General features: G+C 37.8%; 4 protein-coding genes across 4 annotated transcripts in view; 3 read left to right on the forward strand and 1 right to left on the reverse strand.

The window, feature by feature from the left end:
* Nucleotides 1-1,514, reverse strand: part of LOC146904696 (uncharacterized) — a 12,313-nt gene extending 10,799 nt beyond the window's left edge. Inside the window, exon 1 of the mRNA XM_085723496.1 lies at nt 1-1,514. This exon is cut by the window's left edge and continues 10,799 nt beyond it. The gene's annotated coding sequence lies outside the window, so the exon portion shown is untranslated.
* Nucleotides 1,515-12,464: 10,950 nt separating this feature from the next.
* Nucleotides 12,465-13,499, forward strand: LOC146904697 (uncharacterized). Its single transcript, XM_085728344.1, has one exon. The coding sequence runs from the start codon at nt 12,465-12,467 to the stop codon at nt 13,497-13,499; it is 1,035 nt and encodes a 344-aa protein (XP_085584470.1).
* A 906-nt stretch (nt 13,500-14,405) lies between these two features.
* Nucleotides 14,406-16,092, forward strand: LOC146904698 (uncharacterized). The gene is made up of 2 exons (XM_085724240.1): nt 14,406-15,103; nt 15,192-16,092. The coding sequence occupies exons 1-2, from the start codon at nt 14,421-14,423 to the stop codon at nt 16,030-16,032; spliced, it is 1,524 nt and encodes a 507-aa protein (XP_085580366.1). The 5' UTR covers nt 14,406-14,420; the 3' UTR covers nt 16,033-16,092.
* Nucleotides 16,093-16,249: 157 nt separating this feature from the next.
* On the forward strand, nt 16,250-18,283 carry LOC146904699 (uncharacterized). Its single transcript, XM_085724241.1, has 5 exons — nt 16,250-16,690; nt 16,775-16,901; nt 16,995-17,285; nt 17,399-17,500; nt 17,599-18,283. Exons 1-5 carry the CDS (start codon nt 16,251-16,253, stop codon nt 18,124-18,126), a joined length of 1,488 nt encoding a protein of 495 aa, XP_085580367.1. The 5' UTR covers nt 16,250; the 3' UTR covers nt 18,127-18,283.
* Nucleotides 18,284-72,089: the final 53,806 nt, after the last annotated feature.

Here is a 72,089-nt window from a genome sequence, read left to right on the forward strand (position 1 = left end):
ATGGGATAAAATTAGGACACTAAATAAGATGCATAGAACAAAGTTAAAACAACAAAGAAATAATATGCACGAAATGATTTTTGTTTAAAACCTATATATACCATAATGCATGTGATGATAAAAAGTGAATTTGATGAACAAAACCTATAACAGTACCATGCATGACATGCTAAACCATTTGAATCACAGAACATGGAAGCATGATTATTATTACTTTTTTAAACCAACACATGAAAGCGTAATTAAAACTATATAATAATGCATGGCATGAAAATTATTTGAATTAAAATGCATGTGATGATTTTTTTTTACAAAATGAGTATGCTAATTAAGATGTTAAATGAAAATGAATGGAAACAAAGAAATAAAAACGAAAGCGTGAACGAAGAAACAAGAAAATACAGGGGGTGCAGCAAGCAGTAACCAACACATTGAACTGATAAGCAAATTGGGCTCAGGGCCAAGAACAGACCGGTTCGGTTTTGAAAATGGAGCGGGTTTATACTTGAACCGGTTTACTGTGAGTTGGTACAAAAACAAGGATTTGATGATTTTGTTCATTTTAGACAAAGAATCCTCTCTCCAAAACAAACAAAATACGTTCTCTCTCTCTACACTCATTTCTGGAAAAACATTTGAACAAGATGAAGACACATCTTCAATCTTTCTCCGGTGCGGTGGCCGGTGGTGCACCACCGTACCGGAGTTTTCGAAACCCTTCTTTTTTTTGAAATTTTTATACCGTAAGCTTCTATTTCTTCTCCTCTATCCGAATTTACGCTTAAAATTTCCAAAAAGCATTTCTCCAACATTCTAGATCTACGAAAATATTTTACAAGCAAAACTTTTCACAAACACGTTTCTGAGCATACACACAAGCATAGATACGGTGCAGAACGAAGGAAGAAAAAAGGATGTAAACGAATGTTACCTCTTGTAGATCGGAAAAGCTTCACGGCAGAAAACTTCTAGACACTTTGTTGACTGTTGTACTCCGATATTGATTATGTTCCTTTGATTTCTTTATCCTTTACTGTTTGTGAATCCTGCTCGGCTTCCTCTCCTTGGTTCTGTTTGATTTAGCTCCTGTGAGGTCCGATTGTTGTTGTTGTACGTTGAAGCTTGGTCCATTTGTTTTCATTGCACTGTCACTGACTCAGATTAAACCTGTGTGTAGGCTGATGTTGAACTCAATTTTGTCATCACTGTTGAATTGTTAAAATCGATTCGAAAATAGTGATTGTGGCGAAATGGATTTGTGGTGTTAGTTTGAAAATAAATCAACTCTGTGTGATGAATTGAGAAATGAATACTGGATTACAGTTTGTAGTTTGTGTGATAATTGAGGATGGTAGTTGAATTTTATCATGTAGTGCTGGATTTAGAACTCGGTTGCTGGGTTTTGGTGAATGTTCATCATTGTATTCTTGAGGAAGTTTGAGAAGAAAGTGAGATCTGATCTTATTTCTGTGGCTGCCGCAAAAAAAAGTGTTAGTCTCTAGGTTTCAGTGCCAGCCCCCTTTCACCAATAATTGGGGGTCTATATATAGGGACCAACTAGGTTAAATGGAATGAATGGACAAAAGACAAGACTGCCCTTAATGAAACTTGGAGAGAAAGAAAATGCTTTGGATGTTTTTTGGTCCAATAACAATGTAACAAGTGGACTTAAGACAAAACAAATTGTTGATAAAAATAAAATAAAAATGACATTAAAAGCAAAAAGAATAAATAGTGTAAATGAAAATAAAATAGAATAGAATTGTAAAATAAAATAAAAGTGATAAAAGAGTAATAAAATTTAAAGCTGTCGAAACTTCGACTGAGACGACTAAGACTCGCGGTGTTTTTAAAACACGAACAAAACTTTTTAAACAGTTTAGTCATACGAACAAAAGGAATTTACCTAAAAAGGTTTATTTATCGAAGAAATGAATAAAAGACTTTAAAAGCACGCGTAAAAAATTAAAATGTCAAAAAATACAAATAAAGCGATTTCAACTAGATAAAGTGTGAAAAAAAATTTACTTGCAAGAGAAAAGACTTTAAATTATTAAACAACGACTGAAGAAATTTTAACCGGTTAAGGCGAAAAGAAGAGAAATTGAGCCGTTTTAAAATACGGACAAAAATAGGTAAAAACAGAGCAAAGTGGTCAAAATTTGGGGTATGACAATATATATATAACTGAGGCAAGTGGATACTTTTGCATAACTTGTTTTCTCAGTCGATAATCTAATGACAAGAATCACATACTTTAAATTAGGCAAGTGGATAATTGCGAGTTTGAATCCACGCTTTAATATATTTGTTTATTTCTCTTCCTTGGATCATAATGAATTTGGCATGAGTTAGTGAAAGTATTGTTACCTCTTGAAATGCAAAAACAATTTCAATCATAGCAAAGCAACGTAGCAATGCTTGTACTTTTCAACATGAACATATCTCCTCTGGTTTTGGGTGCCAGGCAAGCGACCAGAGGTTCAAAGAGAACTTAGGTTTGCAGTTTAGGGTTCTGCACAAGTGAGTTTTATTTATAGACTCACTTGTGTGTACCATATAGCCTATGATGTACTACATTTAACTTAAAACGCATTGTACCTTACTATGTATTGAATTTTGTAATTTAATTTATAAATAAGTCTTATTTATTTATTTATTTATTTATTTTCTTTCATCTATTTGTCCTACTTGTGTGACCCAATAGTTTTCCGTCTCGTTGGTAATAGTATTAATTCATATACTAATATTATAAACAACGGTAAGTATCTAGATATATGTCGTTTCCATCCAAGTAACAAGAATGTCATGTGATCTGAAGAAATCTTTTCTGTGATAATCATCATGTGTATAATTACACGTTTGCCTTTAACTATATCTTTATTGAGCACAAGGCATATATTGTGCCACCCTTGTAAAGTTCAATATCATATTTCTTAATCTTGGAATATACTTAGTATAAGTTTAACATAAAATTACTGACATCTAGGGCTTACACCAATAGTTATATTAGCCGGTCTAATGAACTTGAAGCAACAAGTAGATAAATTGGATCCTAACTTCATCGTAAGGTTCATAAAGAAGGTTAAGAAATGTTCAATACAATCTCCGTACGTTGAATATGCATCAATGTCCATCAATTATATGCATCCATAACTAAAAGAGAAATTTATTGGACAAGCATGCCACGATTTGAACGAAATGGATTCTCGAGGATCATACTCATTCAAGAGAAATCAAAGAGGCGTGCTAGCTGAGATCGGATGATATCTCAGCCGATCCAATGAAAGATGTTCTAATAGTTAAAATCCTAAGAGGTACATGACACTATTAATGTCTTGCCTTAAAGTATGCAAAAGGGAAGGACTTAACTTCATCAGAAGATAATACCGAATATGCCTTTGACATCACAATAGGGAAATTGTGGATATGTCCATCAATCTTGATCATTTCACATTCATGAAAATGGCCATGTTATCATTCTCGAAACTTAGAGGATATAAAACACTTAGGAAAAGAAAGATGGCGATTAAGGAGGTTTCGCAGCGGAGGAACCTGTCAATTTTGTGGATTTAGCTATTTCGGAAGAGACAGGTTGCCACACTGAATCGTTGCGTATGAGAGAAAATAACATGGTTTATCTTGCTCAAGACAACCAATCGGTGAAGGCGACAATTTCATTGGTTTCTGAATAACACTATCTTGAAGTTCAGAAGCTTGGACCTGTTAAGTTGAGATATTTGGTCCACTTTTTCTTTATCCAATGGTTTTTTGGTTACAAATGGAGACATTATTAATTCATAAACATGCTAAACAATCCCAAACCACCTTTAATGAGGGTTGTAAACCTTTGGTTTTGTTATGACGTACGACAACTAGGTTTTAGACCATAGATCCATGGAGGTTAGAACACTAAGCCAACTCTTTGGATTCCAATCAGTTGGATGCTGCAGGGGATAAAGGCAGAAAGACACTTCCAAATTCTCAGCCGAAGAAATGGGGTACATAATCAGTGATTCCCACGTGAACTGACCAAGTTCAGGCCTTTTAAACTTTTCAAACTTTCTGTAGAAACTCAGGAAAGTAGAGTGGAATCCAAACTGGAAGGAAACCATATAGGGTACTTGAATTTTGAGGGTTGCTCGAAAAACAATGAAGTCGTCACTAGAGTGTTTATTAAAATAGGGAAAACATCAGAAAAATCCTATAAAATGAAAAAAAAAGGTCTTAGAAACCAGATTTTAGGTTAGGGAGTCGATTATGCTTTGGAAAAGTATTAGCACCCCACAACATCTGTTAAAAAACGGTTACCTCTAATTAATTGTGAAAGATTTGTTAATTTCTAAAATATTTATTTCTCCTTATTATTAAATTAAAATTAAAATTAAGATTTTTAAATGAAAATGCAATGTGCTCAATGTTGTAAATTTCGATTATATTTCAAAAGTTTCAAATATTTTGTGTTCCACATTTTTAATTGAGAAATATAGAAAATCTTTTTAATAGAAAACTATTTTCATATTATTAATTTATAATATATTTGACTTGGTTTTGTACACATGTATTTAATTTCCAAATTTTTGCAACAGCTTGATGTCTCTTAAAGGAGGAAATAATAGTGCCTAATCAAAGCTTAATTTTCTCACTACCAAAAAAAAAGCTTAATTTTCTAACCGTTTTGTTTTTACCATATTTACTTGGTCAATGGCTGACTAAGTGTTAATGGAATAACAGGTTGAAACATAAAATGGGCCATTCCATTTTTTAGTAGTGTTCGTTTTATATGTAATGAATTAATTTTGCATAAACATATAAATCCTTGTTCAGCGTACTGTAGAAGGAGTGCTTTTGTTTACTTGTTTTGATCGGTATCCAAAACATTGAGTTTCTACAAAACATTGAGTTTCTAGGTTACATCTCCTGCTATCTTTGAAATAGATTCAAGCTGTTCTGTCACCTCTGATGTGATTCATATCAGGGAAGAACATGTTGTATTCTGGGAGGATATGCACTTATGAGGCGGATAAATCTTAAGGACAGTGACTTTGTCACGCCTCATGTTATAGAATGGATTATTGTTAGGAAGGTTATCTCCTTCCATGGTTTCGTGTTTGTTTACTTAGATTTCGCCGACGTCAAATCACCGCAATTTCAAGAAAGATAAGTTTAATTGTTATCCCTCTTGTCTATTCTCTTTAATATTTAATTGATGATTTTATTTTAACAATGATTATTATTTATAGAGAAAATTTATTCCTAATTTTACAACACTCAAAATAGAGGGTAAAAAATAGGATTTTATTATTATTGTGCTAAGAGTTTGATCTTGCTCCTACGTATCACCTGGTGCGATGGAGAATTCAAAGCTACATAGTTCTGGGCTAGAAAATATTTGTTTGTGAAGGCTTTCAAGATTTCGAGTGATACGAGCTGAAGACTCAAACTTTGGGGATTTGAGGTCTCTATCTTTTCAAGGTTGAATAAAGAAGGTTGAAGAAGAAGATCAGCTCAAGTATCTAGTTGCTCAGATACTTAGAAAGACCTTTAAGATTCCTTATATTTGTTTTTCATTACTTTCTAAGTTTAGTCAAGTCTTCTTATAATTTCAGTTATTTCTATGAATTATTATGTTTATGTTTTTCTGCATTTTTACTTTAATGCACATGTTTTTCAATTATGTCATCTAATAAAATCATTTTTGTTGATGTCAAAATCGGGAGTATTATTATTATAACTTAATTTATTTTCTTTGAAGTTAATATCTTGTGTTAGTTCAAAAGGCATAGTGATTTTTCTATCACATGTTGATATATTGTTAATACTATAATGTTACCTTTATGATGGTTACTATGTCACTTTGAATTTTCGCACTTTAAGTTTTTATGGATTAAATTCAAGGGAGCTTACAAACCTCACTATAAATTAAATTCCTATCTATTTAAGAAGTTGTTCATCAAAATGCTAAAATATAAATAAATTGTTGGTGTTTTTCATCATCAAAATGAGGGAGACTGTTCGACCAAAATTGGTTCAAATAAGAAAGCCCTTAGGTTTTGATGATAACAAAAGCAATCTACGAAGCAAGATTAAGAACAATTAGGATTCTTTAAGTGTGTGTTTAAGTGTGCAGGAAATTATAAGTACATGTGAAGTACTACCTCTGTAACAAGTCAAAGCACAGAACAAAGTGAAAGCTCTGGCCATGAAGTCAAAGCTTTGCACTACCAGTCAAAGCTCTGAGTTTGTGCTACACTCTACGTACGCTAAGTGTTTGAAAGCTTTGGAACTTGATGAGCTATATGTCATAGATTATTAGAGTATAGTGAAAAAACCATAGTTAGATGATGGTAAACTAGAGTTAGTTAGTTTGTTAGGTAGTCAAGAGTTAGTTAGACTAACTCACTCTATAAAGGATTAAATATGTTTTTGGTCCCTATAAATATGTCAAATTTTCGTTTTAGTCCCTCTAAAATTTTCCTTCAACTTTTAGTCCCTATAAAATTTTCAATCACTACTTTTGGTCCCTATTTTTAATTTAATTTTTGTATTTTTTAATGAAATTGTGCAGAAATGTGTAAAATATTCTTAAAAAAATTAGAATTTTTTAACAAAACACAAATTAAATATGAATTTTTAACCTAAAAAATATAAAAATTCATATTAAATTCATGTTTTGTTAAAAAATTCTAAATTTTTTTGAGAGTGATTCTTATAATATTTTGAATTTTTCGGGAAAATTTTATTAAAAAATATGAATTCTACATGAGTTTACTTTAAAAGAGGGACCAAAAATGAAGATTGAAAATTTTATAGGGACTAAAAGTTGAAGGAAAATTTTAGAGGGACTAAAACGAAAAGTTGATACATTTATAGGGACCAAAAACATATTTAACCCGTCTATAAATATCTCTCACTATTGTACTCTCTTGTTATCTTTTTCAATCTAATTCAATATGAATTACAAGGATTATTCCTTTGTTTCAACCTCTCATGCCTATGATTGAAATAACAAATAGGTCAGTAATTTTTTCATCAATAACACCACATATCCTTTTTTTGAACTAAAATACCCCAATATATTGAAATGTTTTTCTTCAGCGTGTCTCAACTTAAATCTATACAAAAATTGAATTATTTTTTTGTACATATTTCTTTTCATAGTATGATAACCCAAGCAACACGAGCTAGTTTCACCATTTTGTTCTCTGTAAAGTTATGTACAAAATCTCTTTTAAGATTATTTCTCAACATATATCAGAACCAATCTTCCTTATGTGATTTGAATTTCATTGAATATACCTTATAACCATCTTGAAATTTGCCTCTGAAATCTGGACTGTTATCAAGTCATTCATCTTTTCAACCACTATCGCGCTGTTAACTAGAATTTTGGGCTTTGGCCATGACCGAAAGGTTCCTATCTGCTGCATCCTTTTTGTTGATGATATTGTTATAATATGGTCGAATCTTCTAGCTCTCAAATAGCTACCACTAAATCATTATTGGATTGCTTTTGTATGAACCAAGGGCAGAAGATCAACTTTTAAATCTAGGGTTTTCTTATCTAACAATGACTTCACTGCTAATGCATCTATGTTTAGTAATTATATTGGAATTGAATCCACTAATGACTTGGGAATCATTCTTGGTACGCCTATATGATTCATCACAAAGAATCTCCAAAAACACTCATTTGATTTAACGATTTCTAATATAAAAAAAGTTGTCTTAATGGAAAACTACTTCACTATCCTTTGATGTATGCATTATCCTTGCTCTTCGATGGGGATTCTGGATTATATCTTTCAACAAAACTTGCTTATACCTGCATATATTTGTGACGAGGGGTAGAATATCTATCATGTCTTCATTTGGGGTAGCACTCATGATCATAAATGTGGCTAGCTGATTTCGTGGGAGACTATCTTCACACATAGGAGTGAAAGTGGCATTTCCTTTCGTACTCATAAATTACCTTTAATTAAGCTTATATGTATTAAATATGCTTGTAATAATGATACTATACCCCCTTCCATCACCCATCATGACCGGTAGTATTTGGGTGACATAGAATTGGTGATATTGGCGACATAACAATGTCACCAATTCTATGTCACCTAAATACTACCCCATCATAACAACTACTTGAACTTAGGGAGGGATCACCAGAGGTTTGCCGCACTTCAAAACTAATTTCTCTTGAGTGATCAATGATGTTCACATGGCATGCTTTGGAAAAGATCAACAGATTGTCTATATCAATAATCTTAAAGATTACTCCTCCTTCTCATTTTAATTGTCACTTCAGTATTCTTTCTATGTCTCAAAATGTTTGTTGTTTTAAAATATCAATGCAATATTTATTATATTTTTCCACTAATATACCTTTATTTACTGAACTCCACGCCTCTTAACTCTACTAACTACAATCAATAATGATGTTTTAGTAAATTATATTAATTTTACATTTGAAGTCAACTCAACTAATCACTTTATAAGAACCACACACAACTCTAAAATGACTATTAAAATGAGACGGAGGAAATACATGTTTAACATGATCTACCTTTGGGAAGCTAAATTTTCAGTAGCTTCTCATGATAATTCTTTGGGATGGACTAGCCTAAGCTTTATGCTATTCTTCCTAGGAGTATTTTCTCCAAAATCGCCAACATTTTCCTTCCTTATAATGGTACTAATGATTTCCCTTGTTGAGGGTTTGTCCAATGATGGAGCTTTCTTTGTTAAATGCATATGGAAATTATGTCATGTTCGTCTTACAAAATATTGAAACTCATAGGAAAAACATAGACAAGTAGGGGTACATATCCTCTCATGTGAAAAATTCACTGGAGGCTGTCCTATGAAAATCCACACCTTTTAATGTCTTTATTTTTAATAAAACTACTTGTTGCAAAAATAATTGTGTGGTGTTGATTTCACTGCACACACTTTACACCGGAGAAAATCTCCTCCCGACAAGTAGGCCTCTTGCATTTTTTTGTTGTTGACCACGTTGAAACAATTAGGCATCTTTACGAATGTGAATTGATTAGGGAGTTTTGGGAATATTTTTTCAGTCTAGGTCTTTGGCTTCATGAGAAAATTACTACTAGAAATATTGGAGCTATCAATCTTCCTTGGCCAACCTTGTCGTGGTGATTGTTTGCACCCTTTGGAAAGAATGAAAGCTGCTTACTTTTGATAAAAAAACTGATCTTGGGACAAATCTCCACAGCCTATTGGATAACTTTGCTAATGTTATAACTACAAATAGAACTAATATTTCCAACCCTTATTTTCTAAGCCCAAACAAATAATTTTATATTGCATGGAAACCCGTTAGGTCCATCTTTTGAAGCTTAATATTGATGCTTTTCACCAAGACTTTAATGGATCCTCTACCTATGGTGGGTGAATTAGAGACAAACATAATGTCTCAATATATGATTCAATTCAATTCTAACTTTGGAACCTTTACTTTTCCATCTTTGTTGAGTTTTGAGGTCTCGACCTTGGTTTAAAGATCTTATTCATATCATCTCTTTTCATTGACGTAAATTCTTCAGTTTTGTAATCCTAGTTGTTGTAATCCTAATGAGAAATGGTAACATGCACACACTCAACCTCCCATTGTAACATGCATGTATCTCATAATTGTTTAAAACTTCTTAGCAACTTGCTCACCAAGACTTCTTTGACTGTATGAAATTTGTGCCTGTGTTAAATATTGCTTTTATAGGTATATGGGATTTAAGGATGAATGTGGATCGATGACGGTTGTGGTTTAGAGTTCTTTCTAATAAATATGGTTCTGTGAATGGATGTGTGGAGGGTGATTTGGTGAGGGATTCGTCTTGGTGAAGTGATATTCAAAAGATCCTTGGTGGGGCAAATCAAATGGTTTTAGAGTGTATGCGTGCGTGCGTGTGAAGAGAAGAAAGTTAGTGAAAATTCTCGGTGTTTTCTGTAAGAGAAATGATATTTATTTTGTGACAATTTTTGAACAACTTTCTTTCTCATACTAACATGATGGTGGTGGTTGTCATCTCTTACTTTTTCTCTCTCCATTGTTTATAACCAATAAAAAAAGAGAAAAATAAGGTTGTCTCCAAAGTTATCATTGAATGGATGTACATATATCATTGCTCTTTCTGTAATCCACAATCATGTGCTATTATAAACTGATTATGTAGCACCCACTACAAGAAACACTACCCTTTGCCAGGGATTTTGTGAGGGGTTTGTAACCCCTGGGAAATTTCCCAGGGAAAATGCCAAGGAAAACCCGTGGCATATAACACAAGGGCAGGCCCTCAATTATTCCCTCGCATTATGCATGGCGCCAACTCAAAAATTCAAAAGGAGCATGCTGCAGGCTTGGCAGGTAAAAAGTTGTTGCATGTCAGCCCAAAACCGACGGAAAAAGCCAGGGAGAGGCCGTCGGATGTGCAAAAACGAGGGGAATCTCTGCTGTCTTTACTGTTGATGAGACAATGGCCTGGCAATGGAATCACGTGGCAGCATGCGAGGGGCAAAAGCCGTCGGTTATTGCATGAATCCCTGGCTTATTTTGGAACGTTCTGAGGCTATTCTGCACCTAGCTAAGCTAAGATTTGACCACATATGCGTGGGGCATGGCCGTGGGAAAAGCCCTGGCTTATTTTCTTTCCTATATAAGATTGTGTGCACCGGTTGGATAGTTTGCCCAACACTTAGAAAATTTCTTTACATAAAACACAACCCTTTCTCACAACAAATTCATCAAACTTCTTTTATTTGGTAAAAAATACTTCACTTGTTATATTTTTTATCATGATATTAATTTTTACTAATTATTAATGTTATTTATTTTGTATGTTTAATTTTTGCAGCTGTGTTACATATCTACCTCCTCCTGTGGTTAGCTAGTGCTCAACTCTTGCTGTTTGGATTGCATTGCAGATCTGCTATATTTTCAAGCTTCAACAAGTTAGTGATTTTTTTCCTCATCATAACTCTATAAATGATATGCATGTTGATGATATGTTCTAAAATATGCTAGTTGTCCAATAAAATGATGTTTTTTTTATTCTGAAATTCTGAAGAAAAATAATTTAATTATGATTTTTTTTCGTTTTTTCATATTATGCCTGAATTTTGGTTGGTTTATTTTATTCGAATATTTCAATGTTAATTGTCCAGAAATTGATGCTGAATATATGCATGTGTGTTATGTGATATATGCATGTTTTTTTTGTGATAAAATGAAATATATGCATATATGTTGTTTTTTTTTTGTGATAAAATGAAATATGCATGTTGTTTTTTGATAAAATGAAATATATGCATGTTGTTGAATATATTAGGTTGATTTTTATATATTATAGAATATGGTTTATTTAGTAAAATAGGTTTATTTAGTAAAATAGGAGCATAATATGTTTTTTGTAATTTAGGGCAGCTATTTTTCTGGTGTTTTTTTTAAAAAAAAACTGTTTGACGTAACATAATCTGTTTTTAAAAATTTGTTATTTATTCAATTTTAAAAACTGGTTTATAAATAAAAATATATTTATACAATAAAGAAAGCAGTTTTTTCAATGTAACAATGTAATAATAAAGCTGATTTTTCAAAAAATAAAGAAAGCAGTTTTTTTAACAAGTTAAAATCTGTGTATATGTTTATACAATATTTTAAAAAAATAATTTAATATATATAGTAGTGCCTATTGTTTAAAAATAGTAGAAAACAATGTAATATAAAGTTGTTTTTTTAACAAATTAAAATCGGTTTATATAAAAAAAAAATACAATGTTTAAATTTTAAATCTTTTTATATAATAAAAATTTAAATCTGTTTTCAAAATATTATAAAAATAAATCTGTTTTTTCAAAAAATAAAGAAAGCAGTTTTTTTTAACAAATTAAAATCTGTGTATATATTTATACAATATTTAAAAATAAATAATGTGATATATATAGTTATTTAATACCTATTGTTTAAAAATAGTAGAAAACAATGTAACATAAAGCTGTTTTTTTTTAACAAATTAAAATTAAATCGGTTTATATAAAAATAAATAAATACAAAGTTTAAATTTTAAATCTTTTTATATAATAAAAATTAAAATCTGTTTTAAGAATATTATAAAAATAAAGCTATTTTTTCAATACATAATAAATAAAGCTGATTGGAAATAATAAGCCCTTGTATTGGAAATAATTATTATATGTTTGCACGTATAATTAATAGTTATTACTAATAAGCCCTTGTATTGGAAATAATTATTATATGTTTGCACGTAGAATTGTTAGTTTTAAATTGGGTGTAAGTGAAATTAATTGGTATGGGCGTAAAAATTTATTTTATCGTTTGAGCGTAAAATTAGTTTTTTGCGCATAAAGCTATTTTCCTCGATTGAGTAATAATTTTTTGACGTGTGGAATATGATATGTCGATGAAGTTGGTGAACGTGTAGAAGATGGAGTATTATCAATATTATCGTAGTTGGATGTACGATAGGACGTTTCCGGGAAGAACAGGACTAAAACCGCAATTTGTGGCAGGAGTTGACGGCTTTATTTCATGGGCATGGGAGCAAGAAATTTGTAGATATGAGGGAGGAGTTAGATGTCCGTGTCTAAAATGTAGGTGCAGACATATAATTACCGATCCTGGAGATGTGAAGAAACACTTAAAAAGAGTTGGTTTTATGCCTAATTATTGGGTTTGGGCATATAATGGTGAAATTTTTCAGAATTTTGGGGTAGGGGACAATGCACAAGCTTCTACTAGCCATGGTGGAACAAATGTGGAAACAAATGTGGAGTACAACGAAGATGTCAACACAGAACAATTCAACATGATGGATGATATGGTTGCGGACGCTTTAGGGGTGGAGTTGTCTTACGGTGATGATGTTGAAGTTGATGAAGAGGAACAACCCCCGAATGAGAAGGCGCAGAGATTTTACCGATTGTTGAGTGAAAGTAATACACCTTTGTATGAAGGGTCTTCGTACACTAAGCTATCTATGTGTGTGTGGATTTTAGCTCATAAGTCAAATTATCTTAATCCTGATGATGGTATGGATGATATTACGGAGATGTTGAAGGCCGTGACTCCGTTTAAAGATAATCTGCCAAATGATTATTATGTTGCGAAGAGGTTGGTGATGAAGTTGGGATTATCAGTTAAAAAGATTGATTGTTGTAGAAATGGATGCATGCTGTTTTATGACAATGAGTTTGGGATAAATGATGGAGCATTGGAAGAATGTAAATTTTGTGATAGTCCGAGGTACGATATCAGCAAGCAGAAACGAGTGGCGGTTAAGTCAATGTTTTACTTGCCAATAATACCAAGATTACAAAGACTGTTTGCATCGATGAAAACTGCTAGTAAAATGACGTGGCATCATTCAAATGGAATTCCTGGAGTGATGCGACATCCTTCTGACGGTGAAGCGTGGAAACACTTTGATCGAGTACATCCTGATTTCGCAGCAGATCCATGAAATGTGAGACTTGGATTATGCTCTGACGGTTTCCAGCCATATGTCCAATCCTCGGCAAAACCATATTCTTGTTGGCCAATCATTGTAACCCCGTATAATCTCCCTCCCGAGATGTGCATGACAAAACCATACTTGTTTTTGAGTTGTATTGTACCAGGACCAGATAACCCTAAAGCAGGCATAGACGTGTTTCTACAGCCGTTAATTGATGATCTGAAGAGGTTGTGGGTTGGAGAATTGACATATGATATTTCTAGAAAACAAAATTTCAAGTTGAGAGCAGCTTTGATGTGGACCATTAATGATTTTCCTGCTTATGGCATGTTGTCTGGTTGGAGTACTCATGGTTGATTTGTATGTCCACATTGTATGGAAAAAACAAAGGCATTTACTCTGGATAATGGTGGGAAGAGTTCATGGTTTGACTGTCATCGTCCATTCTTGCCTCATAATCACCCATTCAGAAGACTTAAGAATGGCTTCAGGAAGGATAAGAGAGTATTTGATGGCCCGCCACCGAAGATTTCATCAGAAGAAGTGTGGACAAGAGTTTGTGATTATCCAAAAGTCACTGATTATGGCCGAACTGTCCCGATACCAGGATACGGAGCTGACCACCACTGGACTAAACGGAGTATATTTTGGGACCTCCCATATTGGAAAGATAACTTGCTCAGACACAATCTTGATGTAATGCACATTGAGAAGAATTTTTTTGACAATATATTTAACACAGTGATGGATGTCAAAGGCAAAACAAAAGACAATGAGAAGGCAAGAAAAGACTTAGAAGAATATTGCAAAAGAAAGGAGTTGGAGTTGAAACCTCAACCGAATGGGAAGTTGTTGAAACCAAAAGCCAACTACAGCCTATCTGCCCAAGAAGCGAAATTAGTGTGTCAATGGTTGAAGGATTTGAGAATGCCCGACGGATATTCTTCTAACATAGGGAGGTGTGCCGATGTCAACACGGGAAGGTTGCATGGGATGAAAAGTCATGACAATCACATTTTCATGGAGAACTTTATCCCAATTGCATTTAGTTCATTGCCCAAACATGTGCTAAATACACTTACTGAGATTAGTCAATTTTTTAAAAATTTGTGCGCTTCAAACTTGAGAGTTGATGAACTTGAGAAAATGGAGAAGAATATTCCAATCATTATCTGTCAGTTGGAGCAAAATTTTCCACCAGGTTTCTTTGACTCTATGGAACATCTTCCTGTGCATCTACCATATGAAGCTATACTTGGCGGACTTGTTCAATATAGGTGGATGTACCCTTTTGAAAGATTCATGGGTGACTCAAAACGAGCTATTAAAAATCTGGCCAAAGTGGAAGGATCAATTATTGCTATTTACACTGCCAAGGAAACCATGTACTTTATCAGTCATTATTTCGTTGATCGTCTACTTATTCCATCAAATACAAGAAATGAAGTTGAGGTTAATGGTGAAAGGGATCCGTCAACCTTATCGGTATTCAATCTTCCTGGTCGACACGCGGGCAAGGTGCTTCAATATTGGATGGTAGATCCGAGAGAATTGCGGTCTGCTCATGTTCATATTTTGATTAATTGCGCGGAAGTTAAACCATACCTTGAGTAAGTTAATCAAACCTAACCTTTTCTACTAGCCCCTTTTACAATAAGTTTTAACTCATCTAACAACTTTGTATTGAATTTGTAATAGGGAATTTAATGCTTATTACGAGGAGTTTGGTGATGGTTCAGCAGTTGGTTCGGTACATGAATATTTTCCAGCTTGGTTTAAACAAAGAGTGTACAATGCCGAACCAACTGAAGAAGTCATTCGTTTACGGTATTTATCTCAAGGTCCTTTACAAGGTGCCAGTGAATTTCACACCTACTTCGTGAATGGATATAAATTTCATACCTACTCTTGGTCAGAAGGTAAAAAGACATATAATAATGGTGTTTATGTAAAAGGAGTTACCGAAGGAGGTGAAGATGATTTCTATGGCGTGATCAAACACATTTATGAGCTTTCATATAATGAAAATAAAGTGGTGTTGTTTTATTGTGACTGGTTTGATCCCTCTCCTAGATGGACAAAAATTAATAAATTATGCAACACTGTTGACATTCGAGTTGACAAAAAATATAAAGAGTATGATCCGTTTATCATGGCACACAATGTTAGGCAGGTATACTATGTTCCTTATCCCCCTACTCTACCACGCAAACGAGGGTGGTCTGTTGCAATCAAAACAAATCCGAGGGGCCGCATCGAGACCGAAGAACCAAATGAAGCAGCAAATGAAGAAGTTGCTTACCAAGCAGATGATATGACACATGTTAATGAGATAATTGAAGTAGATCAAGTTACAGGTTGGCGTGACTCTCAAGTAGAAGGGGACCAGGTTGACCCTTCTATTTTGGAGATGCCTAATGAAGTTGAAGATGAGAATGAAGAGGTTGTTGATGATAATAATGAAGGGGACCAGCAAGACAAGCAAGTTTATGATGGTGATGTCGATGAATTTGACTATGCGTCTGATAACAACACTTGAAGGATATAGTTATCCACATTTGTAATGATTGAAATTGAATTTGAATTTATTGTAATCTTGAATACATTTGAGTTTGAATGAAGATACATTTGTAATATGATTTGTTTTAATATATATGTTTGTTGATGATGTAGATATATTGTCTTAATATTATCTTTTTTGTTATTGATTAAAAAAAAGATTAATCTTTTTTTTGTTATTGATAAACTAGATTCGCAATGCCTCCGAAAGATCAGGAGAAAGGCAAGAGCAGGGACCGCAGGAGGCGGTACAATACATACGTTGTGGACGCTGCCACGCTTGCCACATTGACTCCCTTCCCCAGACCACCCTCTTCTTCTAGCCAGGGATCGAGTGAGTCATCCCAGGCTAGTGCTGTTGCACCCAGTGGAGTGTCTGCTGGTTATGGATGTCCTCCTGGTTTTATCCTCCCTACGGGTTTCCAGATTTCTCCTCATGGGCAAACCGGCGTTATCATCCCTCTACAACAGCAACCCACACCCCAACATCAACAACCCCCACCACCACAACAACAACAACAACCCCCGCCCCAACAACAACAACCCCCGCCCCAACAACAACAAGGTGCTGATGAGGAGATGGCCCTTTATCCGCAAGATGATCATGAACGCTATATCATTGAGCCCAGTGGCAACTCGTAAGTCTTTATTGTATTTTTGTTCAATATGTATGTTGTTATAAATTTGTGTTATGTTTAACTATGAGTTTTTATTGTTTGTAGTTTCATGCCCTGCAAGCCAGCCGCCAGTGCCATTAGAGACATCATCCAGGGAAGGTATCATGGATTTTGGAAGACATATGGTGATGTCCCTGATGATGAAAAAGATGCATGGTTTGATCTTTTTGGGGTAATATTAATATTTATCATAATATGTATTTTAACTTACATGCACATATGTTATAATCTACTAATTTCCTATAATGTGTTAACAAATATGCAGGTGAAGTGTACCTGGAACCCCAGGTACTATGATCGGATCAGGAGAAACTTTCACATCAGAGCTTCTGCCCGCCTCTCTGACATGTTGCGACATACCCGACTTCGTTACGAGGCTGTTGGAAAGAGGCCATACTGGATCGGGGAGCCACTTATGAGGCAGCTGGTGGACTATTGGGGGAGTGCAGAGTTTAAGATGAAATCAGAAAAGGCAAAGAAGAATAGAGCATCAGAGAAAGGAGGATGCATCCACACGGGAGGATGCATAAGCGCAGCAGAGCATGCCCGTCGACTGGTAAAAATAATAACTCTGTTAATTAATTTTAGAATGTATGTTTTTAAATTTTTTGTGGTTAAATAGTGTAATGTTTTACTAACTACTTAATAATTGTGTTTCTTGTCAATTAGGCAAAGAAGCTGGGTAGGGAGCCATATATAAATGAGCTCCACAAGAAGACCCACACCTATCGATCAGGCCAATATGTTGACGATCGCTCCAGGCTATGCCAGGTAATTGTTACATAAGTCTATTTTAATTAATTTTATTTGTGGTTATAATTTTTTGTTAATTTTTATTTCTCTTTAACTATTGTTATTATTTATTTTAGGAGGAGTATGATTGGCAGCTATCAGAGTCGCTCTCCAAAGGATGCTCTGTTGACGAAGCTCTCACACTCCGTACCTGGACGAAAGTTGCTGGTGAGAAGAAAAAGGGGCGTTTGTACGGTGCAGGAAACTTAGCTGGCAACTACCGCAAGGGTGTTGCTGCCACTCTCAAGTTGACCCTTAATGCTGGGGAGGGATCTTCTCGTCAACCTGAGCTCACTCCCGAGATGCGGGAATTGATCGCTAGGTTGACTCAAGAGCAGCTTGCTGCCCAGATGCAAACCCAAGAGGAGCTTATTCAGAATGTGCTTAGGAGACAGCGAGAATTCTTAGACTCTCAGTTGGACGCATTTAGGCAAGAGCAAGGCTGGAATTTGGATGGGCAAGATGTTGGGCAGCAGGGTGGAAGCCAGCAAAGCCAGCATAATGTGAGAGCTCCAGCGTGTGATGATGATGCGGACGACCCCTATGAAGTGTATGGTGAAGGTGATGATGACGACGACGATGACGGGATCGAGGAGGATGATTGATGCATATGATGCTTGTTGTGTGTTTTATTTATTATTATATTATGGTTTGTATGACTTTCGGAGGTTTTCTATGCTTCCCTGAACAATATTTATTTTCCTGCATATGGTCTGTAATATTATTAAGTACAATTAAGTACAATTTTTATTTCATGCCTATTAATTAGACTTAGTAGTGTTTGTGTGACTACACTTTGTTTATATGCATTAAATTGTGTTTTAAAAAATAATTTTAAAATTTTTTAAAATATATTTTATTAATTAAAATGATTTTTGAGCCATTTAATTGTATTTGAAAAACAACTTTTAAAAAAAAATCGATTTTTTTAATCAATTTAAATACATTTTATTAATTAAAATTATTTTTAAAATATTTATTTAATTAATAAAAAATATATTTTATTAATTAAAATGATTTTTGAGCCATTTAATTGTATTTGAAAAACAACTTTTAAAAAAAATCGATTTTTTTAATTAATTTAAATACATTTTATTAATTAAAATTATTTTTAAAATATTTAATTAATTAATAAAAAATACGTTTTTATAAATAAAACATTTTTAAAAAAAAAATAAAATGGACGTTTGCCAGGGGTTAAACCCCTCGCATGTCCCTGGTATTTTTCGAATTGACTTGAGTCAGTCAGAGTCAGAGTCAGTCAGAGTCAGAGTCAGTCAGAGTCAGTCAGTCTGGTTGCAGAATAAAGTGAGGGAAAATACCAGGGCTTATGTCAGGGAAAATGCCAGGGCTTTTACCAGGGATTCAGGCCCTCGTTTTTTTCCCAGGGGTGGGATCCCTGGCAAAAAATTTGCGATGAGCGGTTTTGCGATGGCTTATGCCCCTGGGAAATTCCCTGACAAACGTCCAGTTTGCCAGGGATTCCGCCCTTTTGACAGGGATTTTGCCCCTGGGAAATTGTAATGTTTCTTGTAGTGACCGGGAGATTTTTTCATATGTAAAATTACGTTTAAGCATAAGCTTGTGGATGTAAAACAAGGAGAATTTGAAGTGGTTATCAACACGTTTGCATGAAGCCCTTTAAGGTTAGTTAAACCTAGATGAAACTTCATTTTAAACATGCAAAATGTAATAAATAACAGTAAAACACAATATTTTTTTAAAATTCTTTTAGCATTTATTTGACAACAAGGATCAACTTCATAGTTAAGAAAAATAATTTAAGGATCAACTTGATAGGAAGTAACATAATTCAGAGACCATATTAATTTTTAGTGAATAATTCAGATATCGATTTGATAATGTTGCAATTAGTAATGACTTTCATTCAAAAAAAAGTCCAAAAAAACAATTCAAAATTTTCAATCAATTGCTTCACTAACTACATGACATCTGATTTGGCAATCGACGTCAGCGCTTAATGCCACACATCATCACCGTTAACGCTGAGATTTGATGGAATGACAAAATTGATCGACGTTTGTAAGATTAAAAAACGTTTTCTATTTCGAGTAATTTGAGGATGAAATTGACTAGTGCATATAAATTGGAGGAAGTCAACGAAGGTGAGAAAAAAAGGAGGGGGGGGGGGGGGGGGGGGGGGCTGAATTGTGTTGCCTTTTTTAGGTTTCTTTTTCTTGGTGTTTATAAACTGATCAAAATTTGAGGTATACAAATTCTGACTCAGAGACTAAATGCAACGGATAAGTACATAACACAAAGATAAAGAGACATAGAGATAGAAAGCAGACACAAAGCAATTTTATATTGGTTCCTCCCACAACACAAGAGTAGTCCAGTTCCCTTGCACTCTCAAGGGATTTCACTATAGTCACACAGGATTACAAAATGCTCTAGGACCCTTCCAAGAGACTTCCTTGCTCAAGGACAACTCCAAGGGATTTTCCTTGCTCAATCACAACTGACTGAGACTTCCTAAAAGCTCAAGGTTTCACCAAGAGACTTATATGCTCAAGCACGCAGGCAAGAGACTTTCCAATGTTTACAAAGTAAACAAATCAATTTGTTCTTACACTTGATTTAACAATGGTAGTGTAAACTGAACAAATGAACAGACTCTTTAGGATTCCTAAGATATGAACTTGAATACAATATCCTAAGTATTTTGCGCTATTAGATTTGACAGAGTAATGACACAGTAAAATAGCAGAGTCTTGTTAATCTTCTTCAGGTCTTCAACTCCTTATATAGACAGTCATTTGAGAGATGTTGGAGAAGAGTGTCAGCGCAAATAGAGTCGTTGAGAAGATTCAATCAAGATTGTTGACCCTTTTCCTGATATGGATAATTCTGTCAAATAGTCCTTTGAATTTCCTTTGCTGAAAGTAGAATCATCCATTGCATTCCTTTTGTTCTTGAGGTCCTTTGTCTGTTTGCAGACGTAGACAGAAGAAGACAAAATAATTGCTCTATCAGATCCTTTGATAAGGACAGTTCACAGAAGAAGACAAAACCTACGTGGATTTTGGGTCCCTCAAGATTTTCTCAAATCTGAAGGGTCATCAAAGTCTGTCGTCTGCTTCTAAGTCTGATGACCTTCACAGAATCTGTTAAGGTAACTCTCCAGCTTATGTGAGGCATCATTCTTCTAAGGACTTTGACTTCTGGTTGACCTTTCTTTGGATCTTCTACCATAGTCTTCTAGGCTTCTCTTGGTCCTTCTGATACTCTTCATATGTTCATCCTTTTGTCTTCTTCTGTTGTTTCTTTCTTTCCAAATTTCCCAAACCGTTGCAAACCAAATAACCGGTGCAGTTCAGTTTTGAGGCAAACCCCTACTACTTTACTAAGCCTCTCAGAATCTCAATACAGATGTCATTCCAAAATCTCAATACAGGTGTCTTTCCAAGTCATAAGTCGAACATTGGTTCACCACGTAGTAGAAGTTTAACCCTTTTGTTAAAACACACGGTTGTTGGAGCATCACTACTTTTTTAAAATAATTAAATGTTCTTTTTTTTTTTGGCGCGAGGGTATCACTTAATAAAAAATGGGTGTGAGTAACTACTCCACATAACAATGCTGCAAAATTTCAATGCTTTGAAGCCTGAAAATTCCAAAATAAACCGTGGCCCAGACAGAATACTAAAAGCCAAATAAACAAGTATGAATTATATTTTACTTAAAAAAAAGTATGAATTCTATTTGCTATACCTTCAATAATTTTTTTTCTTCCAAATTTTAGAATTTGAGTTTACATAATAATAAATTTATAATGGTGAAATTTAGTAAATTCTAATTTAAGTTTTACGGAATATATTTTATATTTTATTATTCTCGTTGACTTACTTTGGTTATATAAAATTTGAAAAAAAATGTAGGGCAAAGGAGGAGATAGAGAAAAGTGAAAATGATTCTATCAAAAAAGAAAGTTAAAAGGAGAGTCTTTTTTTTATTAAGAGGAAAAGCAAGAAAAAGACAAGAAAAAAAAACTAAGAAATTCGCTGTCTTAACGCTCCAGAGATATCCCCCAGTAAAATGATATCTAATTGAGGAGCAGGGGCTGTCCAAACTTTCAAGGAGAGTCTAAAGTATTTTAAAAAATATATGAGAATGTAAGATTGTTTGATTCCAAACTAATCTAAAATAAAACCGTAAATCGATTTAAAAAATTAAAAACTGTAAAAAATTTAAATATCTTGCATGCATTTAGATGTTGTCCTCGAATCGAATTTCTGATCACTTTTTAAAACCAAACCAGACTGTAAAAGTAAATTTTAATCTTAAATGTTTCTTTTATTGGTATAATATATTGCATTAAACTATTACTTGTTCGCTTTTAATCTTATATGTGAATCAATTTAATATATATTATCACTACTTAATAGATTTTGAACCTAATCAATCATTTTCATTCTATAATGTTAATTTATTAATATATTTTATTATATATTTTGCATCAAACCCATAATTTTACCATGTAAAAAAATTTACATGTTGCATTTTGGATATCCAAAATTTGACCCAAATTAAGTCTTATATATTTGGATAAGATCATTCTTTTTCTTTTAATATAGTCACCTAAAACAAACCGAGCTGCGTGCGATTTTTTAATTTGGATCGGATTACTTTCTGCCTTAAAATCGATCCAAACTGCACTGTGAACACCCCATAAGAGTGAGTGAGAGACTAAGTAAGCAAACATGAACAATAATTAGGTATCATATACTATCCAACTCTAAGGTGTACAAGTAAGAGAAGTATTGCATCATGCAGAAGATAATTTTCACCGTTGGATCAATAAATGTCAACATTAAATTAAATGAAATATGATATGACTTTTTAATTCAATGATAAAAAGACACATATGCATAGAAAAATACTAGATTTTTTTGGTAAAATAGTAAAAGATCACTTTACTTGTGCATATTAAACATATCACATTTTTACAATGTACATTATTCACATAATTTTTTTTATGACAAGTTATTCACATAACTTGTTTTGACTATATTTTTTAACCAATATATAAATACAAGATGTTTGATTTGTATCAAAAAATATTTTCAAAATATTAAATTTTTATAATAATTTACAATTAATAATTAAATCTATTAACACTCAAAGTTGTGTATTGCCATGTGTGAAGTGGTCGCCTTGTTTTTGTCATTTTATCAAGCATAATGTTGCAAATTATTTTTTAAAGGGTGTTAGTATCTTATATTTAAAAGTTGTTAAGTCCCCTAAGCAACTTTTTAGAGTCCAAAAATTCGTTACATGAAAAGTGAACTTATATCTTATATATAAAAGTTGCTGTGTCTCTCAACAACTTCTAGGACCCAAAAAATTTGTTACAAATTTCCAAATTTTATGCCTTTTCATGGGTTTATCATGCATAATATTGTATTTGGTTGTTTTTGTTAATTTGTATTTTTAGTTTTATTGTAATTGTTGAAATATGCCTTGAATTAGTGTTGGGAAAATGTCCCACATCAGATAATATGAAGAAATATGTAAAGACTTTACCATATAAATAAAAGCCTTGTGTGTTAGTATTTCTTGCACCAATAGTTAGTAGGTTTTGCTATAGCTAGTGTTACCTCTACTATTCCGTGTCTGTAATATGTAATTATCGATTATAGTGAATTCTTTTCAGTGGCTCTGCCCATGGATTAGTCATCACATTGTTGGATACCACGTTAAATCTTATGTCGTTTTTCATTCTGTCTTTTACTATTATTGTCATTATTCTCGCGTTCTGCTATAACAAATTTGTATCTAGAGTTGGTTCAGATTTGTTCAGGTGGGGAACGATGACTGGAGGTAAAAGGTTGAAAGTCGATAAGTTCACTGGGAGGAATAAATTTAGTTTGTGGTAGATCAAGATCCGGGTGTTGCTTAAACAGCAGGGTCTATGGACACCTTTGTTAAAGCCTGCACCAAACCCTCTACCTACTGATTTCTCCACTATGGAGGAGAAAACACATTTTACGTTGCTCCTTGCTTTGGATGATCATATCATCACTGAGGTTGTTGAAGAGGATACTGTTGTCGTGCTGTGGTGTAAGCTAGAGAGTCTATACATGATGAAGAGATTAACCAACAAGTTGTTTATGAAGCAACATATGTTCAATATACGTATGTAGGAATGTATGTCCCTGAGAGAACTGTTATACCCTAATTTTGGACCTAAAAATACTTGTTCAATTCTTCTTATCTTGCATTACAGGCCATTTGAACTGTCTCTGATCAATTACATCTTTCTCTGCATTTTATTTCAATATTACTTGCAAAATTCACATAAAAGGGCATTTTAGTCATTTCCTATGTCAAAATTTCTTTCAGTCTTTTAAAAATTTGTTTGAGTCTTTTCATTTGGTTTGGGTAAGTCTCTCTTTCATTCTATGTCAAAATCCAGTTCAAAAATTGCCTTTGAAATCATTTTGAGTCAGTTTAGCCCCTAGGGGCATTTTAGTCTTTTCCTGTGTCAAAACTCTATTTAAATTCTAAAAAGTGTCTCTGAGTCTTTTAAGTTGGAAAATAAATCCTTGCTTTAATTCTCTGTTAAAAATCCATTTTAAAATTTGCATCTGGGTCATTTTTAGTCGTTTTAGCCCCAGGGGCATTTTGGTCATTTCACACGAAATTTTGGCAGAGAGAGGTTACTTTAAAGTACCTCATTTAAGCCATTGGTTCGTTTTAGTCCGTTTTGTCATTTTTAATCGTTTCACTTTACGTTTAGTCAAATTACCATTTTTAGTCCAATTTTATTTTTATTTGTCTTTTAAGTCCTCAAAGCTCCCAAAATTGTGTCCAAGTCCTTTTTTGATTCAAATTTTATTTTTAAGTCCTCTTTTTAGTATTTCGAATTTTTATTTTATTTTTTTTAATTGCAGATTAGTCTTTTTTAAATTTACAGATTGGTCCTTTAGTTTTTAAAATTGCAGAAAGGTCCATGTCCAAGTCATCAGTCCAGCACAAGTGTCAAAAGCTTATTGGATCACAAGTCACAAGCTGGCCTATAAATACCAGCCAACTCATCCCATGTGTCAGAGATCCATTCACTTCACGCCAACTCATCAAAAAATCACCAGAAACACACTTCAGTTTCTCTCACTTCACAAAAACAGATCAAACACCAGAAAATTCCAGAAACCACATGAACACTATGAATGTTCATCCCCTTTCAAACCCTAACCGAATTTCTTGAACTCAAATCAAGCTCAATTCTTCACAAATCCGTGTCAGTTTCACCACAAACAGATTGAATCCAACAACAAATTCACAAGATCGTTTCAAATTTCAAAGATTCTCAGAGATTCCATAGAGAATCATCATCACCGAATCGTCACCCTCACAATTCTAGCGTAGATTCATCACAAATTGTGACAAATCCAACGCGATCACGAAGGATTTGGGAAAGACGGAGAAGAAGAGGAATCGAAGCCAGAACTGGATCGAAGAAGAAGAAGGAACTCACCGAATCATTTTCAGTTTCCAGGAACAACAAATCGAATTCCAGAAGAGTTAGAAGCAGTCACGAGGTTTTCCAGAGAAAATCTTTGTACGAATCTCCGATAAAACTCAGGTAACGTCACAAACCTTCTCATATTTCTTTCAAAAAGCATCAACGAAGGCGCGTGAGTACCTCTAACCGACGAAACAATGTAGATCGGTGAATCTTAAGGAAGTTTGTTTTGAAAAAGTTTAAGATCTAAAAAAATCTTTGAAAACCGTAAAGAATTTTTCCGATCTACGTTGATTCAAGGATCCTTTTGGAAAACTAATGTTGGAACCAAAAAGAGGAGAGGAAGAGCTCCAAGAACATGTAATTAGGTTTTAATTCAGAGTGGTTTGAAGCTCCGACGCGGCGGCGCCGCCGCCGGCCACCGCGTCGGAGAAAGGTTGAAGACGATCAGAATTAGGTCGGAGAGGAGAGTCATTTGCAGACTCTCTCTCTCTAGAATGTTTAGAGAGAGAAACGAGTGAGGATTGTGGTGTCTTCTTCACACGTTTTGCTTATATATCTCCCTATGTTCTCATGTGCACACGTACACCATAGCTGCTTGTTCTCCTGCTTTGGGACTGTTAGATCTAGGGTTTCGCTGGACTGGATCAATCCAACGCTCCAGATGCGTTTGGATGATCCAGATCCATATTCTCTAGGGCCTGGGCTTGGACTTTTGCGCAGATCACTGCCCTGTCTTGTTTTCTTGCTATGTCGTGCGTTGTTTTTGCTCTCTACACCTCTTTTGACTCCAAAACCTTTTGTATAAACATCTAAAAATTTCTTGAGTATCTTTAGTGTGTTTCTTGATATTTTTGAGTATTTTACATGTTAAAATTGATAAAAGATATATATGTGATGTAACTTGTGTTTTGGATGTCTTCCTTGTTAAATTCTTGCAAGTTTTTGCTACGTTTTGGCATGATTTTGTGTCCAATTGATGCATGTGCTTGTTGTGTAACCTTGTGATGTGCTTGTCACTAATTTGCATCTTTGTGTTACTGTTTGTGAATGGGGCTTGTCAATTCCTTGTTTTGCAAGTAATGATAGTATTTTTGTGAAGATAAAGTGCAAAATATGCCTAAGATGTGCTATAAGGCTTGGCTTGATATTTCCTCACAATTCTTGTGTTGAAAACTGAACTAAAAAACTTAGTAAAGTGGTCATGATATGAGGATTATGGGTCATATGTTTGCCTTGCTATTTTGGTGAATTTTTAGGCATATTTTACTACTTTTTGTGCTAAGTTTTGCTACTTTGTTAGTGCCATTTTACTTACCTATATCTCTATCTCTCTATGCCTTATATCACTAACAATTTCCTCTATTGTATTTCATACATCATAAGCATTTCATCTCCCATCTCACATCTTCATCCTTTTATTTTTCCATACTTTAAGTTTCACCAAAAATTAGAATGTAACACTTAGGAATTTTGTAATATTTTTTTTCCCTTATGTCTTTTAATTTCTTGCAAGACCATAGAATGTATCTAGGCCAATGATGTAAAGGACAATGGACTCTAATAATGTACACCGACACAAGCACCGACACATGCACACACACCACTTTAGGTATGTAGCTAGAATATGCATGTTTAGATGTATGTTTAGGATTGTATGTTTAGATGAATGTTTAGGCTTTATACTTAGAAAAATCTTCTTTCCAAAAAAAATGTGAACAAACTTCACTCAAATGCTTTTCTTAATAAACCTTGGGATCAAAATCCCATTGAATTTTCCTTTTTCTTTTCTTAAATAAAAACCTTAGAGAATTTTAATCATACTTAGACCACATTTTGCAATTGACTAATTCCACCTCACTTTTTTCATAATCTCATGCCCTTGAGGCCTCTCTCTCTCATTCTTCAAAATTCCATTTTTTTTCAAACTTAAAATCAACCAACAAAAACGAAAACATTTTTGGAAGAGAACTACGGTGGATTTGATCCCTTAAACGGGTACGTAGGCAAGGAACAAAATTCCTTCAATTCAAATAAAATAAAAATTCAAACACACTCTTCTCCCTCCAATTATTCACTTAGAATACCTTTAGGCTTAATACCACTTTCAAAATAGCATTTAAAAATAAAGCGCGCGCGTAGAAATTAAAGACGGTTCCTATAGGATACTATAGTCGTTATGGGTGCCTAACACCTTCCCGTAGCGAAAACAACTCCCGGACCTCGATTCTCAAGGGTTTTGCTTACTTTTTCCCTTCCCAAGAAAAAATAAGATATCACCGGTTAAAAAGGTTCAAACGTAATCAATGTTTGACACCCGAAAACCAAGATGAAACAGCTGGCGACTTCACTGGGGAGATTCGAGAGTTACGCCTAGTCTTTATTTCCACGCTTGCGCTCTTTTTACTTGTTTCTTTTACTTGCTTTCCTATGTGAATAAATGTTTAAATTTTTGCAAACGTGTGGGGTGAGAATATCAAAAGTCCTGCACCCGGGCTGAGTGAACTTAGGATTTAGGGGGGATATAATCGACAATTCATTCCGGGGGTTGCCTCGTGTTTTGGATTATGCGATCAATCCCACATAGCTAAGGCATTTTGGGGGTGATGTTGTCGCGTTTAGGCACTTTACTTCTAATTGTTCTATGACGCTATGAACCGTAGATAACTAAACCCATCCATGGCCATTTTCTAAGATGTAGTGCGGAGGCTAAACCGAGTGTTGTCTCGAGTTTTAGTCGTCACGCGATACTACACTCAAGTTAGACCTTCCACGGATAATCATGGAGCGAGTGTTGTCTCGTGACACCGTGATACACGTCGGAGAGGTTGCAACTTGGGAACCTTTTTAGAACCCGGTTACTATTTCCTAAAGCCCTAGTTTCACCGGACACCGTGTCCACCCATGACTCCTCAACTTTGAACTTTAACCCACCATGTTTTCTCCGAACTTGAATATAATTTTGCACTCATGCATACATGCATACATGCATAAACCTTTTCCATGCATTGCTATCGAAGGGCTTAGACAAGTTGAATTTGTAAACATTGTAGGAATGAAGAAGACTAAGTCCTACAAGTTCAAGGAAGAGGATTTGGCTAGTTTGAGAGATTTGGCACTCAAGATCGAGGATCCGACTGGTTTCCGACATCGTTACGGGGCTTTACTTACTATTCTCCAGACTAATGTGGATGAGAAGCTTGTGCACACTCTAGTGCAATTCTATGATCAGGAGTATCGGTGCTTCACTTTCCCCGACTTTCAGTTGGTGCCTACTCTAGAGGCTTATTCTTCCTTGATGGGTCTATCTATTGCTAAGGGGGGTGCATTTCGCGGGACTTGAGAATCCTCCTACTCCATTGGTTATTGCTAAAGATCTCTATCTCAAGACCACCGATGTCTCCAAGAATCTTGTCACTAAGGCACGCATCCGAGGGTTCACTTCAGAGTATCTTCTTGGGAAAGCCAACCTCAATACCACTTGTCAGGACACTCTTGAGGCTATTCTTGCACTTCTCATCTATGGGCTTATTCTCTTTCCGAATCTTGATGACTTCGTGGACATGAATGCTATTATGATCTTTCACTCCAAGAATCCGGTTCCTACTTTGCTAGCTGACACATACCATGCTATTCACGATCGTTCCGGCAAAGGTCATGGATACATTCTTTGTTGTGTGCCTCTCCTCTATAGGTGGTTTATTTCGCACCTTCCGTAGTCTTTCCACGACAATCCGGAGAATTGGTCTATTTCATAGAGGATTATGGCTCTCACTCCTAATGAAGTGGTTTGGCTCACTCCCGCTTCTAGGGTTAAGGAAATCATCTTTGGCGGTGGGAAGTTTCTTAATGTACCTATTCTTGGTACCCGGGGTGGAATCAACTATAACCCGGAGCTCGCCTTGCGACAATTTGGTTTCCCGATGAAAGAAAAACCCATCAATTTGCTACAGCTCCTTACTTCTTTCACTACTCCAATGCTCCCACGGGAATAAGAGAGGATTTCATGGAAGCTTGGTCCAAGCTTCGGAAGAAAGAGGTGAAGCACATGGGTGTAAAGGTCCGGTGTTGCTCATGAGGCCTATACACAGTGGGTGATAAACCAAGCTGAGGAGATTGGTATGCCTTACCCATCTATGAGATATGTGTCTGCATCTATTCCTACCATGCCTTTGCCTCTACTCCCACCTACCCAGGAGATGTACTAGGAGCATCTAGCTATGGAAAGTCGGGAGAAGCATCAGTGGAGGGCTAGATACTATGAGGCTGAGAACTTGATCATGACTTTGGATGGAAAGGATGAGCAGCAGACTCATGAGGTTTTGACACTGAAGAAAGAGTTAGCTAAGGCTAGGAGAGAGATTGAAGAGAAAGATAAGTTGCTTATGAGGGACTCCAAGAGGGCTAGGGGGGCTCGTGACTTCTATGCACGATACTGCAGCTATGAGTCCGAGTCTGAGGATGATGCTTCCACTTCCTATGCTTGAGGATTTCTTTTTCCTGTTGTTATTTCCAGTTGTCTATGTTGTTTTACATTTCAAAGTCTATCCCTTGGCTTAGCATTTCAAAGGGAATCGTCTTGTAAAACCATATATTGGTTGTTTGTTTCCCGTTTATGTTAATTGTTGTTTAGTAATGTTTACAAGTTTCTAGTTTGTCTAAAAACCCTTCGATAACACAAAAAAGAGTCTTTTTGCATATGCATTAGCACATTTCATGCATCATATGCATTCATTGGTCACAAAAAAACTTCTCTCGTGCTCATTGCCTCCTGGTTTTGTCCGCCGCAGTCTGAAAAGTGGCTCGTGTTTGCAAAGTCTGCCAACCAGATAGAATTCATCAAACAAGATTTAACAAGAGAAGGATTATGGCTAACTTTGAAGAAGAAAATGCTCAGCTTCGTGCCGAATTGGCTGCTATGAAAGAAGACTTGGCTAAGGCTCATGACGCTATGTCCACTATGATGGCTGCACAGGAACAACCAGCCACATCTGTCCCAGTTTCTACTGAAGCAATTCCATCTATCCCACTGTCTACTGTGGCTACCGATGCTCGGTTTGTTATGCCCAATGGGCGTCCTTATGGACTCTCGGCGTACTATTCTCCTAATACTGCTGCTGGTGTCTCTGGTTTTGCTGGTCAAGGACAGATTCCCGTATCCACTGTTATGCCTCAGGTGACTACTGTTGTTACCGATCCTATCGTCCACACTGTGCAACAGGTGATTGATGTCGATACTCCGCGTGGACAAGATCCTGCAATGGAAGCCATGAAAAGACAGTTAAGGGAGTTGGCTGGAGAACTCCGTGAGGTCAAGGCTATCCGTGGAAACAATGTCTCTGCTAAGGCTCGTGATCTGTGCTTGGTATCCCGTTTTGAGATTCCCAAGAAGTTTAAGGTGCCAGATTTTGACAAATAAAACGGATCTTCCTGTCCACATAGCCATGTCATTCGGTACGTCCGAAAGATGGCCAATTATGCAGATAATGATGCACTGATGATACACTGCTTCCAAGACAGCCTAGCAGAAGATGCAGCAGATTGGTACACCGGTCTGAGCAAAGACAATATCCATACTTTCGAGGATCTTGCTGCTGCTTTTGAAAGTCATTATGAGTTCAACACTCGTCTGAAGCCAAATAGGGACTCTCTTAAGTCTTTGTCTCAGAAATCAGATGAAACATTCCGTGAGTATGCCCAGAGATGGAGAGGGGCAGCTGCCCGTGTTTCTCCTCGGCTTGATGAGGAAGAATTAACACAGACATTCCTGAAGACTCTGAAGAAGGAATATAAGGAACGAATGATAGTCTCTGCTCCAAACAACTTCTCCGACATGGTTACTAAGGGAACTCGTCTAGAGGAGGCTGTCAGAGAGGGTATCATTGTTCTTGAGAAGGGTGAATCTTCAGCCAGTGCACCAAAGAAGTACGGTAATGGCCACCATAAGCGGAAGGAATCTGAAGTAGGGATGGTATCTGGCAACCCATCTGCAGCTGCTACACAATTACCTCTGCCCTATCAATACATGCAATACTCTCAACATCCTTTCTTCCCGCCATTCTACCAGCAATATCCTCTGCCGCCGGGTCAACCACCAGTGCCCGTCAATGCCATTGCTCAATAGGTGCAACACCAGCCTCCTGTTCGGCAACAACAACAGCAACAACAGGGTCCCCGACCCAGACCTTCTTTTCCACCAATACCTATGCGGTATGCTGAGCTGCTCCCAACTTTACTTGCTAAGGGACACTGTGTCACTAGACCAGGCAAGCCTCCGCCTAATCCACTGCCTCCCAGGTTCCGACAGGATCTCACATGTGAATTCCATCAGGGTGCTCAAGGCCATGATGTTGAAGGTTTCTATGCTCTGAAATACATTGTGAAAAACCTGATAGAAAAAGGACGGTTAACTTTTGAGAATAGTGTTCCGCATGTTCTTGATAATCCACTTCCAAACCATGCTGATGTTAACATGATCGAGGCTTTCGAAAGGGTTCCCGTTCCTCAAGAGGATCCCATGTTGAATGTCCGCAATGTCGTTACTCCCTTGGTACCACTACATGTCAAGCTTTGTCAGGCTTCTTTGTTCAATCATGATCATGCTTCTTGTTCAGAATGTCTTCAAAATCCTATGGGTTGTCGCGTGGTGCAAGATGATATCCAGAGCTTGATGAATGACAAGCACTTGATTACCAGTGATGTTTGTGTGATTGTACCAGTGTTTCATGGTCTTAGTGATCAGGTTACCTGGTCCAGTATCTTATGCCTCTACAAAAGCAATTCCTTACAAGTACAATGCAACCATGATTGAGAATGGAGTGGAAGTGCCTCTGGTGTCCCCAGCTACGGTTGATAACGTTGCTAGTGAAATCACAGCTCTGAGAAGCGGAAAGGTCCGTCCACCCTTGATTCAAAAGAAGGTGGTTACACCTATTGCCACAATTACTCCACCAGTTGCTCCTCCTGTTGACAAGAGTCCCGGCCCATCAGGCCAATCTTTTGACGAGTCTAATCTGGACGAAATTCTGAGGCTTATTAAGAAGAGTGACTATAAGATTGTTGACCAGCTGCTGCAAACTCCGTCAAAGATATCCATCCTGTCTCTGCTTATGAGTTCAGAGGCTCACAGGAAAGTGTTAATGAAAGTACTAGAACAGGCCTATGTTGATCATGAAGTCTCTGTGGATCAGTTTGGTGGAATAGTGGGTAACATTACTGCTTGCAATAACTTGGGGTTTGGTGACGACGAACTCCCCAAAGCAGGGAAATACCACAACTTGGCTCTGCATATCTCAGTACACTGCAAGTCTGACATGATATCCAATGTGCTGGTGGACACTGGATCATCTTTAAATGCAATGCCTGAGTCTACACTGAGACAATTGAGCCATCATGGAATCTCTCTGAGGGGAAGCAGCTACTTGGTTAAAGCTTTTGACGGATCTCGCAAAGATGTTCTTGGGGAAGTAGACTTGCCAATTACCATTGGTCCGGAGACATTTCAGATTACTTTCCAAGTCATGGACATCAATGCTTCTTACAGCTGTCTCCTCGGAAGACCGTGGATTCATGACGCTGGAGCAGTCACTTCTACTTTGCATCAAAAGCTCAAGTTTGTGAAGAACGGTAAGATTGTCACTGTACATGGTGAAGAAGCATATCTGGTTAGCCAAGTGTCATCTTTCTCTTGTGTTGAAGCAAGATCTGCTGAAGGGACGTCATTTCAAGGCTTGACTGTTGAGGGTGCAGAACCCCGAAGAGCTAGTGCTAGCATGGCTTCATTGAAAGATGCCCAGAAGGCTGTTCAAGAAGGGCAAGCTGCCGGCTGGGGCAAAGTGATTCAGATTCTGGAAAACAAGCGTAAAGAGGGTCTTGGATTCTCCCCCAACTTCCGGCGTTTCAACAGGAGCTTTCTACAGTGCCGGGTTTATCAATGCTATTGCTGAAGATACTGCTGGAAGTAGTTACGTGCCCACATTTGTTGTACCAGGAGGCACTGTGAGAAATTGGGAGGCCATTGATGTTCCTTTAGTCATGCATGCTTCCATGTAATGTGTCTTGTTGCTCATGTTTTCTTTGTTTTCAAAATAACAATCCTTTCGCTCTGCCCAAGGCGAAAGTGATATCATTGTAAGGGCATGTTTGTTTCGGCATTGCCGTTATCAATAAAAGTTGTCGTCTTTCTCACGACTCTTTGTTTTTTACTTTTTAGTGCCTTTTTCTTGGAAATAATGGTAATGCCAGAAAAAACCAAAACATCTGTATTTTCTTATTAATTTCAAAAATCTGCATAGAAAACATTTTTCTAAAATCATCCCAATCATATTATGCAGATTGAACCACAATAAACCCGTTGAACACAGTGACCCTATGGTTCCTCCAAATTTTGAATTCCCTGTATATGAAGCTGAAGATGAGGAAGATGATGAAGAGATACCGTATGAGATCACTCGACTGCTTGAGCAAGAAAGAAGAGCCATTCAGCCTCACCAGGAAGAGATTGAACTCATCAACCTAGGTACTGAAGAAAACAAGCGAGAGATCAAGATTGGTGTTGCACTTGAGCCAGAAGTGAAAAGGAAGATTATTCAGCTTCTCCATGATTATCCAGATGTCTTTGCATGGTCCTATGAAGATATGCCAGGTCTAGATCCCAAGATTGTGGAACATCGGATACCGACAAGACCTGAATGTCCTCCTGTCAAGCAGAAATTGAGAAGGTCTCGTCCAGACATGGCTCTTAAGATCAAGGCTGAAGTGCAAAAGCAAATTGATGCGGGTTTCCTCATGACAGCTAAATATCTTGAATGGATTGCCAACATTGTACCAGTACCAAAGAAAGATGGGAAAGTTCGAATGTGTGTGGATTATAGAGATCTGAGTAAAGCCAGTCCAAAAGACAACTTCCCACTGCCTCATATTGATGTGCTTGTTGACAGTACTGCTCAATCCAAAGTGTTCTCCTTCATGGATGGTTTCTCTGGCTACAACCAGATATGGATGTCACCTGAGGATAGAGAAAAGACATCTTTCATTACTCCGTGGGGAACGTTCTGTTATAAAGTGATGCCGTTTGGCTTGATAAATGCTGGTGCTACCTATCAAAGGGGTATGACCACTCTGTTTCATGATATGATTCACAAAGAGATTGAAGTATATGTTGATGATATGATTGTGAAGTCAAGTGATGAAGATCAGCATGTTGTGTATTTGAAAAAGATGTTTGAAAGACTGAGAAAGTACAAGCTGTGGTTGAATCCTAACAAGTGTACATTCGGTGTACGATCTGGAAAGTTGCTTGGCTTCATTGTCAGCCAAAGAGGCATCGAAGTTGATCCTGACAAAGTCCGAGCCATCAGAGAAATGCCGGCCCCTCAAACTAAAAGGCAAGTCAGAGGTTTCCTCAGACGTCTGAACTATATTTCAAGATTCATATCTCACATGACTACTACCTGTGGACCAATTTTCAAATTGCTCAGAAAGAATCAGCCTGTTGTATGGAATGATGAATGTCAGGAAGCTTTTGATAGCATTAAAGAATACCTGTTGGAGCCACCTATCCTTGTCCCGCCAGTGGAAGGAAGGCCTTTGATTATGTATCTGTCGGTGTTGTATGATTCAGTGGGCTGTGTTCTCGGTCAGCAAGATGAGACTGGTAAGAAAGAGCATGCTATCTACTATCTGAGCAAGAAGTTCACCGACTGTGAGACTCGGTATACGATGCTTGAAAAGACTTGTTGTGCTTTAGCTTGGGCTGCCAAACGCCTGCGTCATTATATGGTGAATCATACAACTTGGTTGATATCCCGAATGGATCCAATCAAGTACATCTTTGAGAAGCCTGCTGTTACTGGAAAGATTGCACGTTGGCAAATGTTGTTGTCTGAATATGATATTGTGTACAAAGCTCAGAAAGCAATCAAGGGAAGCATCCTTGCTGAGCATCTTGCTTGTCAACCTCTTGATGATTACCAGCCAATTAAGTTTGATTTCCCTGATGAAGAGATTATGTATCTGAAAGCAAAAGACTGTGAAGAACCACTGATCAATGAAGGGCCGGACCCCAATAGCAAATGGGGATTGGTGTTTGATGGTGCTGTTAATGCTTATGGTAAAGGAATTGGAGCCATCATTGTAACTCCGTAGGGGCACCACATTCCTTTCACTGCTCGAATAACTTTTTAATGCACAAACAACATAGCTTAATATGAAGCATGCATCTTGGGCATTGAAGAAGCCCTTGATCTGAGAATTAAGCACCTTGACATCTATGGAGATTCTGCACTTGTTATTAATCAGATAAAGGGTGAATGTGAGACACATCATGAGAAGCTGATCCCTTACCGTGACTATGCCAGACGTCTGTTGACATACTTTACCAAGGTTGAGCTGCACCACATCCCCCGGGATGAAAATCAGATGGCTGACGCTCTTGCAACTTTGTCTTCTATGTTTCGTGTCAACCATTGGAATGATGTGCCCGTAATCAAAGTGCAGCGTCTTGATAGACCCGCTCATGTGTTTACTATTGAAAATATGCCAGATCAAGCTGATGAAGATGTGAATGATAAAAAGCCTTGGTATTACAATATCAAACAATTCTTGCAGAATCATGAATATCCACCTGGTGCTTCCAACAGGGGTAAAAAGACTTTGAGACGATGGGCTAGCAAATTCCTTCTGGACGGAGAAATCCTATACAAGAGGAACTATGACATGGTCTTGTTGAGATGTGTTGACAAACAAGAAGCTGAGAAATTGATGCATGATGTACATGATGGCACTTTTGGGACCCACGCTTCGGGTCACGCCATGTCAAGAAAACTGTTAAGAGCCGGCTATTACTGGATAACTATGGAGCGTGACTGCCACAAACATGCTAAGAGATGCCACAAGTGTCAAATTTATGCTGACAAGATTCATGTGCCTCCACACGCTCTCAATGTTATCTCTTCCCCATGGCCTTTCTCTATGTGGGGCATTGACATGATCGGAAGAATTGAGCCAAAAGCTTCCAATGGACATCGTTTCATTCTAGTGGCAATTGACTACTTCACCAAGTGGGTTGAGGCTGCCTCCTATGCAAACGTGACCAAGCAAGTGGTAGTGAAGTTTATCAGGAATAACATCATCTGTCGATATGGTGTTCCCAACAAGATCATCACCGACAATGGTTCCAATCTGAACAATAGCATGATGCAAGCTTTATGTGAAGAATTCAAAATTGAACATCACAACTCTTCTCCTTATAGACCTCAGATGAATGGTGCAGTTGAGGCCGCTAACAAGAACATCAAGAAGATTGTTCAGAAGATGGTTACTACTTACAAAGACTGGCATGAGATGCTGCCGTTTGCCTTGCATGGTTACCGTACTACAGTGCGCAGTTCAACCGGGGCAACCCCATTCTCTTTGGTATATGGCATGGAAGCAGTTCTCCCTCTGGAGGTGGAGATTCCATCTCTTCGAGTGATCATGGAAGCAAAGTTAACTGAGGCTGAATGGTGTCAAAGTCGGTACGACCAATTGAATCTGATTGAAGAGAAACGTATGGATGTTATGGCTCATGGACAGTTGTATCAGGTGCGGATGAAGAATGCTTTTGACAAGAAAGTCCGACCTCGAGAATTCAAGGAAGGCGAACTTGTATTGAAAAGAAGGATAAGTCAACAACCCGACCCAAGGGGCAAGTGGACACCTAACTATGAAGGTCCTTATGTTGTCAAGAAGGCTTTCTCTGGTGGTGCTTTGATTCTTACACACATGGATGGTGTTGAGCTTCCAAATCCTGTTAATGCCAATATAGTCAAGAAATACTTTGTCTAAAAAGAAAAGAACAGCGTGGTAGGTCGAAAACCCGAAAGGGCGGCCTAGGCAAAAATGCGCTTCCCGGTGGATCGAAAACCCGAAAGGGCGATCCAGGCAAAAGTTAGGGACAAAAAAAATGAATATGAAAGAGCTCGCTGAGGTTGTACGCAACTCAGGCAAGAATGAACGCCTCGATGAGCCGAAAACCCGAAAGGGCGGTTCATGCAAAAATGAGGTTGACAATAAAAGACAAGTAACTATATCTGGCAAATCACCATCACCCCTTGGGGCATCTGCAACTGTCAATGATCGTCTTCATCAGAAGCTTCTGTACTTGTGAATTCAAAATTTCTATGAAATGTAGCGGTCATCGTGTTCAATGTATCACCAACCAATAAAATTACCATTTTCCAAGCTTTGTAAATCTGTGGAGTTATGCCTTTGGCTAATTTTCACTCTTCTACATCAATTTGAGCCTGTGCTATTTGTTTGAAACTCTATTTTTCTTTCTACTTTCAATGCTATATACAAAATACTTTCTTTCTATTTGATGATGTCAATATCTGAAACAAACATTTTTGAAAATTGAAAAACCTTTTTCCGTCTATTTTGAAAGCAAACCTGAGCAATATGGTACATTTCAATGAAACATGCATGAATGAATGAGTGTCAATGTCTATTTCAATACATGTTACAAGCAGGTTACTCCCCAGGATGATCTGTGGTCAATGGCAAGAATGAAAAAACAGAATGAAAATAAAAAAAGTTGAAAAATGCAAATGAAAAGCTTGCTAAGTTGAAAACCCGAAAGGGCGGCTTAGGCAAAAATGAGCACCCCGCTGATTGACAACCTATGAAGGCAATTCAGGCAAAAAATGGGGCAATGAAAAGAATTTATTCCCCGGTGAATCGAAAACCCGAAAGGGCGGTTCAGGCAAAAATGGGGTTTGAAAATGAAAAAGCATTGACCACAGATGCGAACATCCAATGTTTACTCAGCACTGACACGCCTAGCAACGGCGACCTGTATCCAAGAATCTTCCAAAGGTTCCCTCCTCTACAAGTTTTATTGCCCTCAGCCATGGATTCGATACGTCTCTCAACGGCGGTCTCTCCAAAGAGGTTTTCCCCTGTGAATATGTTGCAGCACGAGCCACTACGTGCCCAATCTTCCAGTGTTTTGTCTATTTCTGTGAAACTTCTCTGTCAAGTTACAAACCAATCATGCATTTCAAGCATTCATACATGCATAATCATGCATTTTATGTGCTCATACATTTAATAATCTTGCTATACCATACACACATGCTGTGTTTCCAATTTCAACTTTCAATCCAACTCAGTTCCCAATTTCAACTCAATCCAAATTGCAACTGTCAAACTCAATTTCAATTTCAATTCCAACTGTCAAATTCAAATTCAACTGTCAAATTCGATGCAATCTCAACTCTCCAATCTCAATTTCAAATCATTTCAACTGTCAAATTCGATGCAATCTAAACTCTCAAATTCCAATTTCAATTCAATTCAATCTCAATTCGAAGCAATCTCAATTTCAATTTCAACTTGATCTCCAATTTCAATCCAATCTCAATGTCAATGTCAATTTCAATTTTCAATTCAATTCCAATCCAATCTCAATGCCAATTTCAACTCTCAATTCAAATGTCTATGTCTATGTCTCTGATTATTCTCATCTCTCAATCTCTTTCTCAATGTCAACTTTCAATTCAATGTCTATGTCAATGTTAATCCACTCTCAATTTGCTCTTGGGCCAACAAAATGGTCATGTCTATCTTCAAATCAGGTCAATGACAACTTACCCTCAATTGGTATCTTGTTAAGTCAGACTTCCAATTTGTATCTTGTTATCGGTCAAGTGACTAGTTCGATCCAAAGAACAACTTGTACCTGCTTATATACCTATACTTCTGGACAAACGACAAGTTCGATCCGAAGAACAGTTTGTACCCAGCTTATGCTTTGTTATCAGTCAAACGACAAGTTCGATCCAAAGAACAGTTTGCACCTACTTACATGATGTAGTGATGATCCAGCGGCAAGTTCGATCCAAAGAACAGTTTGTATCTACCCTTCTGTCTATATCTCCAGCCAAACAGCCAGTTCGATCCAAAGAACAGTTTGTACCTGTCTATCTGTCTGTATCTTCAATCAGGTGTCAAGTTCGATCCAAAGAACAGCTTGTATCTGCCTATATGTCTATGTTTCCGGTCAAGTGCCAAGTTCGATCCCAAGAACAGCCTGCACCTATCTCTTGTTTTGTATTCCCCGGTCAAGTGGCTAGTTCGATCCAAAGAACAGCTTGTACCCTATTTTCTATTCCCTGGTTTGTCTACCCTGTCAATGTCCACCTGAATCCTCAGTGACATGACATGCCCCATAGACTCCAGTTTGTTTGTCTTGCATTCATAATCAAAATATGGCATGGCATTCATGTTTTTGAAAATCTGAAAACGTATTTTTATGTCCAAAAGCAGTGCAAATGTTAATATTTAAGTATCTTCGTCCCGTCAAATCAAAGACTTCGTCTCTTGACTCTCCAGACAAAGAAACTTAAATAGGGGCAGCTGTTATACCCTAATTTTGGACCTAAAAATACTTGTTCAATTCTTCTTATCTTGCATTACAGGCCATTTGAACTGCCTCTGATCAATTACATCTTTCTCTGCATTTTATTTCAATATTACTTGCAAAATTCACATAAAAGGGCATTTTAGTCATTTCCTATGTCAAAATTTCTTTCAGTCTTTTAAAAATTTGTTTGAGTCTTTTCATTTGGTTTGGGTAAGTCTCTCTTTCATTCTATGTCAAAATCCAGTTCAAAAATTGCCTTTGAAGTCATTTTGAGTCAGTTTAGCCCCTAGGGGCATTTTAGTCTTTTCCTGTGTCAAAACTCTGTTTAAATTCTAAAAAGTGTCTCTGAGTCTTTTAAGTTGGAAAATAAATCCTTGCTTTAATTCTCTGTTAAAAATCCATTTTAAAATTTGCATCTGGGTCATTTTTAGTCGTTTTAGCCCCAGGGGCATTTTGGTCATTTCACACGAAATTTCGGCAGAGAGAGGTTACTTTAAAGTACCTCATTTAAGCCATTGGTTCGTTTTAGTCCGTTTTGTCATTTTTAATCGTTTCACTTTACGTTTAGTCAAATTACCATTTTTAGTCCAATTTTATTTTTATTTGTCTTTTAAGTCCTCAAAGCTCCCAAAATTGTGTCCAAGTCCTTTTTTGATTCAAATTTTATTTTTAAGTCCTCTTTTTAGTATTTCGAATTTTTATTTTATTTTTTTTAATTGCAGATTAGTCTTTTTTAAATTTACAGATTGGTCCTTTAGTTTTTAAAATTGCAGAAAGGTCCATGTCCAAGTCATCAGTCCAGCACAGGTGTCAAAAGCTTATTGGATCACAAGTCACAAGCTGGCCTATAAATACCAGCCAACTCATCCCATGTGTCAGAGATCCATTCACTTCATGCCAACTCATCAAAAAATCACCAGAAACACACTTCAGTTTCTCTCACTTCACAAAAACAGATCAAACACCAGAAAATTCCAGAAACCACATGAACACTATGAATGTTCATCCCCTTTCAAACCCTAACCGAATTTCTTGAACTCAAATAAAGCTCAATTCTTCACAAATCCGTGTCAGTTTCACCACAAACAGATTGAATCCAACAACAAATTCACAAGATCGTTTCAAATTTCAAAGATTCTCAGAGATTCCATAGAGAATCATCATCACCGAATCGTCACCCTCACAATTCTAGCGTAGATTCATCACAAATTGTGACAAATCCAACGTGATCACGAAGGATTTGGGAAAGACGGAGAAGAAGAGGAATCGAAGCCAGAACTGGATCGAAGAAGAAGAAGGAACTCACCGAATCATTTTCAGTTTCCAGGAACAACAAATCGAATTCCAGAAGAGTTAGAAGCAGTCACGAGGTTTTCCAGAGAAAATCTTTGTACGAATCTCCGATAAAACTCAGGTAACGTCACAAACCTTCTCATATTTCTTTCAAAAAGCATCAACGAAGGTGCGTGAGTACCTCTAACCGACGAAACAATGTAGATCGGTGAATCTTAAGGAAGTTTGTTTTGAAAAAGTTTAAGATCTAAAAAAATCTTTGAAAACCGTAAAGAATTCTTCCGATCTACGTTGATTCAAGGATCCTTTTGGAAAACTAATGTTGGAACCAAAAAGAGGAGAGGAAGAGCTCCAAGAACATGTAATTAGGTTTTAATTCAAAGTGGTTTGAAGCTCCGACGCGGCGGCGCCGCCGCCGGCCACCGCGTCGGAGAAAGGTTGAAGACGATCAGAATTAGGTCGGAGAGGAGAGTCAGTTGCAGACTCTCTCTCTCTAGAATGTTTAGAGAGAGAAACGAGTGAGGATTGTGGTGTCTTCTTCACACGTTTTGCTTATATATCTCCCTATGTTCTCATGTGCACACGTACACCATAGCTGCTTGTTCTCCTGCTTTGGGACTGTTAGATCTAGGGTTTCGCTGGACTGGATCAATCCAACGCTCCAGATGCGTTTGGATGATCCAGATCCATATTCTCTAGGGCCTGGGCTTGGACTTTTGCGCAGATCACTGCCCTGTCTTGTTTTCTTGCTATGTCGTGCGTTGTTTTTGCTCTCTACACCTCTTTTGACTCCAAAACCTTTTGTATAAACATCTAAAAATTTCTTGAGTATCTTTAGTGTGTTTCTTGATATTTTTGAGTATTTTACATGTTAAAATTGATAAAAGATATATATGTGATGTAACTTGTGTTTTGGATGTCTTCCTTGTTAAATTCTTGCAAGTTTTTGCTACGTTTTGGCATGATTTTGTGTCCAATTGATGCATGTGCTTGTTGTGTAACCTTGTGATGTGCTTGTCACTAATTTGCATCTTTGTGTTACTGTTTGTGAATGGGGCTTGTCAATTCCTTGTTTTGCAAGTAATGATAGTATTTTTGTGAAGATAAAGTGAAAATATGCCTAAGATGTGCTATAAGGCTTGGCTTGATATTTCCTCACAATTCTTGTGTTGAAAACTGAACTAAAAAACTTAGTAAAGTGGTCATGATATGAGGATTATGGGTCATATGTTTGCCTTGCTATTTTGGTGAATTTTTAGGCATATTTTACTACTTTTTGTGCTAAGTTTTGCTACTTTGTTAGTGTCATTTTACTTACCTATATCTCTATCTCTCTATGCCTTATATCACTAACAATTTCCTCTATTGTATTTCATACATCATAAGCATTTCATCTCCCATCTCACATCTTCATCCTTTTATTTTTCCATACTTTAAGTTTCACCAAAAATTAGAATGTAACACTTAGGAATTTTGTAATATTTTTTTCCCTTATGTCTTTTAATTTCTTGCAAGACCATAGAATGTATCTAGGCCAATGATGTAAAGGACAATGGACTCTAATAATGTACACCGACACAAGCACCGACACATGCACACACACCACTTTAGGTATGTAGCTAGAATATGCATGTTTAGATGTATGTTTAGGATTGTATGTTTAGATGAATGTTTAGGCTTTATACTTAGAAAAATCTTCTTTCCAAAAAAAATGTGAACAAACTTCACTCAAATGCTTTTCTTAATAAACCTTGGGATCAAAATCCCATTGAATTTTCCTTTTTCTTTTCTTAAATAAAAACCTTAGAGAATTTTAATCATACTTAGACCACATTTTGCAATTGACTAATTCCACCTCACTTTTTTCATAATCTCATGCCCTTGAGGCCTCTCTCTCTCTCATTCTTCAAAATTTCATTTTTTTTCAAACTTAAAATCAACCAACAAAAACGAAAACATTTTTGGAAGAGAACTACGGTGGATTTGATCCCTTAAACGGGTACGTAGGCAAGGAACAAAATTCCTTCAATTCAAATAAAATAAAAATTCAAACACACTCTTCTCCCTCCAATTCTTCACTTAGAATACCTTTAGGCTTAATACCACTTTCAAAATAGCATTTAAAAATAAAGCGCGCGCGTAGAAATTAAAGACGGTTCCTATAGGATACTATAGTCGTTATGGGTGCCTAACACCTTCCCGTAGCGAAAACAACTCCCGGACCTCGATTCTCAAGGGTTTTGCTTACTTTTTCCCTTCCCAAGAAAAAAATAAGATATCACCGGTTAAAAAGGTTCAAACGTAATCAATGTTTGACACCCGAAAACCAAGATGAAACAAGAACATCTAGATCAGTTGAATTCAATATTATTATATTTGCGTAATATTGATATTAAGATTGATGATGAAGATGTTGCGTTGATTCTGTTAGTTTCTATACCATTGTTATATGAGAACATTAGGGAGTCATTCATTAGTGGTTAAGATTCGTTGTCTTTGGAAGAAGTTAGGTCTGCCCTTCACAATAGAGAACTGCGACATAGTTGTAGTGGCACTGTTTCTGATGATCAGGTTGTTGGGCTAGTAACAAACAGCAATCAGGGATATGGTAAATTAGGGGAAAATAAGTTCTCTGAGAAACCAGTCAGGAGGGGTCTGAATTCGACTGATATTTGAAATTACTATAAGGAGAAGAGGCATTGGAAGAATGAATGTCCCAAGAAGAGGCAAATGCAACAACAGAAGGCATCAGGTATTGTCGTTGTTGTCGAGGATGGTACACATTTTGAAGAGGATATTGCCTTAGTTGCTGATGGCCACACACATTACACCGATGTGTGGGTTCTAGATTCTGGAGCATCTTATCATATTTGTCCTATGAGAGAATGGTTTTCAACCTATGAGCAATTGGATGGTGGAAATATTGCTATGGCCAATAGTTCTGCCTGCAAGGTTGTTGGGATGGGATTGATAGGCGTTTGGCAAGTGCACCAAATACTATCGAAGTAGTAAAATATCGATCCCACGAGGACTATTTTTAATCTCAATAATTCAACTACGTTGTATTTTAGGATGTATAAAGGTTATTTTGATTTGCCACTAGGCAGTAAATTGGTTTGATTGCATAAAAGTAATTGCTAAAAATAAATTGGTTTTCAAGAATAAGAGAGAGATGAGTTTAGGTCTTTCGAATCATCTATGTTCCCCTAATTGTTATGTTGCACCTATTCGTATGAATGATCTTCTAATCCCACGATAGTTAACAAAATAGTCCTAATCAATCCCTTGAGTTAGGACCCTCTTCTTAAACTACAGCCCCTAATCCCTTAGGTGGTCTAATAATCTTTGAAGGTTTAAAGCACGTTAACCTAATATCACTAATAAACGATTATCCATTCCTAGACTAACCATGTTTATTAGAACAATTCAATAGGTCTAAGTAGAAAGCTATGGTCAGTAGTCATTCGTTCTCACAAAATCATATTTATATTTGATCAGGATATAAAAAGCATTAAGAACAATTGAATTGAATAAAGACTAGAATATCATTCACAATAAATAGAGTTTCACAACATAATATCTCAATTAGGGTTACAACGAATCATCTCAGACCTAACCTCTAATGGATTTAGCTACTCATAATAGTGTTTACAAATAACATAATCATTAGAGGTAATAAAACATACACAAAGTGGTTGGAAGATGAAGAAATCGTCCTCCTGGCCTTCCTTGCAGTTGCAAAATCGCACTTCGCTCTCTAGAATTCGTAACTCTTGTTTTTGGAATAGACTTCAGCTTAAATAGGCACAGAATATCGCCCAAATCGTGTCACGTTTTAAGTGAATCGTGACACGTTTTTACCTTCTGGAGCAAGAAACTGAATTAGGGTTTCACCAAATCGTGTCACGTTTTACCAATCGTGACACGTTTCTTCAATGTCGAAACAAGAGTTCTGATGCTTCCCAAATCGTGGCACGTTTCTATGCAATCGTGACACGTTTTCTTCTTTTGCAATCCTTCAGTTTTTCTGCTCTTTTTGCTGCATAAGTCTCATTGTGAACTCCATTTTTGTGCTAAAATACATCTAAAATTACGTAATGACAAGCTGTCATCACAACCCCAAACTTAAACCATTCCTTGTCCTCAAGGAATTTAATTGTAAAGCTGACAATCGACAGTAAAATAACAATTACCTGATCAAGCAGTAGTACCCAAAAGTTCAACACCTTACTAGCTAAAGATGAGCTAGTTTGACTTGTATGCATCCACCAATTCACAACTCCACGCAAATATTTGAAATAGGGTTCTACCAGTCGACATGCAGGTCTACATATTACCATACGCTTGAAAAGTTTCTCAACATCAATCAAAGTCAATATCATTACACACTTTTGAGGTCTTTAGGGTTATAACGGGGCTGAGGTGAAAGGTGGGATACGTTTGGATAAGTAGGCTACACAAGATTTGAGTTAGGCATTCCTACGAAAGTTAAAGCACAAAATTCAATCCAACACATTCATTCACCTAATAGAACCACAGTTGCAAAGGTACTAGAGAATATTTATAACTTTAGGGACAATCGAGTTTGAAGTTACTCGTATGTTTCAAAGTTTGGTCCCTTTTTCATCATTCATTTCATTTTTTTTTCTTTTTTCATACATCGCTTTTTGAATGTATTTTTGCATTTTGCATGACAATTCTTTTGCTTTTTGTTCTCTTATTCTCTAGTACCCCCACCCCAAACTTAATTGGTTGCAAATTCCAATAGCAACCCCAAACTTAATTTTAAGCAACATTCTACAATGCCTAACTCAGAAAAACAATAAGGGACAAGTCCTAAAAGTCTCTAAGTTTGTAATGTAGTTTGTCACCGAACAAAAAGTTCTAATCCTACCGGCTCAAAGTGGCTAAGAAAAGGATAAAGTTTAACAATTATAATCAGGGTAGGCTTCAAAAGGCTCACAGGACCAAGCACTTTTGCCTCAGTGTGTAATTAACAAAGACCAATCAATAATAGAGAAACAATGCAAGTTCTAGAAATGTAGTTGCATGGAAAACTAAGCTAAATATAAGTAAATTGAAAAACAAAATGTGGCAATGAACCTTATGGCTGAGATTTCTGGGAGTATGTGACTACCTAGCAACGCCGTACACTTCGCCTTTGAAATACCAAGTCACTCCTCCTTTTGAACTTTTGGAATACCACTTGAACAACTATTTGTTACTAAACTGTAAAAAGTCAACTAAACAAACAAATTCATCAATAATAAACAAGTGCAGGAATAATTACATAAACGGGGGTTAAAACCGAGTTAAACTTAATGAAAGCAAATAAAATTGTTCGAACATAAAATTAAAGTTACATAACCAAAGTGCTGAAACAAAAACAGAAAAATAATAAAAGGTGGGCCATCAGTAGCCCACTCAATCCTGCATCTGGTCCTCCGGAATCCAAGTGTTGGGGTCCTCCTCTGCATAGGTATCCTCCCCAAAGTGCTGCCTAGACTGAGCTCCACCAGCAGCAAAGTCAGCTCGGATCTCCTGCTCTCTATCCTGAGCTCGACCTCTGGTGACATCAAAGTAGTGGTCCATAGCCTCCTCGGACCCATCGAAGCGCTCGAAAGACCCAGTCATCTTCCTCCTGTTGAGGCAGACCGCCTCAGTGAACTCCTGACCAAACCTAGGACGGTTCCAGTACTCCTGATCTGACACCTCATTCATCCAGTTGGCATGGCCGAACATGTAGTCCAGCATCATCGGATGAATGGGTGCATAGGTACCCTGCTGACTGCTCCCCTCTCCATGAACAAACTGAGGTGGAGGTGGTTGTGGTTGTGGTTGGGGCTGTGGCTGTGGTTGTGGTTGCCCTTCTGCTGCCATAAGATCCTACATGCGCTCCTGGTAGTCCTTCATAAACCCCTCCATGTATGTGTCGGTGATAGGCTTCATCATTGGAGCATCCAAATCATTGGCAAAAAGATCACAGTCGGCTTCCTCACAAAGCCAGCAAATAAGGCTTAGATGAGGCAAAGCCTTCTTGTTACCTGTAGCAAAATCAGCAATATTATTGGCGATCAACTCACAAACATTAATAGAAGCACCATCCATAATAGCCGCGATCGTGTGGACTCGCACCAATGGAATTTCAGAAGAACATGAGGTGCCCTCCAGTGTTTGCACCACAAATGATGCCCAAGCTTTAGAGACCGGCTTGAAGTCAGACTTCAACAGCATCCGCTTCCCTCCTTTCCAAGTAGCCCCCTCTACACATATTTGCAATAGCAATTCTTCCCAAGCTTCATCATCCCAATTACCACAAGTTTCCCTTCTCCTCTTCACATCACATTGCTCCGGTGGAACAATCTTCAGCAAGTTATTGATCGCCTCAGGTGAGAAGTCAATGTCTTTCCCACGTACATAAGACCCATACCTTCTCCCGGAGAACCGGGCATTAGCATAAAACTCTAGGGCCAATGTCTTGTTAGCTTGCTCGAAAATCATCCCATTTAAACCATGCCAATCCCGAGCAGTTAGGGCTTGCTCAAACTCGGGATTTTTCAACAACTTTGGGAGTAGGAAGGCCCTCTCCGGAATCACTCTGTAATGCTTGATGTCTTTGAAGCGGTCACGGGCTTGTGAGTTTAAAAAGCGGTGGTTCACGGATGGTGGTGGTGGTTCATTGGTAGACTTAGGTTTGACCGGTTTCTTTCTAGGGTTATCGGTTTTTGATTTCTTGGTGGCTTTTTGGGTGGATGCTTGACCTTTGTTACGTGTTTCGACCATGATTATGGTTGGGGTTTGGATTGAAGGTTAGGTTTTGTGGAAAAGTGAATACTAGGGTTAGGGTTAATATGAAGATGATGGAGATGGGTTGTTTGTTGATGATGATGAAGGTTTATGGTGATGGTTTGGTGATTTGAAGATGAAAAGATGAAGATTTTTGGTAGAAAAGGATTAGAAAATCGTAGGTTAGGGTTCTGGGAAAATTTTGGCAGAGTTTTGTTACTTTTGGAAGTGGATGGAATGAAAATCGTGTTGGGTTTATTTATAGGCTGGGAAAATCGTGTCACGTTTGGCCAAAAACGTGTCACGATTGGGTTTTGTAACGGTCAAAATTTGAAAAACCACCAAAATCGTGTTACGTTTGGGCAAAACGTGTCACGATTTTTCATTTTTGAAAAATTTCTTGCCCAGAAATCGTGTCACGTTTTGGCCAACGTGTCACGATTTCCCATTGTCGAATTGCACCAGTTTGAGACTCAGAAAAAATTTCATGTGCCAAAATTCGTGTCACGATTTCAGTATCGTGACACGTTTTTCCAAATGTCGAATGGGCACCTTTTTAGACTTAGAAAAATTTCTGAGAGGAGCTTCAGAGGGAGGCAAATCGTGTCACGTTTTGCCCAAAACGTGTCACGATTTGCACAGTATTGGAAAACAAAAATTTTCTTCCTCTGTTCGTTTCAGCAAAAAAAATCTTTTTGTATTTTTGAATATTTGAAAGCAATAAAAAGAAATAAGAAATACTACCTGAAATCTAAATGTGGGTTGCCTCCCACCAAGCGCTTCTTTACCGTCACTAGCTTGACTCATGACGACCCCTAAGGATCATTCAAAATAAGTCCTACCCTTGCCTTCGGTAGGTCGCCACCCAGATATGGCTTAACTCTTTGCCCATTTACCTTGAAACTTCGGTCACCTTCAGGTGTCATCAACTCGACAGCTCCATGAGGTGACACACTTTTCACCAAGAACGGTCCAGACCACTTTGACTTGAGCTTTCCAGGAAACAGTTTCAACCTGGAATTATACAACAAAACTAATTGCCCACAGTTAATATCCCTAGACACTAAGTTTTTGTCATGATACCTTTTGGTCCTGGCTTTATAAATGAGCGCATTTTCATATGCTCTAAGCCTCATCTCCTCCAGTTCATTAAGTTTCAAGAGTCTTTTCTTACCAGCGGCTTCTTGATCAAAGTTTAAGGTCTTAATGGCCCAGTATGCCTTATGTTCTAGCTCAACTGGTAGATGACATGCCTTTCCATAGACTAACTGATAGGGTGAGAGCCCGAGGTGAGTCTTAAAGGCAGTCCTATATGCCCATAGTGCGTCATCTAATTTTTTTGACCAATCCTCCCTATTTGACGCAACTGTTTTCTCTAAGATTTGTTTCAGCTGACGGTTTGAAACCTCTGCTTGACCACTTGTTTGTGGGTGGTATGGTGTTTTATCTTGGTTTTCGGGTGTCAAACATTAATTACGTTTGAACCTTTTCAACCGGTGATATCTTATTTTTTCTTGGGAAGGGAAAAAGTAAGCAAAACCCTTGAGAATCGAGGTCCGGGAGTTGTTTTCGCTACGGGAAGGTGTTAGGCACCCATAACGACTATAGTATCCTATAGGAACCGTCTTCAATTTCTACGCGCGCGCTTTATTTTTAAATGCTATTTTGAAAGAAAATATTAAGCCTAAGAGTTTCTAAGTGAAGAATTGGAGGGAGAAGAATGTGTTTGAATTTTTATTTTATTTGAATTGAAGGAATTTTGTTCCTTGCCTACGTACCCGTTTAAGGGATCAAATCCACCGTAGTTCTCTTCCAAAAATGTTTTTGTTTTTGTTGGTTGATTTTAAGTTTGAAAATGAATTTTGAAGAATGGAGATTGAGAGGCCTTAAAGGCATGAGAATTTAAGAAAAGGTGAGGTTTGATTAGTCATTTTGCAAAAGAAGTCAAGTATGATTATTTTTCATTGAAATTTGATTAAGAAAATGAAAAAGGAAAATACAATGGGATTTTGATCCCAAGGTTTATTTTGAAAATGGTTTGAGTGAAGTTTGTTCATATTTTTTGGAAAATGATTTTTTTCTAAGTGTAAATCCTACGCATTCATCTAAACATACAATCCTAAACATACATCTAAACATGCATATTCTAGCTATATACCTAAAGTGATGTGTGTGTATGTGTCGGTGCTTGTATCGGTGCTTGTATCGGTGTACATCATTAGAGTCCATTGTCCTTTACATCATTGGCCTAGATACATTCTATGGTCTTGCAAGAAAAGTAAATGACATGAAAGTAAAGTACAAAGGAAGATCCTAGGTGTTACATTCTAAGTATTAATATGGGAATTAAAGTGCAAGAAATGAAACTATAATGGAAGAATGAAGTATGCTTGTGGAGATGCATGAAACATGAAACAAAATGGTTAGTGGCATAAGGAATAATAAAGATTGAAATAGATGCAAGCAAAATAGCATAGGAAAGTAATGAAACTTGACAAAAAGTAACAAAATCTTAGCACACAAAAGTGGTAAAATGTGCCTAAAATTTGTCATAAAATTCACACAAACATAAGGCCTATAATTTTCATGCCATGTCAATCTTTAAAGAGTTTTATTTCAGCTATGACATGAAAATTATAAGACAATATCAAACCAAGAATTATGACACATTTTAAGCATATTTCACACTTTACTTCCACAAACAATTATTTACATGACTTGTAAAACAAGAAACTAACAAATCAAACTCCAAAACAGTAAAGAATAGCACCAAATCAGAGGCATACACATTGTAAGCCCTTATACCAAGGGTCAATATACCATAGTAAGGTTTTAGGATCAAGAACATGCAAAAATTTCACAAGAAATTAACGAAAGGTAACATAAAATCACAAGAAAACTCCACATATATTTTTATCAATTTTAACATGCAACAATTATCACAAAAATACCACAAAACTATCAAGGAATGTGTATGAAAATTTTTGGAGTTTTTTAGAGAATTTTTAGACACAAACACATGTAAAATTTCACAATTTTCAACAAAAAATGGTAAACTTTTAACAAGAAAATACTACATATTTTTTAACCAAGATTTAACACATAAAAACACCAAAAGAATGTCAAGAAAATAATCAGGAACACATAGAAAATTTTTAGGATTTTTTAGAAAAGTTTTGGACAGACAGGGGTGTGGTTAGCAATTTTTAGCAAGAAATGCTGGGAAAGGGGGGGTGTGCGTAGCATACTGGAAAAAAAAAAGGCAAAAAAACGTTGGGCTTCAGGATGGGTCAAAAAAGTTGGACCGGTTCAGGAACGGGTCGGTTCAACCGAACCGGTCCATCAACTATACCAACTTAAACAAACATATAAACTTCCATGTTCATTTCTTTCACAAACTACACGGTTTGTTCTCTTCTTCTTCACCTTTCTTCATTTTTAACAAAATTCTTAGAGAAGCTAGATTCAAGCACAGATCTGGAATTTCAAACACGAAAGAAAAACAAAAGCGGAGAACCATTACCTTCACCGCGTCAAATCCGGTGCTGCTTGCTGCCTTTGATTCTTCACGGCTTCTTCTTCTTTTGATCCACAAAACTCACCAATTCTTCACAGCTTCAGTTTCTTTTGATTCTGCTATCTCTTTACCGTTCGATCTAGTCTTGATGTTGTTGAGTTCTTCTTTTTTTTTGCGTGAGATTGTGATTGGAAGCTTGGAATTCTTGCTTATGAATTTGAGAGAATCACGTGAGAATTTGCAATGAATTGTGGTTTTTGATTGTGAAATTTTCGTGAGTTGGTGAAAATCAGTGGAATTGCTGAATTTGTAATGAACTTGGGAAGTTATGGAGGAGGTGTGGTGGTTATGGAGGTTGAAGGTGAAGTTGTGGTGGTTGAAGTGATGAAGTTGTGGTGGTTGAAGTGATGAATGTGGTTGTTTAAGGTAGTTATGGAGGTTAGAGGTGAGAGAGAGAAGGTTGTTAGGGTGGTGGAAGTGGTGGAGAGAAGTTGTTAGGGTGGTTAGAGTGGTGGAAAGAAGTGGTTATGGTGGAGGAGAAGAAAGTCACGTGAGGGAAGAAAGGAGGAAGAAGAGAAATTGAATTTTTTATGATTTTTTTGTAAAAATGATTGAATGTGATGATTAATTGACCCTTTGACCAATTTATAGGCTAGCTCATTGGCCTTGGACCAATAGGATAGAGACATGTGGCACTTGGACTCTAACAAACTTTTGTGGACTAATAGCATTTGGACACGTGGCACTTGGACTTAACACACTTAAAAAGGATTAAAATGTAAATAACAAAAGTACAAGGACCAAAATGAAAATTAAAACTAAAATTGAATTGAAAAAGTAAATTGAAAATTAACGTAAAGCGAGACGATTAAAAACAACAAAGCAGATTAAAATGAAGCAGAAATATTATGTGAAATGACCAAAATGCCCCTAGGGACTAAAATGACTCGAAACGACTCAAATGCAATTTTAAAATGATTTTTTAACAAGGGATTAAAGCAAGAGTTCATACAAGCGAATTAAAAGACTCAGAGACAATTTTTAGAATTTAAACAGGGTTTTAACACATGAAAAGACTAAAATGCCCCTAGGGGCAAAACTGACTCAAAATGACTTCAAACGCGATTTTTTAAAATGGATTTTGACATGGAATGAAACAGAGACTTATCCAAACCAAATGAAAAGACTCAAACAAATTTTTAAAAGACTGAAAGAAATTTTAACATAGGAAATGACTAAAATGCCCTTTTTCATGAATTTTGCAAATAACATTGGAATAAAATGCAGAGAAAGATGTAATTGATCAGAGACAGTTCAAATGACTTAAAATGCAAGGAAAGAAGAATTGAGTTGGTATTTTTAGGTCCAAAATTAGGGTATAACAGCTGCCCCTATTTAAGTTTCTTTGTCCGGAGGGTCAAGAGACGAAGTCTTAGAGTTGACGGGACAAAGATACTTAAATATTAACATTTGCACTGCTTTTGGACATAAAAATACGTTTTCAGATTTTCAAAAACATGAATGTCATGCAATATTTTGATTATGAATGCAAGACAAACAACTGGAGTCTATGGAACATGTCATGTCACTGGGGATTCAGGTGGACATTGACAGGGTAGACAATCCAGGGGATAGAAAATAAGGTACAAGCTGTTCTTTGGGATCAAACTAGCCACTTGACCAAGGAATACAAAACAAGAGATAGGTACAAGCTGTTCTTGGGATCGAACTGGGCACTTGACCGGAAACATAGACATATAGGCAGATACAAGCTGTTCTTTGGATCGAACTTGACACTTGATTGAAAATACAAACAGATAGGTAGGCACAAACTGTTCTTTGGATCGAACTGGCTGTTTGGCTGGAGATATGGGCAAAAGGGTAGATACCAACTGTTCTTTGGATCGAACTTGCCGTTGGATCATCACCACATCATGTGGGTAGGTGCAAACTGTTCTTTTAGATCGAACTTGTCGTTTGACCGATAACAAAGCATAAGCTGGGTACAAACTGTCCTTTGGATTGAACTTGTCGTTTGTCCGGAAGTATAGGTATATAAGTAGGTACAAGTTGTTCTTTGGATCGAACTAGTCACTTGACCGATAACAAGACATGTTGGAAGTCTGATTTGACAAGATACCTATTGAGGGTGAATTGTCATTGACTTGATTTGAAAAATAGACATGACCATTTTTGTTGGCCCAAAAGCGAATTGAGAGTGAATTGACATTGATTTGAATTGAATTGGAAGTTGACATTGAAAGAGGGATTGAAAGTTGAGATTGAGCAGAGACATAGACATAGACATTGGATTGGAGGGTTGAAATTGACATTGAGATTGGATTGGAATTGAATTGAAATTTGAAATTGACATTGACATTGACATTGAGATTGGATTGAAATTGGAGATTGCTTCAAATTGAGATTGAATTGAATTGAAATTGGAAATTGCTTCGAATTTGAGATTGAATTTTGACAATTGAAATTGAGATTGCTTCGAATTTGAGTTGAATTGAAATTGAGATTGGAATTTGAGAGTTGAGATTGCATCGAATTTGACAGTTGAAATTGAATTGAATTTGACAGTTGGAATGATTTGCAATTGAGATTGGAGATTGCATCGAATTTGACAGTTGAATTTGAATTGAATTTGACAGCTGGACTTGAGATTGAAGTTGAAATTGAGTTTGACAGTTGCAATTTGGATGGAGTTGAAATTGAAATTGGATTAAAATTGGGAATTGAAGTGAACTTGACAGTTGAGATTTGGATATGCAATATGTATGTATGGTATAACAAGATTATTGAATGTATGAGCACATAAAATGCATGATTATGCATGTATGAATGCTTGAAATGCATGTTTGGCTTGTAGTTTGGCAGAGAAGTTTCACAACAACAGACAAAACATTGGAAGATTGGGCACGTAGTGGCTCGTGCTGCAACATATTCACAGGAGAAAACCTCTTTTGGAGATACCGTCGTTGAGAGACGTATCAAAACCATGGCTGAGGGCAATAAAACTTGTAAAGGAGGGACCCTTGGAAGGTTCTTGGATACAGGTCGCCATTGCTAGGCGTATCAGTGCTGGGTAAACATTGGATGTTCGCATCTGTGGTCAATGCTTTTCAATATTTCATTCTTTCATTCTTTCATTTTTCAATCCCTATTTTTGCCTGAACCGCCCTTTCGGGTTTTCGATTCACCGGGGAATAAGATTCTTTTCATTGCCCCATTTTTGCCTGAATTGCCTTCATAGGTTGTCAATCAGCGGGGTGCTCATTTTTGCCTAAGCCGCCCTTTCGGGTTTTCAACTTAGCAGCTTTTATTTTCATCATCATTTTTCTTTTCATTTTCATTCTGTTTTTTCATTCTTGCCATTGACCACAGATCATCCTGGGGAGTAACCTGCTTGTAACATGTATTGAAATAGACATTGACATTCATTTGTTCATGCATGTTTCAATGAAATGTACCTTATTGCTCAGGTTTGCTTTCAAAATAGACAGAAAAAGATTTTTCAATTTTCAAAAAATGTTTGTTTCAGACATTAACATTATCAAAATAGAAAGAAAATGTTTTGTATATAGCATTGAAAGTGGAAAGAAAAATAGAGTTTCAAACAAATGGCACAGGCTCAAATTGATGTATAAGAAGGAGAGTCAGCCAAAGGCATGACTTCACAGATTTACAAAGCTTGGAAAATGGTAATTTTATTGGTTGGTGATACATTGAACACGATGACCGCTACATTTCATAGAAATTTTGAATCCACAAGTACAGAAGCCTCTGATGAAGACGAACGTTGACAGTTGCAGATGCCCCAAGGGGTGATGGTGACTTGCCAGATATAGTTACTTGTCTTTTATTGTCAACCTCATTCTTGCATGAACCGCCCTTTCGGGTTTTCGGCTCATCGAGGCGCTCATTCTTGCCTGAGTTGCGTACAATCTCAGCGAGCTTCTTCATATTCGTTTTTTTTGTCCCTAACTTTTGCCTGGACCGCCCTTTCGGGTTTTCGATCCACCAGGAAGCGCATTTTTGCCTAGGCCGCCCTTTCGGGTTTTCGACCTACCACGCTGTTCTTTTCTTTTTTAGACAAAGTATTTCTTGACTATATCGGCATTAACAGGATTTGGGAGTTCAACACCATCCATGTGTGTGAGAATCAAAGCACCACCACCAGAGAAAGCCTTCTTGACAACATAAGGACCTTCATAGTTAGGTGTCCACTTGCCCCTTGGGTCGGGTTGCTGGTTTATCCTTCTTTTCAATACAAGTTCTCCTTCCTTGAATTCTCGAGGTCGGACTTTCTTGTCAAAAGCATTCTTCATTCGCACTTGATACAACTGTCCATGAGTCATAGCATCCATACGTTTCTCTTCAATCAGATTCAATTGATCGTACCGACTTTGACACCATTCAGCCTCAGTTAATTTTGCTTCCATGATCACTCGAAGAGATGGAATCTCCACTTCCAGAGGGAGAACTGCTTCCATGCCATATACAAGAGAGAAAGGAGTTGCCCCGGTTGAACTGCGCACTGTAGTACGGTAACCATGCAAGGCAAAAGGTAACATCTCATGCCAGTCTTTGTAAGTAGTGACCATCTTCTGAACAATCTTCTTGATGTTCTTGTTAGCGGCCTCAACTGCACCATTCATCTGAGGTCTATAAGGAGAAGAGTTGTGATGTTCAATTTTGAATTCTTCACATAAAGCTTGCATCATGCTATTGTTCAGATTGGAACCATTGTCAGTGATGATTTTGTTGGGAACACCATATCGACAGATGATGTTATTCTTGATAAACTTGACAACCACTTGCTTGGTCACATTTGCATAGGAGGCAGCTTCGACCCACTTGGTGAAATAGTCAATTGCCACTAGAATGAAACGATGTCCATTGGAAGCTTTTGGTTTAATTCTTCTGATCATATCAATGCCCCACATAGAGAAAGGCCATGGGGAAGATATAATATTGAGGGCACGTGGAGGCACATGAATCTTGTCAGCATAAATTTGACACTTGTGGCATCTTTTAGCATGTTTGTGGCAGTCACGCTCCATAGTTATCCAGTAATAGCCGGCTCTTAACAGTTTTCTTGACATGGCGTGCCCCGAAGCATGGGTCCCAAAGGTACCGTCATGTACATCATGCATCAATTTCTCAGCTTCTTGCTTGTCAACACATCTTAACAAGACCATGTCATAGTTCCTCTTGTATAGGATTTCTCCGTCCAGAAGGAATTTGCTAGCCCAACGTCTCAAAGTCATTTTATCCCTGTTGGAAGCACCATGTGGATATTCATGATTCTGCAAGAATTGTTTAATGTTGTAATACCAAGGCTTTTTATCATTCACATCTTCATCAGCTTGATCTGGCATATTTTCAATAGTAAACACATGAGCGGGTCTATCAAGACGCTGTACTTTGATTACGGGCACATCATTCCAGTGATTGACACGAAACATAGAAGACAACGTAGCAAGAGCGTCAGCCATCTGGTTTTCATCCCGGGGGATGTGGTGCAGCTCAACTTTTGTAAAGTATGTCAACAGACGTCTTGCATAGTCATGGTAAGGGATCAACTTCTCATGATGAGTCTCCCATTCACCCTTTATTTGATTAATAACGAGCGCAGAATCTCCATAGATGTCAAGGTGTTTAATTCTCAGATCAAGGGCTTCTTCAATGCCCAAGATACATGCCTCATATTCAGCTATATTGTTTGTGCATTCAAAAGTTATTCGAGCGGTGAAAGGAATGTGGTGCCCTTGTGGAGTTACTATGATGGCTCCAATTCCTTTACCATAAGCATTAACAGCACCATCAAACACCAATCCCCACTCGCTATTGGGATCCGACCCTTCATTGATCAGTGGCTCTTCACAGTCTTTTGCTTTCAGATACATAATCTCTTCATCAGGGAAATCAAATTTAATTGGCTGGTAATCATCAAGAGGTTGACAAGCAAGATGCTCAGCAAGGATGCTTCCCTTGATTGCTTTCTGAGCTTTGTACACAATGTCATATTCAGACAACAACATTTGCCAACGTGCAATCTTTCCAGTAACAGCAGGCTTTTCAAAGATGTACTTGATTGGATCCATTCGGGATATCAACCAAGTTGTATGATTCACCATATAATGACGCAGGCGTTTGGCAGCCCAAGCTAAAGCACAACAAGTCTTTTCAAGCATTGTATACCGAGTCTCACAGTCGGTGAACTTCTTGCTCAGATAGTAGATAGCATGCTCTTTCTTTCCGGTCTCGTCTTGTTGACCGAGAACACAACCAACTGAATCATCTAATACTGAGAGATACATAATCAAAGGCCTTCCTTCCACTGGCGGGACGAGGATAGGTGGTTCTAGCAGGTATTCTTTAATGCTATCAAAAGCTTCCTGGCATTCATCATTCCATACAACAGGCTGATTCTTTCTGAGTAATTTGAAAATTGGTCCACAGGTAGTAGTCATGTGAGATATGAATCTTGAAATATAATTCAGACGTCCGAGGAAACCTCTGACTTGCTTCTCAGTTTGAGGGGCTGGCATCTCTCTGATGGCTCGGACTTTGTCAGGATCAACTTCAATGCCTCTTTGGCTGACAATGAAGCCTAGCAATTTTCCAGATCGTACACCGAATGTGCACTTGTTAGGATTCAACCGCAGCTTGTACTTTCTTAGTCTTTCAAACATCTTTTTCAAATACACCACATGCTGCTCTTCATCACTTGATTTCACAATCATATCATCAACATATACCTCAATCTCTTTGTGAATCATATCATGAAACAGAGTGGTCATACCCCTTTGATAGGTAGCACCGGCATTTATCAAGCCAAACGACATTACTTTATAACAGAATGTTCCCCACGGAGTGATGAAGGACGTCTTTTCCCTATCTTCAGGTGACATTCGTATCTGGTTGTAACCGGAGAAACCATCCATGAAGGAGAACACTTTGGATTGAGCAGTGCTGTCAACAAGCACATCAATATGAGGCAATGGGAAGTTATCTTTTGGACTGGCTTTGTTCAGATCTCTGTAATCAACACACATTCGAACTTTCCCATCTTTCTTTGGTACTGGTACGATGTTGGCAATCCACTCAGGGTATTCAGCTGTCATGAGGACACCCGCATCAATTTGCTTCTGTACTTCAGCCTTGATCTTAAGAGCCATGTCTGGACGAGACCTTCTCAATTTTTGCTTGACAGGAGGACATTCAGGCCTTGTCGGTATCCGATGTTCCACAATCTTGGGATCTAGACCCGGCATATCTTCATAGGACCATGCAAAAACATCTGGGTAATCATGGAGAAGCTGAATGATCTTCCTTTTCACTTCTGGATCAAGTGCAGCACCAATCTTGATCTCTCGCTTGTTTTCCTCAGTACCCAGGTTGATAAGCTCGATCTCTTCCTGGTGAGGCTGAATGGCTCTTCTTTCTTGTTCGAGCAGTCGAGTGATCTCATACGGTATCTCTTCATCATCATCCTCCTCATCTTCAGCTTCATATACAGGGAATTCAAAATTTGGAGGAACCATAGGGTCACTGTGTTCAACGGGTTTATTATGGTTCAATCTGCATAATATGATTGGGATGATTTTAGAAAAATGTTTTTTTTCATGCAGATTTTTAAAATTAATAAGAAAATACAGATGTTTTGGTTTTTTCTGGCATTACCATTATTTCCAAGAAAAAGGCACTAAAAAGTAAAAAACAAAGAGTCGTGAGAAAGACGACAACTTTTATTGATAACGGCAATGCCGAAACAAACACGCCCTTACAATGATATCACTTTCGCCTTGGGCAAAGCGAAAGAATTGTTATTTTGAAAACAAAGAAAACATGAGCAACAAAACACATTACATGGAAGCATGCATGACTAAAGGAACATCAATGGCCTCCCAATTTCTCACAGTGCCTCCTGGTACAACAAATGTAGGCACATAACTATCTTCAGCAGCATCTTCAGTAATAGCATTGATGAACCCAGCACTGTAGAAATTCCTGTTGAAACACCAGAGTTTGGGGAGAATCCAAGGCCCTCTTTACGCTTGTTTTCCAAAATCTGAATTACTCTGCCCCAGCCGGCAGCCTGCCCTTCTTGAACAGCCTTCTGGGCGTCCTTCAGTGAAGCCATGCTAGTACCAGCCCTCCGGGGTTCTGCACCCTCAACGGTCAAGCCTTGAAATGACGTTCCTTCAGCGGACCCTGCTTCAACACAAGAGAAAGATGACATTTGGCTAACCAGATATGCTTCTTCACCATGTACAGTGACAATCTTACCGTTCTTCACAAATTTGAGCTTTTGATGCAAAGTAGAAGTGACTGCACCAGCGTCATGAATCCACGGTCTTCCGAGGAGACAGCTGTAAGAAGCATTGATGTCCATGACTTGGAAAGTGATTTGGAATGTCTCAGGACCAATGGTTATTGGCAAGTCTACTTCCCCAAGAACATCTTTGCGAGATCCGTCAAAAGCTTTAACCAAGTAGCTGCTTCCCCTCAGAGAGATTCCCTGATGGCTCAATTGTCTTAGTGTAGACTCGGGCATTACATTCAAGGAGGATCCAGTGTCCACCAGCACGTTGGATATCATGTCAGATCTATAATGTACTGAGATATGCAGAGCCAAGTTGTGGTGTTTCCCTGCTTCGGGGAGTTCATCGTCACCAAATCCCTAGTTGTTGCAGGCAGTAATATTACTCACTATCCCATCAAACTGATCCACAGAGACTTCATGATCAACATAAGCCTGCTCCAGTATCTTCATCAACACCTTCCTGTGAGCCTCTGAGCTCATGAGCAGAGACAAGATGGATATCTTCGACGGAGTTTGCAGCAGCTGGTCAACAATCTTATAGTCACTCTTTTTAATAAGCCTCAGAATCTCATCCAGATTAGACTCTTCAATAGATTGGCCTGTTGGGCCGGTGTTCTTGTCAACAGGAGGATCAACTGGTGGAGTTATGGTGGCAATAGGTGTGACCACTTTCTTTTGGAACAAGGGTGGACGGACCTTCCCGCTCCTCAGAGCTGTAATTTCACTAGCAACATTATCAACTGTAGCTGGGGATACCAGAGGCACTTCCACTCCATTCTCAATCATGGTTGCATTGTATTTGTAAGGAATTGCTCTTGTAGAGGTATAAGATACAGGACCAGGTAACCTGATCATCAAAGGCTCAACATTCCTTGTCTGAGATGCACTTTCAACAGGAGAATCATGAAACACTGGCACAATCACACATACATCACTGACGATCAAGTGTTTGTCATCCATCAGACTCTGGATATCATCTTTCACCACACTACAGCCCATAGGATTTTGGAGACATTCTGAACAAGAAGCATGATCGTGATTGAACAATGAAGCTTGGCAGAGCTTGGTATGTAGCGGTACCAAGAGAGTAACGACATTGCGGACATCCAACATGGGGTCATCTTGAGGAACAGGGATTCCTTCGAAAGCCTCGATCATGTTGACAGCAGCATGGTTTGGAAGTGGATTGTCAAGAACATGAGGAACACTATTCTCAAAGGTTAACCTTCCTTTTTCTATCAGATCTTTCACAATATATTTCAAAGCATAGCAACCTTCAGTATCATGGCCTTGAGCACCCTGATGGAATTCACATGTAAGATCATGCCGGAACCTGGGAGGCAAAGGATTAGGCGGAGGTTTGCCTGGTCTAGTGACACAGTGTCCCTTAGCAAGTAAAGTTGGGAGCAGCTCAGCATACCGCATAGGTATTGGTGGGAAAGAAAGTCTGGGTCGGGGACCCTGTTGTTGCTGCTGTTGCTGTTGAGCAGAAGGCTGTTGTTGTACTTGTTGAGCAATGGCATTGACGGGCACTGGTGGTTGACCCGGTGGCAGAGGATACTGCTGATAGAATGGCGGGAAGAAAGGATGTTGAGAGTATTGCATGTATTGGTAGGGCAGAGGTATTTGTGTAGCAGCTGCAGATGGGTTACCGGATACCATCCCTACTTCAGATTCTTTCCTCTTATGGTGGCCATTACCGTACTTCTTTGGTGCATTGGTTGAAGATTCACCTTTCTCAAGAACAATGATGCCTTCTCTGACAGCCTCCTCTAGACGAGTTCCCATAGTGACCATGTCGGAGAAGTTGTTTGGAGCAGAGACTATCATTCTTTCCTTATATTCCTTCTTCAGAGTCTTCAGGAATGTTTGTGTTAATTCTTCCTCATCAAGTCGAGGAGAGACACGGGCAGCTGCCCCTCTCCATCTCTGGGCATACTCACGGAAGGTTTCATCTGACTTCTGAGACAAGGACTTAAGGGAGTCCCTATTTGGCTTCAGACGAGTGTTGAACTCATAATGACTTTCAAAAGCAGCAGCGAGTTCCTCAAAAGTATGGATGTTGTCTTTGCTCAAACTAGTGTACCAATCTGCTGCATCATCTGTCAAGCTACTCTGGAAGCAGTGGATCATTAGTGCGTCATTATCTGCGTAGTTTGCCATCTTTCGGACGTACCGGATGACATGGTTGTGTGGACAAGAAGTTCCATTATATTTGTCAAATTCTGGCTCTTTGAATTTCTTAGGAACCTCAAATCGGGATACCAAGCATAGATCACGAGCTTTAGCAGGAACACCATTGTTTCCCCGGCTAGCCTTGACCTCACGGAGTTCTCCAGCCAACTCCCTTAACTGTCTTTTCATAGCTTCCATTGCGGGATCTTTTCCACGCGGAGTATCGACATCAATCACCTGTTGCACAGTGTGTACAATAGGGTCGGTAACAACAGTGGTTACTTGAGGCATAGCAGTGGATACAGGAATCTGTCCCTGACCAGTAACACCAAAGATACCAGCAGCAGTATTAGGAGAATAGTAAGCTGAGAGCCCATAAGGACGCCCATTGGGCATAACAAACCGAGCGTCGGTAGCCACAGTAGACAGTGGGATAGATGGAATTGCTTCAGTAGAAACCGGAATAGATGTGGCTGGTTGTTCCTGTGCAGCCATAATAGCGGACATAGCGTCATGAGCTTTAGCCAAGTCTTCTTTCATAGCAGCCAGTTCGGCACGGAGCTGAGCATTTTCTTCTTCAAAGTTAGCCATAATTCTTCTCTTGTGAAATCTTGTTTGATGAACTCTATCTGGTTGATAAATTTTGCGAACACGAGCCACTTTTCAGACTGCGGCGGACAAAACCAGGAGGCAATGAGCACGAGAGAAGTTTTTTGTGACCAATGAATGCATATGATGCATGAAATGTGTAAATGCATATGCGAAAAGATTCTTTTTATGTGTTATCGAAGGGTTTTAGACAAACTAGAAACTTGTAAACATTACTAAACAACAACTAACATAAACGGGAAACAAACAACCAACATATAGTTTTACAAGGCGATTCCCTTTGAAATGCTAAGCCAAGGGATAGACTTTGATATGTAAAGCAACATAAACAACTGGAAATAACAACAGGAAGAAGAAATCCTCAAGCATAGGAAGTGGAAGCATCATCCTCAGACTCAGACTCATAGCTGCAGTATCGTGCATAGAAGTCACGGGCACCCCTAGCCCTCTTGGAGTCCCTCATAAGCAACCTATCTTTCTCTTCAATCTCTCTCTTAGCCTTAGCTAACTCTTTCTTCAGTGTCAAGACCTCATGAGTCTGCTGCTCATCCTTTCCATCCAAAGTCATGATCAAGTTCTCAGCCTCATAGTATCTAGCCCTCCACTGATGCTTCTCTCGACTCTCCATAGCTAGATGCTCCTGATACATCTCCTGGGTAGGTGGGAGTAGAGGCAAAGGCATGGTAGGAACAGATGCAGACACATATCTCATAGAGGGGTAAGGCATACCAATCTCCTCGGCTTGGTTTATCACCCACTGTGTATAGGCCTCATGAGCAACACCGGACCTTACACCCTTGTGCTTCACCTCTTTCTTCCGAAGCTTGGACCAAGCATCCATGAAATCCTCTTTTATTCCCGTGGGAGCATTGGAGTAGTGAAAGAAGTAAGGGGATGTAGCAAGATTGATGGGCTTATCTTTCATCGGGAAACCAAACTGTCGCAAGGCGAGCTCCGGGTTATAGTTGATTCCACCCCGGGTACCAAGAAGAGGTACATTAAGAAACTTTCCACCACCAAAGATAATTTCCTTAACTCTAGAAGCTGGAGTAAGCCAAACCACTTCATTAGGAGTGAGAGCCATAATCCTCTGTGAAATAGACCAATTCTCCGGATTGTCGTGGAAAGACTGCGGAAGGTGCGAAATAAACCACCTATAGAGGAGAGGCACACAACAAAGAATGTATCCACGACCTTTGCCGGAACGATCGTGAATAGCATGCTATGTGTCAGCTAGCAAAGTAGGAACCGGATTCTTGGAGTGGAAGATCATAATAGCATTCATGTCCACGAAGTCATCAAGATTCGGAAAGAGAATAAGCCCATAGATGAGAAGTGCAAGAATAGCCTCAAGAGTGTCCTGACAAGTGGTATTGAGGTTGGCTTTCCCAAGAAGATACTCTGAAGTGAACCCTCGGATGCGTGCCTTAGTGAAAAGATTCTTGGAGACATCGGTGGTCTTGAGATAGAGATCTTTAGCAATAACCAATGGAGTAGGAGGATTTTCAGGTCCTGAGAAAGGCACCCCCTTAGCAATAGATAGACCCATCAAGGAAGAATAAGCCTCTAGAGTAGGCACCAACTGAAAGTCGGGGAAAGTAAAGCACCGATACTCCTGATCATAGAATTGCACTAGAGTGTGCACAAGCTTCTCATCCACATTAGTCTGGAGAATAGTAAGTAAAGCCCCGTAACGTTGTCGGAAACCAGTCGGATCCTCAACCTTGAGTGCCAAATCTCTCAAACTAGCCAAATCCACTTCCTTGAACTTGTAGGACTTAGTCTTCTTCATTCCTACAATGTTTACAAATTCAACTTGTCTAAGCCCTTCGATAACAATGCATGGAAAAAGTTTATGCATGTATGCATGTATGAGAAAACATGGTGGGTTGAAGTTCAAAGTTGAGGAGTCATGGGTGGACACGGTGTCCGGTGAAACTAGGGTTTTAGGAAATAGTAACCGGGTTCTATAAAGCTTCCCAAGTTGCAACCTCTCCGACGTATATCACGGTGTCACGAGACAACACTCGCTCCACGATTATCCGTGGAAGGTCTAACTTGAGTGTAGTATCGCGTGACGACTAAAACTCGAGACAACACTCGGTTTAGCCTCCGCACTACGTCCTAGAAAATGGCCATGGATGGGTTTGGTTATCTACGGTTCATAGCGTCATAGAACAATTAGAAGTAAAGTGCCTAAACGCGACAACACGCGCCGACAACATCACCCCTAAAATGCCTCAGCTATGTGGGATTGATCGCATAATCCAAAACACGAGGCAACCCCCGGAATGAATTGTCGACTATATCCCTCCTAAATCCTAAGTTCACTCAGCCCGGGTGCAGGACTTTTGATATTCTCACCCCACACGTTTGCAAGAATTTAAACATTTATTCACATAGGAAAGCAAAATAAAAGGAACAAGTAAAAAAGAGCGCAAGCGTGGAAATAGAGACTAGGCGTAACTCTCGAATCTCCCCAGTGAAGTCGCCAGCTGTTTTATCTTGGTTTTCGAGTGTCAAACATTAATTACGTTTGAACCTTTTCAACCGGTGATATCTTATTTTTTCTTGGGAAGAGAAAAAGTAAGCAAAACCCTTGAGAATCGAGGTCCGGGAGTTGTTTTCGCTACGGGAAGGTGTTAGGCACCCATAACGACTATAGTATCCTATAGGAACCGTCTTCAATTTCTACGCGCACGCTTTATTTTTAAATGCTATTTTGAAAGAAAATATTAAGCCTAAGAGTTTCTAAGTGAAGAATTGGAGGGAGAAGAATGTGTTTGAATTTTTATTTTATTTGAATTGAAGGAATTTTGTTCCTTGCCTACGCACCCGTTTAAGGGATCAAATCCACCGTAGTTCTCTTCCAAAAATGTTTTTGTTTTTGTTGGTTGATTTTAAGTTTGAAAATGAATTTTGAAGAATGGAGATTGAGAGGCCTTAAAGGCATGAGAATTTAAGAAAAGGTGAGGTTTGATTAGTCATTTTGCAAAAGAAGTCAAGTATGATTATTTTTCATTGAAATTTGATTAAGAAAATGAAAAAGGAAAATACAATGGGATTTTGATCCCAAGGTTTATTTTGAAAATGGTTTGAGTGAAGTTTGTTCATATTTTTTGGAAAATGATTTTTTTCTAAGTGTAAATCCTAAGCATTCATCTAAACATACAATCCTAAACATACATCTAAACATGCATATTCTAGCTATATACCTAAAGTGATGTGTGTGTATGTGTCGGTGCTTGTGTCGGTGTACATCATTAGAGTCCATTGTCCTTTACATCATTGGCCTAGATACATTCTATGGTCTTGCAAGAAAAGTAAATGACATGAAAGTAAAGTACAAAGGAAGATCCTAGGTGTTACATTCTAAGTATTAATATGGGAATTAAAGTGCAAGAAATGAAACTATAATGGAAGAATGAAGTATGCTTGTGGAGATGCATGAAACATGAAACAAAATGGTTAGTGGCATAAGGAATAATAAAGATTGAAATAGATGCAAGCAAAATAGCATAGGAAAGTAATGAAACTTGACAAAAAGTAACAAAATCTTAGCACACAAAAGTGGTAAAATGTGCCTAAAATTTGTCATAAAATTCACACAAACATAAGGCCTATAATTTTCATGCCATGTCAATCTTTAAAGAGTTTTATTTCAGCTATGACATGAAAATTATAAGACAATATCAAACCAAGAATTATGACACATTTTAAGCATATTTCACACTTTACTTCCACAAACAATTATTTACATGACTTGTAAAACAAGAAACTAACAAATCAAACTCCAAAACAGTAAAGAATAGCACCAAATCAGAGGCATACACATTGTAAGCCCTTATACCAAGGGTCAATATACCATAGTAAGGTTTTAGGATCAAGAACATGCAAAAATTTCACAAGAAATTAACGAAAGGTAACATAAAATCACAAGAAAACTCCACATATATTTTTATCAATTTTAACATGCAACAATTATCACAAAAATACCAAAAAACTATCAAGGAATGTGTATGAAAATTTTTGGAGTTTTTTAGAGAATTTTTAGACACAAACACATGTAAAATTTCACAATTTTCAACAAAAAATGGTAAACTTTTAACAAGAAAATACTACATATTTTTTAACCAAGATTTAACACATAAAAACACCAAAAGAATGTCAAGAAAATAATCAGGAACACATAGAAAATTTTTAGGATTTTTTAGAAAAGTTTTGGACAGACAGGGGTGTGGTTAGCAATTTTTAGCAAGAAATACTGGGAAAGGGGGAGTGTGCGTAGCATACTGGAAAAAAAAAGGCAAAAAAACGTTGGGCTTCAGGATGGGTCAAAAAAGTTGGACCGGTTCAGGAACGGGTCGATTCAACCGAACCGGTCCATCAACTATACCAACTTAAACAAACATATAAACTTCCATGTTCATTTCTTTCACAAACTACACGGTTTGTTCTCTTCTTCTTCTCCTTTCTTCATTTTTAACAAAATTCTTAGAGAAGCTAGATTCAAGCACAGATCTGGAATTTCAAACACGAAAGAAAAACAAAAGCGGAGAACCATTACCTTCACCGCGTCGAATCCGGTGCTGCTTGCTGCCTTTGATTCTTCACGGCTTCTTCTTCTTTTGATCCACAAAACTCACCAATTCTTCACAGCTTCAGTTTCTTTTGATTCTGCTATCTCTTTACCGTTCGATCTAGTCTTGATGTTGTTGAGTTCTTCTTTTTTTTTTTGCGTGAGATTGTGATTGGAAGCTTGGAATTCTTGCTTATGAATTTGAGAGAATCACGTGAGAATTTGCAATGAATTGTGGTTTTTGATTGTGAAATTTTCGTGAGTTGGTGAAAATCAGTGGAATTGCTGAATTTGTAATGAACTTGGGAAGTTATGGAGGAGGTGTGGTGGTTATGGAGGTTGAAGGTGAAGTTGTGGTGGTTGAAGTGATGAATGTGGTTGTTTAAGGTAGTTATGGAGGTTAGAGGTGAGAGAGAGAGAAGGTTGTTAGGGTGGTGGAAGTGGTGGAGAGAAGTTGTTAGGGTGGTTAGAGTGGTGGAAAGAAGTGGTTATGGTGGAGGAGAAGAAAGTCACGTGAGGGAAGAAAGGAGGAAGAAGAGAAATTGAATTTTTTATGATTTTTTTTGTAAAAATGATTGAATGTGATGATTAATTGACCCTTTGACCAATTTATAGGCTAGCTCATTGGCCTTGGACCAATAGGATAGACACATGTGGCACTTGGACTCTAACAAACTTTTGTGGACTAATAGCATTTGGACACGTGGCACTTGGACTTAACACACTTAAAAACGATTAAAATGTAAATAACAAAAGTACAAGGACCAAAATGAAAATTAAAACTAAAATTGAATTGAAAAGGTAAATTGAAAATTAACGTAAAGCGAGACGATTAAAAACAACAAAGCAGATTAAAATGAAGCAGAAATATTATGTGAAATGACCAAAATGCCCCTAGGGACTAAAATGACTCGAAACGACTCAAATGCAATTTTAAAATGATTTTTTAACAAGGGATTAAAGCAAGAGTTCATACAAGCGAATTAAAAGACTCAGAGACAATTTTTAGAATTTAAACAGGGTTTTAACACATGAAAAGACTAAAATGCCCCTAGGGGCAAAACTGACTCAAAATGACTTCAAACGCGATTTTTTAAAATGGATTTTGACATGGAATGAAACAGAGACTTATCCAAACCAAATGAAAAGACTCAAACAAATTTTTAAAAGACTGAAAGAAATTTTAACAAAGGAAATGACTAAAATGCCCTTTTTCATGAATGTTGCAAATAACATTGGAATAAAATGCAGAGAAAGATGTAATTGATCAGAGACAGTTCAAATGACTTAAAATGCAAGGAAAGAAGAATTGAGTTGGTATTTTTAGGTCCAAAATTAGGGTATAACATATGGAGTTGCAACTTTGTGCCTTATGTTATACTTTTTGAGCAAATTTTCAAGAAAAGTATTGCAAAAGTGCTTCCCCCCATCACTGATCAAGACTCTAGGTGTTCCAAACCTAGTGAAAATGTTTTTATGCAGGAAGTTAACAACTGTCTTAGCATCATTAGCAACACATGGTATCGCTTCAACCCATTTAGTGACATAATCAACACAGACAAGAATATGAAGAAAAGAGTAAGAGGAAGGGAAAGGTCCCATAAAGTCGATGCCCCAACAATCAAATGGTTCAACTTCGATGATTCCTGATAGGGGCATCTCATTCCTCTTAGAGATGTTACCTGTCCTTTGGCATTTGTCACAATGTGCAACAAAGTCGTGGCAATCTTTGAAAAGGGTGGGCCACCAGAATCCACTTTGCAAAATTTTTGCCGCGGTTCTTTCTCCACTATGGTGGCCCCCATAAGCTGAGCTATGGCAGTGCCACATGATACTATGAGCTTCCTTACCTGCAACACAACGTCTTATCAAACCGTCAGTTCCTACCTTAAACAGATACGGGTCATACCACAAGTAGTGGTTTGCATCCTTGAAGAATTTTTTTCTCTGAGGATAGGTCATATCATCAGGAACTATGTTACCGGCCTTAAAGTTCGCAATGTCAGCAAACCAAGGCCTTTCTCCAATAGCAAACAGTTGTTCATCAAGAAATTCGGCCTTGATGGCCTTCTCTTTGTTTGTCACCTCATCATTTTCCAGCCTTGATAGATGATCAGCTACTACGTTCTCTACTCCTTTCTTGTCACGAATCTCAAGATCGAATTCTTGTGGCAAAAGGATCCACCTCAACAGCCGAGGCTTTGAATCCCCTTTGGTCAAAAGATATTTAAGAGCTGCATGATCTGTAAAAACAATGACTTTGGAGCCTATTAGATAAAAACGAAACTTTTCCAATGCAAAAATTACCGCAAGCAACTCTTTTTCAGTTGTGGAATAGTTAATTTGATTCTCATTTAAAACCTTGCTTGCATAGTAAATTGCATGGAAAAACTTGTTCTTGCGTTGGCCTAGAACTGCACCAACAGCATAATCACTTGCATCACACATAAGTTCAAATGGTAAATCCCAATCGGGTGCAATGATTATTGGTGCAGTTACCAACTTGTTTTTAATCAAAGAAAAAGCATTCAAACATTCATCATCAAAATTAAATTCAGTTTCTTTGACCAAGAGGTTACAGAGGGGCTTGGAAATTTTTGAAAAATCTTTTATAAAACGCCGATAGAAACCAGCATGCCCCAAGAAACTTCTTATTCCCTTAACATTAACGGGTGGAGGGAGCTTCTCTATAACCTATATTTTAGCTTGGTCCACCTCTATGCCCTTCGCACTTATTTTATGCCCCAAAACTATACCTTCGGTCACCATAAAGTGACATTTTTCCCAGTTTAAAACAAGGTTAGTTTCGGTGCATCGGTTAAGGACAGCATCTAGATGAAATAAGCATTGATCAAAAGACTTACCAAACACAGAAAAGTCGTCCATAAATACCTCAATATTCTTCTCTATCATGTCAGAGAAGATGGAGAGCATACACCTTTGAAAGGTCACCGGCGCATTACACAGCCCAAAGGGCATCCTCCTATAAGCAAATATACCAAATGGACAAGTGAAGGTTGTCTTCTCTTGATCTTCTGGAGCTACCGCAATCTGATTGTACCCCGAATACCCATCCAAAAAGCAATAAAAGGCTTGGCCAGCCAACCTCTCAATCATTTGGTCCATGAATGGTAAAGGGAAATGATCCTTCCTTGTTGCGGTGTTCAACCTCCGGTAGTCTATACACATTCTCCAACCAGTAACGGTACGGGTGGGTATTAATTCATTTTTTTCATTAGCCACCACCGTCATTCCACCTTTCTTTGGTACCACGTGGACTGGACTTACCCATGAGCTATCAGAGATGGGGTAAATCATTCCTGCTTCCAGTAACTTTAGCACCTCTTTCTTCACCACCTCCTTCATTGTTGGGTTGAGCCTTCTTTGAGGTTGAACAACGGGTTTGTATTCAGCCTCCATGTGTATTTTATGCATGCAATAAGCTGGACTAATACCCTTCAAATCAGAAATATTCCACCCCAAAGCTCCTTGATTGTCCCTCAACACCCTCATCAATTTTTCTTCTTCTAAAGGTGTCAAAGTGTTGCTTATGATTGCTGGCTTAGAGGCGTCTTTAGTGAGAAAAACATACTTCAAGTGAGAAGGTAGTTCTTTTAATTCTGGATTTTTCTCTCCTTCTCTACTCACAGTAGATGCCACGGTGTAGTCTTTACCAATTAATTCTTCCATTTTTACCGGGCCTAACTCTTGCTTGCTTGCCTCAAGTTGCTTGACACAATCACTCACCTCAAAATCTTCATCATGCTCACAACTCTCTATAGAATTTAAAATTACTCTTTCAAGAGGTTGTGGTGGTTGAGGTTCACGAGAGTTGTCTTCCACTATTTCTTCAACAACATCAATCCGGTAACACTTGGGGTTTTCCTCTCGGTGTTTCATTGCTTCAAAGATATTGAACACCACTTGTTCATTATGGAACCTCAACATTAGCTCTCCCATCTCAACATCAATCAAAGCACGACCAGTTGCATGGAAAGGTCTTCCTAAAATGAGTGGCATATCTTCATCTTCAGCCATGTCTAAGATCACAAAGTCTGCTGGAAACACAAGATCATTAACTTTGACTAGCACATCTTCAAGTATGCCAACAGGATAAGAGATTGACCGATCAGCTAAAGTAATGGTCATTCTCGTTGGTTTTGGCTCCCCACACTTGAGCTTCTTCATCATTGAAAGAGGCATCAAGTTGATACTTGCTCCTAGATCACATAAAGCTCTTCCAATGTCTACCGGTCCAATGGAACAAGGGATAGTAAAAGCACAAGGATCTTTCAGCTTAGGTGGTAGCTTCTTTTGAAGAATGGCGCTACAATTCTCGGAAAGAGAAATATTTTCATCATCTTTAGGCTTTCTTCTTCCCGTTAGCAAATCTTTCATGAACTTGGCATACAAAGGCATTTGATCAAAAGCTTCACTGAAAGGAATATTCACTTGAAGTTGTGAGACAAGTTGCATGAACTTCTTGAATTGTCCTTCCTCCTTCTTTTTCTTCTTCTCAAGATGAGGGTAAGGAAGCTTCACATATGATGGAATAATTTGTGGCTTGTCTCCATCTTTCAAGATTTGACTCTTTGACTTCCTCAAGATTGAGTCTTCATCTATCAATTTCTCACTTTTATCTCCCTTTATTTTTTTCTTCTTTTCATTTTCAACTACTCCATCTTCAATTTCTTTTTCAACTTCACCATCTTTTTCCACCTCCACCACTACTTCATCAACTTTCTTTGGAGCTTTTGGAACTAACGGTGTCAAAACCTTTTTGCTCCTCAATTATATAGCATTGCAAGACTCATTCTTAGGGTTCTCTTTAGTATTACCTGAGAATCCGCCTTTGTTTTGTTCAGCCAACTGCTTAGCTAATTGCCCAAGTTGAGTTTCTAGCATCTTCCTGGAGGCTTCGTTGTTCTTTCTTTCAGCTTCTTGACTCTTCTTCATCTCCTCAAAGTTGCCTTGAGTCATCTTCATAAAGTTCATCATAGTTTCCTCGAGAGCTGATGGCTTTCTTTGTTGTTGTTGTGGAGGAGTGAGCATCTGAGAGTTCAAAGCGTTGTTATTTGAGTAACTGAGATTTGGATGCTTGTTGATACCTGAGTTGTAGTATTGATTTTGCCTTTGATAACCTCCCATGAAATTAGCTTCCTCACTTGATCCCTCTGGAACACATTCACCATTGGGGTGTTCTTCACCGCATAAGTCACATTTGATTGCAGCCACCTGTTGTTGCTTATGAGCCAAAGTAAACCCTTGAAACTCCTTAGTAAGAGCCTCTATTTGTTTGTTCATAGCTGCTTGGTTAGCAAGGATAGCAGTTTTCTCACTTACCCCAAACACTCCTCTTTCTTTCTTCTTAGCTTGAT

The sequence above is a fragment of the Medicago sativa genome, chromosome 7 (genome assembly GCF_051527215.1).
Source record: "Medicago sativa cultivar Bolivia chromosome 7, Bolivia_mono, whole genome shotgun sequence".
In the NCBI taxonomy this organism is placed as follows: Eukaryota; Viridiplantae; Streptophyta; class Magnoliopsida; order Fabales; family Fabaceae; genus Medicago; species Medicago sativa.

Excerpts from the sequence above, each read along its gene's own strand:
- LOC146904699 (XM_085724241.1), top strand. The coding sequence starts at position 16,251 with ATGCCTCCGAAAGATCAGGAGAAAGGCAAGAGCAGGGACCGCAGGAGG. Across the intron at positions 16,902-16,994 it reads CATGGTTTGATCTTTTTGGG|GTGAAGTGTACCTGGAACCC; the intron begins GTAATATTAATA and ends ACAAATATGCAG. Across the intron at positions 17,501-17,598 it reads ATCGCTCCAGGCTATGCCAG|GAGGAGTATGATTGGCAGCT; the intron begins GTAATTGTTACA and ends TATTTATTTTAG.
- LOC146904697 (XM_085728344.1), top strand. The coding sequence starts at position 12,465 with ATGGAGTATTATCAATATTATCGTAGTTGGATGTACGATAGGACGTTT.
- LOC146904698 (XM_085724240.1), top strand. The coding sequence starts at position 14,421 with ATGCCCGACGGATATTCTTCTAACATAGGGAGGTGTGCCGATGTCAAC. Across the intron at positions 15,104-15,191 it reads GAAGTTAAACCATACCTTGA|GGAATTTAATGCTTATTACG; the intron begins GTAAGTTAATCA and ends AATTTGTAATAG.